At 38.0% G+C, this 71,839-nt stretch overlaps 3 protein-coding genes across 7 annotated transcripts; all 3 read right to left on the minus strand.

The window, feature by feature from the left end:
• Positions 1-618: 618 nt before the first annotated feature.
• Positions 619-15,400, minus strand: pla2r1 (phospholipase A2 receptor 1). 3 transcript variants are annotated; one of them, XM_038283272.1, is made up of 16 exons: positions 15,006-15,400; positions 11,407-11,803; positions 11,165-11,338; positions 10,051-10,215; positions 9,769-9,882; positions 9,532-9,681; positions 9,066-9,260; positions 6,707-6,870; positions 6,522-6,632; positions 2,885-2,997; positions 2,621-2,790; positions 2,328-2,533; positions 1,626-1,771; positions 1,107-1,191; positions 858-993; positions 619-769 (listed from the first exon to the last, which is right to left on the minus strand). In XM_038283272.1, exons 1-16 carry the CDS (start codon positions 15,042-15,044, stop codon positions 726-728), a joined length of 2,409 nt encoding a protein of 802 aa, XP_038139200.1. In that variant the 5' UTR covers positions 15,045-15,400; the 3' UTR covers positions 619-725. The 3 variants fall into 3 exon arrangements, with proteins under 3 accessions (XP_038139200.1, XP_038139199.1, XP_038139201.1); XM_038283271.1 differs by having other exon boundaries at positions 11,407-11,787; positions 15,006-15,399; XM_038283273.1 differs by lacking the exon at positions 619-769 and having other exon boundaries at positions 1,107-1,186; positions 11,407-11,787.
• A 1,854-nt stretch (positions 15,401-17,254) lies between these two features.
• Positions 17,255-35,787, minus strand: itgb6 (integrin, beta 6). The gene is made up of 15 exons (XM_038283243.1): positions 35,552-35,787; positions 35,169-35,248; positions 34,836-35,034; positions 34,504-34,750; positions 34,232-34,397; positions 33,992-34,153; positions 32,473-32,568; positions 32,133-32,222; positions 30,955-31,089; positions 28,039-28,456; positions 27,739-27,961; positions 27,148-27,242; positions 25,053-25,169; positions 23,085-23,251; positions 17,255-18,463 (listed from the first exon to the last, which is right to left on the minus strand). Exons 1-15 carry the CDS (start codon positions 35,604-35,606, stop codon positions 18,368-18,370), a joined length of 2,346 nt encoding a protein of 781 aa, XP_038139171.1. The 5' UTR covers positions 35,607-35,787; the 3' UTR covers positions 17,255-18,367.
• A 10,795-nt stretch (positions 35,788-46,582) lies between these two features.
• rbms1a (RNA binding motif, single stranded interacting protein 1a) lies at positions 46,583-68,994 on the minus strand. Of its 3 annotated transcripts, none has more exons than XM_038283241.1 (15): positions 68,937-68,994; positions 68,650-68,736; positions 66,958-67,100; positions 62,471-62,529; positions 60,710-60,801; positions 59,785-59,942; positions 59,368-59,447; positions 59,166-59,266; positions 56,858-56,907; positions 56,078-56,168; positions 51,892-51,942; positions 50,312-50,413; positions 48,872-48,940; positions 48,547-48,622; positions 46,583-48,412 (listed from the first exon to the last, which is right to left on the minus strand). In XM_038283241.1, the coding sequence occupies exons 2-14, from the start codon at positions 68,698-68,700 to the stop codon at positions 48,554-48,556; spliced, it is 1,116 nt and encodes a 371-aa protein (XP_038139169.1). In that variant the 5' UTR covers positions 68,701-68,736; positions 68,937-68,994; the 3' UTR covers positions 46,583-48,412; positions 48,547-48,553. The 3 variants fall into 3 exon arrangements, with proteins under 3 accessions (XP_038139169.1, XP_038139168.1, XP_038139167.1); XM_038283240.1 differs by having other exon boundaries at positions 66,958-67,115; positions 68,937-68,992; XM_038283239.1 differs by having other exon boundaries at positions 66,958-67,118; positions 68,937-68,992.
• Between the last annotated feature and the right edge of the window lie 2,845 nt (positions 68,995-71,839).

Consider the following 71,839-nt stretch of genomic DNA (forward strand, 5'->3'; position numbering starts at 1 on the left):
AATTCTCCTGAATAAGCTGAACGTTTTGATACCAAAATTGTTGAAATCAGTTGAAAACTGCGGGACTAGTTAGAGTCAGAAAAATTAAAAGTGAAAAACAATAAGTGGGAATGCATAAGCATTCCCACTTGATTATTGGTCACTGGATGAGCAGATATATGCCAGAATGCTTTGCACAGAGAGCTCTCCTTCCAAAGCATGACAGGATTTGTTGTCACAGTGGCCCGATGTCGCCTACGGCTGTCGCTGCCCGACAGCAGTGGAAAATGACAAAGATGGCGCAAGCGAGAAGGGAAAGTCACATGACCAACGGGGAGTGAAAAGTAGGGATCATCTGTCCGAACGGTCAGTTAACTGAGTTCGCTATAAAGTCCACTATAAAGTCCTCGCTCTATATAGTGATTGAGGGATTTAGGGGTTAGAGCAGACGTTCAAACACAGCCTGAGTTCTTTTTCACAAAGCTATTTAGAGTTTGAAGAAATATAAAGAAAGAAATCAAATTTTCAGATCCTATCTGTTACACTGAAAAAAATCCAATTAAAAAAGCTTTAGAAGATTGTTATGAATTTATATAATGCCTCTTCACAGTAATGGCATCCTGGCAGTGTTCTTTCTGCTACTGCTACCTTTTAGTCAAGCACTAAGGAAACAGAAACATACTGAAGCTGCTTTAATGGCTCAGAGGTAGTTGTGAAATTCATGTAGAGTTCCAAATGAAAATGTTTCACTTACGCTCAGTGTACCAGTAAGGTTTCTTCAGTTCTTCACCTGCGGTCCAAAACACACTTCACTTAATCAAGCTGTATTCTATTATATATGATGCAACTGTAGTGGGAAAAGGTGCAAGACGTGCAACCTCTGGGCAGCTTGCAGATCCACTCGTGTTTGGTGTCACAAGGGCGTGGCATCAGAGTGTTGGTCAGGTCACTGTATACAGCGCAGTCCCTCCTGTCATCCTCCTCGTTCTTGTCTCCAATGAAAGACGCCACTACCTGCAACAGTTGGCATGGTTGGAAAAAAAAATAGGCTAAAAACTGCATGTTTCCTTCATGCTACAGCACTGGTGGGCTTTCTACAAGCTACAGAAACATATCTGCATGCTTACCGGAGAGTCATCGGACCACTCCCAGACTCCAGGTTGCTCGGGATCTCTTTTATTCAAACCAACCCAGAACCAGCGGCCTTCTGTTCTAAAGAAATTAACATAAAAAAGGAGAAATAGAAAAAAAGAAAACCAAGAAATTTAACCCCACATGCTATGCATTTCACTTCTGAAAAAAATGCTCAGAAAATACAACACTGGCCACTGTTAGAGCCAACTACACAGCCCTGAAATGTTTCTATAGAGGCTTGAAAGCAACACACAGCATGATTGGGAATCTATCCCCCTCTCTGTTTGCTACAGAAATCTAATAGGAAGTACATGTTGAGCTAATTAGATTACTTCAATTTGCTTTAAACAATTTTCAGACTATTTTCTGTTCTCTTTGAATCCATTAAAAATGAATTTGTGGATGTAATGGTGTAACACCCTTCATATTGAGCTCTAAGGAAGTGAAAGAATGCATTCATTACTTCTCAAACCAATACTGCAGCACTCTAATGCTCTAAGAGCTATACCAACCCTTCAAACATGGTGCTGAGCAGGTGCTTTACAAACAACTGCTCCTCATAGTGCTGGAAACTGGCCAGCTGAGCACCGAGGGCCTGGCAGAAGAAGTCTGCTTCCACCCAGGAGCGCTTCATCAAGACTTTCTCATCATGGAACACCTAGAGGGGCAGCACATCAGGTCAGCAGAGTTTAAACCGGAGCAATGCCTAGCATTAGGTTGCAGGAGATTTGATGTTTTTAGATATGAAAAATTAAACATCCAAATAAAACCCATTATTCAAGAGCATATTTACTATAAAATCAAATTTTTTTGACACCAAAGCAAAAGAGTAAAATCAAATTTCTCTTTTTTTCGTATAAGGCAATGCTATTTTTATAATATCCTCTAGTAAACAGTCCAGTTAATCACTTTTTTCACAGCAGTCATTTTTTAAAACAAAAATGAACAAAAGCGTCAAAAACTTCTTGTCTAGAAAATTAAATGCTTAAAAGAGAAAATCCTATCAGGCTCTTTGTGTCGCAATGTCTCTAAGACTAATTTCAGAAATTTATTTTAATGAATAAATAAGTAACAGTTCAGTAATAGTAAGGAATTATAGTAACTTAACTGTAAATTATGATAAAATTATGATAAAATAGTAAAAAACAAACAGCCTGGGCGTGTGATATTAATCTGCCATTCAAAGTGAGAGGTAAGAAAGTAGACTATCAGACCTTAAAGCAGTGAAGAACTCCAGACTGTGATTCCCAGCCTGGAGGACAGGGGGCATAAGCATCAATGTGACGCCCTGTCAGAACAGCATCATTGTGGCTGCTGCTCATTTTACACACTGACAAAGCCTTGTGGGATTTGCAGTCTTTCACCTCCCAGTGGCCCAAAGCAGGACCACCAGACATGGCAACGCAGCCACCGGAACTGACTGGTTAAACGGGGAAAAGGAAGCAAGATTCACTTCAAAACCTTTTCTAAACTAGTCAGTTCTGTTAGCCAGAAAACAAGTGGTCACCTGGCTGATGTTTGTTCCAGTTTGAGAAGGTGAGAGGCAGAGAGGAGCCATTCTGAGAAAGCCATCTGTACTCCCCCTTCCCCTCCTCGTCCTTGAGGCCGATCCAGTACGACATGCTGCTGTTGGTTCCGTTTGCATTTAGCAAACTGTTAATAAAAGCCTGCTCAAACCTTCCAGAGTGAAGATGAAGGAAGAGAAGCAATGACATAAAAATCTTTTTTGTTTTGTTTTCTTTTCAAATAGACAACCCGCTAAAGGATTTACCTGTTTTCCAGAGTGAGGAGAGGAGCCTTGCAGTAGTATCCTAACGTTGCCTCTTCAAATGTCTGTTCATGACTAGTTACTGTGTAACAGGAGTGACCATATCTCTTCCAACCCTAAAAGGAAGGAGAAAAAAATAATGCAGTAAGTAATAAAAGTTCAGATTTTGCAAACAAATTTCATAGAAGACATCATTGCCTCTCCTAGAGGACTTCTTAACAAATAACAATTTCAGTATTGCAAAAAAAAAGCAACATAACAGAAATAACACTTATTGTTCCACGGTGGGAAAATAAACCGTTAGAGCCCAAGATAACAGAGATCCTTAGTCACAAGAGTTAAAATCTTATTTTATACATTTGTTAAAGTCTTTATTGATAAATCAGTGTAGTAATAACTAATCTAATCACCTTGACCTGGCACCACCCACATTTCTTTTAAAAAATGTGCTTGAGGATTTTACATTAGGTTTAGTGACACTCAGAATATTAAGTGCTACTTTTAATTCTGCTTCGTTGTAAGGTGATCCCTGTTCCGTCAAATTACATGACGTTGTCTCTACACATCAATGTTTGTAGCTACAAACCCTTAGTTCATCTCCAACGATAAATTCAGCCAACATACTGACAGGAGCTAAGATCAGTCCTAATTATCTTGATTATCTCTTTAAAGAGGGTTTTAATAAATTGTCAATTGAAAAGAACAAAAGAAATAGGACTTATTACAAAAGGATAATTTATCGAATAAGAGCCTTCTAATAAAAATCCTAACATTTAAGCATTTTCTGTTTGTTTTTTTACTTGACATGATTTGAAAGAAATGGGCTAACTCACTGAGTTGGTACCTCAAAGTAGCACTAATTGCAAACTGATGTTGTGATCAACTAATAGAGGTTAGACCTGCTTAAAGTACTAGACACTGCAGAAATGAAAACAGTTAGATGAGATAGCTCCAGCTATGATTAAGTTTTAGACTAAAATACTTGAAAAGTCATCTTCTGACTTTATATTTGAAAGTTTCAGCTTATTTGAATTTTTGTGATACCACTATGTTTGTATCTCCTGCTAAACAAACAAAAGAATTAGCACTTAACACTGAATGCCATAAAGTAACATCACAACAATGACTTATGCAGCCTCTGTTTGAAAGCATAAATGTTTATCCGGGTCCTGACAAACCAGCTCAGAGGCCTGTTTCTCAAAGCAGGTTTACTGAAAACACTTCATTTTTCTATACCTATAGTCTGAGTTTTCAACATAACAAAGAGAGTTCACTCAGCCTCTGTTTCTGTTACCATAGTAACATTCTCCCTAAACTAACCCGGTCAGGAGCAGGTTTTCCTCAATAAACTCAGTGTCTTCTGTCTCCTCTCTCCTTAGAGCCAATCATGATGTTTTTGTTCCGCATACATCCAGACCTTATCCGCCTTCACATTTGCAGCATAACATACTTCTTTAAAATCATTTAACAGAACTTTATATCGGTTATATAACATAGATGGGTGACAATAGCATCATAGAAAACAACTGCACAGTCAAACAGTCACTTAGTGTTTACTGTGTAATGGAAGACAGACATACAATGAGGTGGAGCTCCATGAGATGATGAACAAGTCCTACCTGTCAGAACAACGTTTTTAGACTTAATCCTCCCCTGCTGCCAGGTGATTTCACCTAAATAGATACATTGATCCACTACCATTCAAGCAAAAAACTAATTTTCCCATCTATGGAAGGCAGTATTGATATTTGTTAGTTTGTCTGAATGGTATTACTGATATCTGGAATACAGTTTTTTCTTATTATAATGAACATTTTATACAGGACATTCTTCACATCTAGAATAAACCTTCTGGACGTCTAGAAATTAATTTTACATCTCCATATTCCTATTGTTACTGGGCATCATTTGCATTATTTTGACTATTAAGAAATTTATTTCAGATATCATAAATACATTTTCTGTCAAGCTTATAAACATCCAAATGGCCACCTAAAATGTGTAAACATTTATAGGTATATCAAATATAAGTCTTACTAGTACAATTTTGTTTTTCTTTACTTTCTAAAATTCAGTTTCTCCTGCAAAGTTGCAATTTATAAAATCTGTTATTAAAGTTCCATCTAGGAGTTTTATTTTGACCGGGAAGAATCCTATTTTAGTGTTCTTCAAATTGACCAACAGACAGGAGAATGCTTTAAATAAATGTACAATACAGCCTGCCATAGTGGTAGTTCAAATAAGAATGCATTATGTCTAGCAGCAATCTTCTTCTTCGCCATCTTCCTTTCCTTTGCAGCTGTAATGCTGTTTTTCATTTATGCATTAAAATCTCTAGTTCGAGTGGTGTGAAATAGGCACTTCCTGTTGCCTGTCGTCATGGTGACCCGTTGAATTGAAGCTCCACTGATAATGACTTTTCATACTTGTTACACATGTGTTCAACTCTGAGTGGACCTACTTAGAGCGATTAAACTAACCTACAGCAGACTTTGTGAACCCCAAAACTTTCCAACCTCAGGCTAAATCAATTAAGAGTTCAGGATTTCAGTCTTTTGTTAAACCTGCTTTGTGAAACGAGCCCCAGATCTGATTTAGGAAGAATGTCCTCTGTGTTTCTTCTTTCAGCAATATCTGTACTCATTTTAAAAGGGAACATAAGAGGCTGTTTGGACAGGTGGTATAAATTTTGCCCCCTCACCCCTATAAAGCCTGAAACTCTCAGCTGCCTTACGAGATCCAGACCCTCACCCTCACGTTTGCATCAGGAAACTTTTCTGAGACGGCTTTTTTTTTTTAATCAGGAACTAAATTTTTTATTTTTTTTAAAAAGAACTTAATGCAACACAAGAGACAGAGAAAGCATTTTTTTTTTTGCAGTACATCAGGCAAGAATAAACAGACTGCTCAAGCATGACAGTTGATAGCATGCCCTTGGGGTAAATTTTTTGGTCTCCTTTTCCTGAGTACCAAGTAGCTTGATGACTCAGGAGGCTGATATTTTAGTAAACAGAGTCAGGGAGAACCATGGATGCCAGACAATACGTCAGCGGGCGGGTGAATCACCTCTTTGTGCTTCTGAAGGGGCAAGTTGTTTGACTAAGAGTTGAGCTACAGTGGGTGTGTGGCTCTTTTGTATTGTGCGTCCCCGCTCAACCAGCTCTACATCATCAATCAGCTCTACATTTTTTAATATAGATGGTCTTCAAAAGCTTAGAATATTCTTCTAAAATGTTTTTTTTCTGTTATTACAGTAAACATATAATTTGGAGGGTTTTTTTTTTCTTTCCTTGAAAACTCAAGACATTAACAGTTGTCACAAAGAATAATCTCAACTTCCTTTTGATAATAAAAGACAACCAAGAAGAAAGAAAGAAAGAAAGAAAGAAAGAAAGAAAGAAAGAAAGAAAGAAAGAGAAAAAACACTGAAAGTATATATTTGCTTGTCCTGCTGTGACTTTCTGCAGGCATTCATCAGTTTAAGTGGGAATGTTGTGAAACCATGTAATGTGTCATGTAACCTCCTTCTAATCTAAGCCAAGCTTATAGCGTGCCATCTATGACTCGACTTGTTTTTCTCCCAAACACACAGCAGGTAGCTACAGGCTGAACAGTTAGCACTTTCCACTCAGTCTCCTACCGCAGGACACCCTTGATCCCAGGTTCCTTCACGCTGAACTGGACTCTGGCTTTCCCTTCTGCACACAGCAGGGTGTCGCTCGTCACATGTGGCTAAAAGCCAGTTACCTTTCTGTGACAAAGAGAAGTTTTTTCAGGATAGCAACAAAGGGCACTCTTTCTCTCTCTCAACACACAGCATCCTACCTCTTTCTCCACTTTGCCACAAAGAGTTGAATCTGACATGTTGGTAGGAGGGTGATACTGGTCCCAGAGAGTCAGAGTTACTGGTGTACCATCTGACCACTCTATGCCTGGTGATGACCCCTGCTTCACTAGGCCGATCCAGACCTCTGTAATTTCCCTGGAATCTACAGATGAGGAAACAACAAAATCTGAATGCAAATACGATTAAACTGCAACTATACTGAATAAGATAAAGGCATAATTCGCATAAAAGCTCCCTTTTAGAAAAGTTTAACCAGAATATTACATACTCTGCTTAAAAAGGACACATAACTTAGTTTATGTATTTTATTTTTTTTTTTTTTACATTAAATCAGGCCAAATGTCTCCTTTTTTGCCCAGTTAGGAATATCAAATTCAGATGATTAACACATAAATTAGCATAAGTTTAAACAATTTGAGAAACCCTTTATCATGATAACATGGCTGTGAAAGCCTCTAACTGGATGCATCCCTGTGGAGGTGTATGCTATCAACATACAGCTCCGTGCGTGCCATCATGGAGGAATCAGTGGAAATCAGCCAGGATAACAGGAGGGGAAGTGTGGACCTCCACAAGTGTAGTTTATCATTGGCTACAACTGCATGACACATCTGTTCAGACAGTTATAGGCAAACAAAATAAAGCTATATAAATATTTGGCCATCATGCCATTTCAGTGGTTGGATTTTTGGACTAAAATGTGTCTAAAACCCAGAATCAAAGTCAAAGGAACGTGAAGATCCTGCCTGAAGTAGGAAAGAAAGCTTCTACCAACATGGCCTTAGGAGCCATTCAGAGAGGAAGAACCACTAAAACATCTTCTTTAGGGACAATGAGCCTAAAAATAAGGAAGCGAGTTTTTTTTTTGGAGAGGACATCACAAATCCCTGTCTTAGTCCAGACGGAACATTTAAAAATGTGAGGAAGGTGGTCTGCAAACTGCGAACACAAATTCTGTTACAAGGAATGGGCCAAAACTTCAAAAACCTGTGAGAAGTTTGCTGAAAGATGACTAAAATGCACAATATAAAATTAATTTCAGAGAGCAATTGCAGCAAATAAAAATGAGCATTTAGCAGTGGGTAGCACTGCTGCCTTGCAGCAATAAGGTTCCGGGTTCGATTCTCGATCTGTGATCTTTCTGCATCGAGCTTGCATGTTCTCCCTGAATATGTGTGGGTTCTCTCCGGGTACTCTGGCTTCTTCCCACGGTCCAAAAACATGACTGTTAGGTTAATTGACTTCTCTAAATTCTCCTTAGGCGTGAGTGTGTGTGAATGGTCGTTTGTCTCTGTGTTGCTCTGCGATGGACTAGTGACCTGCCCAGGGTGTACCCCGCCTCTCGCCCATAGACAGTTGGAGATATGCACCAGCACCCCTTGCAACCCCGCTTAGAATAAGCGTGACGGAAAAATTGTTTTAAAACAAATGTAAATACTGACTGTTCTAGAACAAAGTATATACAGTGTACATAAATGCAAGATTAAAGAAAAAGCTAATGTCTTTGTATTCAGTGCAACTGAATACATGGCAATTTTAAAAACCAGCCTATTTCTTCATGATTGGCTAAATGAAATTAGATGCTTTCTTGTGATCTCATGTCAACCAATTTTCTGTCAACAGGTTTTGTGATCAATAAAATTAATTATACAGAATGTTCTCAAAAATGCTCAGAGTGGAGAAAAATACAAGACCTAAAAATATAACTACCTACAGCAAAGAACATCATCTAAGAAACATGTCTTAATATTAAATATAATAATTGAACTTTATTAATCTGACATTGGAGATTTTTACCTTTGTATTTAACCCTTGGTGAGCAGTGCACTGCAATCATGGGGCGCCAGGGGAGCAGGGAGGAGTTAAGGATCCTTGCTCAGAAACCCAGAGTGGCAGTCTGTGGGAGTGGGTTTCGAACTAACAAACACAGGATTCCAAGCTCTATTCCCTAACCACTAGGCCCCCACTCCTCCCTTGTGTTGTGTTGAAGATATTCAACTATAGGAGTTGGATCTGGTTGACTCTATGCAAATAATTCATTTGTTTTTTTTTTGTTTTTTTTACAAATCGGACTGTTTCCCATGAGTTTATGAACAATTGTGCTTGAATGATTTTCAACTAAAAGTACATCTCATAAAAAACCCCAGAAGAAAAAAAAAAAATAAAGATTCAAAAATGAATTAAAAGCAGCAATGTTTTCTAATAAGGTCCTGCAGGATGCCAGAAAGGAGTGTCTCACTTTAATAAAAATCCTAACTTTTGCCTGTTGGGAAAACTTCTATCTAAAACCAATATGTTAACTGTCATGTTTGTTAACATATAGTCGATTTCTCTTACAGTTAGCCAGCAGATTAAGCAGCATCTCCACCTCTGACAAGGAATGTACACTGGTGAGGTTTGCACCCAGAGAGCAACAGGCTCGGGACGACTCCTCCCAGCTTCCGGTCTCTTTTTCCGCCAGGGTGCGGTAGCAAAAGCCATTATGAGGCCACCAGCCATCGGCGCACTCGGTATGGACGTACTGCCAGTTCTCTGAGAGGAGAAGAAGCAAAATTTGCAATAAGTGAAGCAAAAACAAGCACAACAAGAAAGGCAACAGGAACAGAGACGAAATTTTAAAGTTTCCTCTCCAGCTGTCTAGCACCTGGAGAAGTATCTTAGCTCCAAGAGCAACAATAGGTATAAAAAACACCAAATGGGTAATATCTGCTCTTCAGGCTCATACCTGCCACCAGAAGAAGCAGGAAAGCATTCAGACATTTGAGTGAGCAGTGTCTGTCCTTAGGGTTTAAAGGGTTCTTACCAAGTGGCTCCACTGTGCTGGTATTATTTGGTGTCTTCTTGCAGATGTAAGGCAGTGCAGACTCACAGGAAAGACTCTGCCACTGACCTCCGTAGGCAGGATTATATATCCCACATTGCATGTCAGTCTCTAGCGGACCAGCTGCTAGAGCTGAACGACAGTTAAGGTTGAGCCTTTTTTATTTCGACATGAAGTTGGTAAGAAACTTGAGAAGCAGATTTAATAAGTAAGCAGTACCTGTAGTGAAATTCACTAGTGAAACAGGAGCTCCGTCTGACCACTTCCATCCGTACCCGTCCTTAAGATGGTTCAGCCCAAACCACACCATCACACCAAAATTTGCCAGTCGATCTAACCCAACATATAAAAAGTAGAAGTAAAAAAACAACTTCAAGTGGTTTCATAAATTACAATTAAAGCACTAGACCTGTGAAAACCCAAAAGCTTTTCAGTACAAGTCAGCACGTTGTTGACCGCATAAATAAAGGTAATATGGTTCAATTTCTATGGGATGCCCACCTCGGATGTACCTGTGCTCTGCCAGGCTGGTGATGCTCAACAGATTCCCCCCTTGAGCCAGACAAGTGGACAGCGCCTGACTCCAGGTGAGGACGGTGTACAGGTTGAATTGGTAACATGCCTGGAGCTCTTGGTTTGAATCCCAGAAGTGCTCACAACTGGAAACTAAAAGTTGAAACTTCAGTCAAAAAGGTAGTAGCTAAGCCATTTATGAGGCATTCAAAGAGACTTTTAAGGAAATCTAACAAGTAAAGAAAGTAGGGGTGTCCCAATTCAACTTTTTCATTTCCTATACGATACAGATTTTGCAGTTTTGAGTATTTTCCTGATACCGACATTGACCCGAGAAGATATTAGCATTAATCACATATACTTTTATTACTTATTTTGTAGGGTAGAATGATAGAAGAGGCTTGATCAAGTAATATTTTTCAAGCAGAAGACACTACTTAATGTCATCCAGAAGAAAAAATTTCTCCCCTAAATTATTAACCAAACAAATTGAAGGGTTTCTAAAAGACCAACTTCTGATAAAAATCATACCATAACAGCCCTAGAAGAAAGCTATTTGATTCTCAGTTTACTGTATTTCTTTAAAATATAATGAGGCACATTCTGATATCAAAAAGATTTTACCAATATCTTCCCAATATTTATCTTGCCCTTAGTTTTTAATCTTTGTTTTAAACTCAACGCTGTTTGCGGCACTATGATTAACTTGTTACACTGCAAAAAAAGGTTGACTAATAAACAAGATGAAATACAAAATCTGATAGAAAAGGTATTCAAAACAAGTGGAATAATAATTCTACGCAGCACGATAATTTCATTTGATGGGATTTCTTGAATTAACATTGCATTTTAAAGCTGAATTAAGAATAAAAAAAGTCTTGAATGAGATTAATTATCCAGCACTTCAAATAGAAGTTAAAGTTTTGGGGCAAAGCTTCCTAAATTCTTTTATCTTTCATTTATTCTAATTTCTCATGCAGGCAAACACCCTGCTTTTCTCCCCTTCAACCAACCCTTGCCTAGATGTTTCAATGTTAACCCCCACTTATGGTGCTGCCTACATCAACAGATGCAAATATGACAGTTTGCGCAGTTATGTTACCTTCAACAGGGCAAAAGCCCCATTTTTCAGACAGATCATAGCGATCGGTGGTAGAACACCAGTGAAGATCATCCTCTCGGCCCTCGGTTGTACACTCCACGTACCATTTGTTGTTGTAATTAAAAGGAAAAACACAAGGATATCCATGTGCGTTTCCCAACAGAGTGTGGGTTTCTGTAAACCAAACATTTCATCAGCAGTGAGAAATATAGTACTTTCTATACAATCAGTGCTTCATCTACCTTCATATGGATGCGAGCAGGGGCCTTCTCTGGGCGTGTTGTGTCTCTTCCATTCATAGTACACATTCTTTTTTACCACCACCACACCTCCAGATGCCGTCAGCTTCCACTCTGATGCGCCATAAAGCATGTTTCCAATGCAGCGCCACCACAGCACTGGATATTTCATGTCGCACTCAAACATGCCCAATGGCTCTTTTATTTCTGAAATGTTAAGGCCTAGGCACATACTGGAGCCCAAGTTGAAGAGCCTATGTCTGGAGACCCACTTCCACAGCATACGGCGCGTGGGTTGCTCGCAGTCCACCAGCAACACGTATGAGCTGATCACTGTCACGCAGCGCTTCAGCTGAACACTCTCCAGGATGAAGAAGCCCTTTTCTGTAGGGAGAGGGAGCTGAGATAGTCAAGTGGGTTGTTGCTATATAGTACAGTTAAACATAGTAAATTAATCTAAATGAGTGTGACGTACAATAGCATTATTTTCCATTTAGAATAATTTATCTCAGTGTTCCCCCTAATTCTTTGTTACACCTACAGTATATTAATCTCGGGGTTTCCCACCACTAGTTAGAACTGAAAAAGCCTCTTAGATGAGAGGGGAAACGTCTTCTAGAAAATGTCCAGTTGCATAAACTTCATTTTTTCAGCATTGACCATGACTTGGATGACTGAGAATCTTCCCAGATGTCCAAAATAATATGTTTCTAAGCATTATGCATTTAACGTAAAGCGATGAGCAAACCGTTTCTTCCCAAAGCAGTTTGATGTTTTTGTATATATTTTTTCTTTTGTATATTTCTTTATGCTAAATCCAGAAAAAAAGAACGCATGGTTCATTATTTAAGGAAACATTTTAACTTGAGCTCACATTGGCCTGCTGGAGACTGCTACATTCTAGATGTTTTAAACTTGTTTGTGTTATAGCTCAAGCTGCTAGAGAAAATTGTTTTTGAATGGGGTGTTTTTCAAGTATAAGGTATCAAATGTCTGTGAGACCAAATGTATTTTCAGCTTTCAGACGTCCTTGCTCTGTTTTCACTGGCAAGAGCAACAGTGCAGCAAAATCCTGAATTACTTGTGTTTGGAGAGAGATTTTTATTTAATGACTCAAAGGGAAAATTGATATCAGAAATCTGCTTTTACTGCCAAATTGGAGTTAAAACTAAATGTTTCAAAATAGCACAAATTAGTGCCAAAGCGTAAATCTAATTGACATAAAATATGACATAAAAAAGTTTCACATTTTGCAAATTGTCAGAGAAATTGTGTCTCACTCAGCTGTCTGGATCTCCACTGAATATTTCATTTTTTAACAACTTTGGCAGCTTTCAACCTCAGGAAGCAGTTTGCACTTCACCCAATTTTATTTCAAAATAAGTGCAACATTTTCTCACACAGTAATTTATAGTAGGATGTGCAGGGGGTGAGGGGTGGTGGAGAACTTCACAAAAGTGTGCAGGAAAGTAAATCAAGCTTGTTCTGCTAAGGGGTTTGAAGAATAGACATTTTGGTGATGCTTTATGACCTTTCTTTAAATAAAGCAATTAAACACATTTTTCTCAGCAGCTGTCCCCAATGGTCTTCTGAGACCGCTGCCCTTTAAGTGTCACAGGCCAGCGGGTGGTACGTACTTTATCCCTGCTACAACATCTTTAAATCAGTCGTTGTAACTGAAGACTCCTGTAAATTGGATGTGTTATCAAAGTAAACATTTGACAACAACAACAAAAAAAAACAGTTAAAGAAGATTATCTAAGGAAATCTGAAGTAAAAGTGGTTCCCACTTCTGATCAAAGTGAAAATGTTTGCAACTAATCTAACTCAATCTGTGCTCTGGGCAGAAATAAGAAAAACAAAAAAATATTTAATTTGCTATTTATATTGTACTTACTACACACAAAGACATAAAAAAAATTATAAACTAATATTTATAGTGTATAAGACATGGTTTATATAGCGTGTTTTTACTATATGACCTCTGTCCCTTGGCCAGATTTTGGACTCAGTCCCTCCTAAGACTGAAATTAAAAGTTATTTAACACTAACATTATCGACAAATAGCAGAGAAATTCCTTACTTCAATGACAAGCATGGGCTTGAGTGATCTATTAGTATTTAATTTTTTTTTTCTCACTGTCATTTCCATTTGTTAAACTTTGTCTACTTGCAACCACATCAGTTGTTATGTGACAGGAGAGTTAATGGCAGGATGGCAGTGGTAGCTCCGTGAAAGGAAGAGAAACAAGAGAAAAAATCAAGGTAAAGTTTTCAAAAAAAAAGAGTGGGTTCATTGCTCCTCATTTCCAAACACATATTTTCTATGAATGTACAAATTTTATATTGTGCATTTTAAGTATATTTCATACTTACTCTAATCAGAGATAAGCAAGCTGATATGTCATGAGATTTTAAAAGAGATGCAATATTTATTTTTAATGTATATATTAATGTAATTTCATTATAATTACTATCTGGTGATGTATATAAACACTGATGAAGTAGAACAAATAAAAATATTTGTAAACATGAGTTGGATTTTCTGAAAAATATCATGACCAATTTGAGAAACTACCTTATTGAGAAAGTAGCATGAAACAAACAAACAAAAAATATATGTTTCTCTTTATTTGAGGTTTTACCAGCCCATCATTTTCCCCCCTTTGGACTATAACTCATTAAAGAGGAGAAAAAACGCATCAGGCACGTTGATAAGAGGTCATTTGAAAATAATTAGTTCATACACTGCAAAAAATTAAAATCTACATTTTTTTCTTAAAATAGGTGCACTTTTTCTTGAATTGAGGAGGAAAGTGAGACATTTTGTCAATGGAAAAAGACAATTTACATATAAAATGTCAATTTTATACTGTCTTATTTCAAGTGCATTTTATCTGATTATCTTATTCTAAGATGGAAAACACTCATTCCATTGGCAAACTATCTCATTTACCTACTCAAATTAAGGGCAAATACACTTCATTTAAGAATGTTTTTCTTGTTTATAGATGTTTTTCAAGCGTATCCTTTGCATATGCTTTTAGCCTATTTTAGATGTTTATTTTCTAGTGTTTTTTCTTCTTCTTTTATCAGAGCCAATCAAAGAACAACTGTCCAACTCTGACCTCTGGCTGCTCAATCCTTTTATCTCTATTTGCTCTAGGCCTATAGCCAATAAGTCCCTTTGAAGCAGCTTGAGTAAAGAACTGAATAAACTCTTTATTCACGGGTCTTTCCTTTCAGCTCAGTTTGAGCTAAATATCATAAATATATGTAACTTGATAACCTCATATTAATTTACCAAGACGAAATATACCAGTTAGATATGCTATATTAGTTTTGTTAGGGAGCGTTTTATTTTGAAAAATAGGAAATGCTTGTTTTTAAGCCTTGTGCTGCTTTTGTGAGTCTATAATATACCTCTTAAAAACTAAATCTATATCATAGTCACATGCATGACTCCAGAGAGAACATGATATTCTACATTAACACAAAGCAGCGCAGTTACGCAATACTGCAGCCAATCTGTGCGTAGTGGATCTATGCGGCTATAAAAGAAAAGAAGCGCTCTGCGGCTGGATGATGGAGAATAAACTTACTGTAAAGCTCAGCGAGCTGGTTTTTCCCCAGGACCTCATCGTCCTCCTCAGGGTTACACAGACAGACTTTAGAAAACAACACAGTTATAAAAGCGAGCGCCACGAAAGCAGAGAGCGAGTCCACGCAGCGCCAGAAGCGCAGAAACATTTCGACAGATGGTTGAAATGTGGCAGAGCACAGAGTGAGCGCTCATTCTCCAGTTGTTTTCGGGATCTGTTGCCTTTTTTTTCCTCCCTCCTCTCTTCCAGAAAACTTTCTCCGGAGTTTTGTCCTCCAGCAGCGACGTCACGTCTGACGGAGGTGTTGCAGCAGCAGCTGTCCGGCTCCAAGCTGCATCCCTGCCGCCCTGCTGTCCTTCCACTGGGACAGGAAACTTTTTCACCAAAGGTTTCCCAACAATCCCCCTCCCAAAAAAAAAAAAAGAAAAAAAAAAAGAAAGAAGTTAAATATAGAGGAAAGCAGCATCCACAAATTTCCCAAACACTTCTCTGATGGTTTGGGGCGGAGCTAGATGGGGGGCCAGGGGTGGCCATGGCCACCCTGAAAGCTGATTAAAACTATGTTCACACCAAACACAGCAGCAGCAGCAGCAAAAACGTGTCTGCTGCTTCCTTTTTGCTGCTTGCACCAGTTTAGTTCTGACTCCCGGCTGAAGCAGCTTTGGTGCCTTCGCTTCGCAGTCAAAAAGTAGGACTAAGTTGAGCGGAGCTACCCTATCCTTTATTTTCCCTGCAGCTATATTTGCTGTGATCAGTGGGAATAAAGTAGTTTTAATATGTTTTTAAGTGGGAAAATCCAGCTGAAAACTTAATCAGTGCAGTCAGTTCATCCAGATTACAGTACCATCCTGCCTTCAAATATTATTTCTGTCGGAGCCGCTCAGAAATCCCATTCAGCAACAGCCTCTGGCCCGGTCGCCTCCTTGCGGTTTTCCGCGGCAGCTGGTAGGTGGTTTTATCTACATAATCCAAACTGCAGGCACCAGGATAATAAAAGTGAACATGTTTTGCTGGCAGGTTTCAGCATTTTAACCTGATTTGATGTGTGCAAAATAAAATGGGGATATGCCATTTCTGTCAAATAACAATGATTTAAACTCCAACCAAAAAGGGTATACTATCTTTTCTGTATAAAAAGTTTAACTCCTTATTTATTCTTGGGACTCTATGAAACAAATATTTTTTCCAAAGGGTTTTCTACAGATAGTTTATCAAAGTTTTTAAATATATGTAAATGTACATCAGCTAGGCTGTATGATTAATTACTATATGAAAAAATAGTACTCCTTTGCAGGTGTAAAGGGATATTTCAGATTCTTTGAAGTGGCTTTGCTTATCAAATGTCATCATGTTTTGCAGACACTTTTTCCCTCAGTTGTAAAAAACATTAGTTTTTATCAAAGATATAACCTATCGGCTAATTAAAGTTTCATCAATTCTAAAAAGTAAATGCCTGGTTAATAAAAGAAAGTTGCAAAAAAATAAAATAAACGCTATTAACACAAATACTGTTATACAGTTCCTTACTCTTTTGTTGCCTTTAATCCATCCTCTCTCCATCAGTCTATGGGTGAAAGGCGGGGCACACACTGGGTGGGTCGACAGTCCATCACAAGTTGCATTTCATAAGATCTTATTTTCATAATTGTAATATACACTAAATATATTTTTGGCCCATGGTCTGCTGCAACAATTATCACATATAAATAGATTATTTGGTTCCTTCCACATTTGAAAGTGTTGAGTTTGTGCGCAGCTTTTTAAAACCATTCATGTACAGGTATACATTAAAACTAAGGGGTCTGTGAAGCACAGTCACTAACCACCGGAGTTGCCATTTCATTCAGTTTATTTAAATAGCACCAATTCACAAAAAAAAAAAAAAATGTCAAGGCACAAAAGAGCAAAGGACAAGGTAACACACCTCCATGTTGATCCCTCAGTTGGAAGACAAAGAAAGGTTGGATGCCTTTTTGCTGTGTTGAGATGCAATCAGTTAACAGATTTTGTTACTTGCAAGGTGGCATAACCCTTTTTTGTGTTGTGCAACGCAAGCATAATATACATTGTATTGGAAAATTTAAGATCCAAAGACCTTTATTTGCCAAGCTGACAAAAGAACCAGAGCAACATCTGGAGTTTGTCCCGAGGCAGCAGAGCCCTGTGTAACAAAAAACTGGCAAGTCTAATCAGATAGACTTTTACAAAAAAAAGGTTTTAAATGTATTTGTTTATTAAATTTTTTTTAAATTAGCTTGTGCTGTAATAATTGTGAGGGAATCACACCAAAGTCCTTCTATAAATGGTTTTCAGGTTGAGACACCTCAGCTTTTGTTTTAAATATGCATAGAATTATGTTCAAAAACCAAAAATAGTTTCTAATTTCTATTAAAATATTTGGTTAAAAAAAAAGAATAGGAGTCTGATATTTTAGATATATCAAAACGGAACCTTCAAATATTCTATTCCATGTATGTGCTATATTGCCAACCAAATTTCTTAAAAAAAAAACTGTTATTTGATGACAATTTATGGGATGTTATGGATTGATGGCTAAAGTTAGCTCTATAACTAACGCAGTGTGGTAGGATAGTGGTCATATTTTGCACTTTAAATGACCGACATGTCATGAGTTCATGAGATTTGCTGTATGCAATAACAGGAAGAGACAACTTAATTTAGAGAAAAACAATCCTAAAAAAATATTAACATATTAAAGTCCCTTGAAAACAAATCTATTCCAAGATCAGTGAAAAAAAATCAGTGGACAATGAAATGCTAAAAGAAACTCAAAACGTTAAATATATAAACTTTTTAACAGCAGTATGACCAGACAATAGGACAACATTGCTGGTTTGACAAGATCAAACTTTACCTTTTGTCGCTGTCAAGTACTAACAAGCATATACATTCAGTCAAAACTGCATATCAAGTAATTCACAGTAAGAAGTAGTCTTGATTAGTTTTCCTTTAAAAGAACAAAAAAAAAACAACGCAAAAGTTTGCATTATTAAAGGCTCAGCCTTGCTTTATAATAAAGCAACAAACATAATAAAACATAAAAACACAATATTTACAAACATTTCAATGAATCCGTTTTTCAGTAGTTATCCACTTATGTGTGTCCCTCTTTACCAAGCTAACATAGCAGAAACATTGACTTTTAGTGTCTTTCAGTATGTTACCAGCAGTGCACTTTAACAGAAATTCATTTGTCATGATTTTCTACCATCTTGCATCATCTATGATGTAAAACAGAATAAAAAGTTATTCATTTTAATCTCAGACCAACGTATCTAAAAAGCGCTGCATATGCACTGAGGTACAGTCAGATGATGGCTTTCAATGCCTCCAGTTTATCATCAGTAGTGATTTATCGTACATTCCTTTCTCTGTGTGTTTTTATAAGTCACATTTTTAAATGTAGATGTGGAGCTTTTGAACAGAGGGTTGGTCCCCTGGAAAAAAAGACAGAAAAGACAAATCTGTTTTGACATGATTAAAAACAATTTTAAGGTCCACATATTATATGAGCAGAAACCAACAGAGCGATTACTTTAACATGGGCTACGAGAGACAGTCAAGAAGAAACCATCTTTTCCAAACAGAAATCCCTCATGATTAGGCTGAAGTTTTTAGCATTCTACATTGGAAGTTTTCAAACTTAAAAAATACTCTATTAATTGCTAGCATCACGACATGGGGCTATTTTGTGGGACTAATGAAGATGATCTCAGTTCAGTAAATCTCAGTATATCTATAGATTAGTGGCTTTCAAAAAAATTCCCCCTCAAAAAAAAAAAAAAAAAAAAAACTATAGGGTGCTGGTGGTTTAAGTGATGGAAGCTATAGATTTTCTTTAAAATAATTTTTTTAGTTTGGATTCCATGAAAGTTTAAAATGTAAAATTGAAATTTACTTTGTACAAGCCAAATGATGGCAACACCATACCACCCCGCACCGACCCCCCAACCCCCCAGGGGGCAGTACCACTCCCGTTGAGAAAGATAGAAAAGTATATAGACAGTGGAACCTTGGACTTGATGGGTTCTATGCACAACTCCACTGCTTCCTGAAGCTCCTTTGTTTCCTGTCTGTCATTAGTGGATAAATTGATTACATCAGTAACCATGACGACAATGGCTAGACATACCTAGACCCTTTCCCAAACTGGTCCCAAAGCACTAACCCTCCGTTTGGGCATTCCCGCGGAGGGTCCGCCACATTAAGTGCAATCCCAAACCACGTAGTGGGTAGGGCGAATGGTAGCCTGACGTAGTCCTACTCAATTCTAGTCAGAATATGAGTCTGATACTGCTCCATAGAGCTGTGATTATGGGGCGTGTATCGAACGAACCAGGAAAAAAAATGCCTCTGCACTCAATTGGATAGACCTACAACCAATAAGAGCAACGGAGTGCGTGACATATGTTAAGCGACGCATAGTTGTTGTCAACAAAAATCAAAGCGTGCAGTTGCACGCCTAGAATAAGAAGATGAGCCGTGATCGCGTTTCTCTGTTCCTCTTTTAAAATTAATTTGCTGTCAATATCTTCTAGAACAGACCTAATAGCAGAATCTGCACACCTCAACTCTCCAGCGGCAGCCATTGTTGTTGTCACCCAAGCGCGCTTTGGTGACTTGGTTGATTATGTTACTGTTGATCATCTGTTCATCATCGTATAAAGGCCGCCCTGACAATTTTGATTGGCCCGCCAGATATTGTGCGAGCATACTCGCGCTACTATGGAGCAATGCCAGACCGAACTTCCCAACCTCAAACGTTGTGGGCGGGACTAAGTTCGGAATGGCACCCAGGCTAGGCGAATGGACCGTTCAGCCTTTAAGCAATGAGTCTGCCTTAAGTGCAGGCTCGCTGGAATTTGGCAGCAGGTATACCAGCACTTAAATTTGCATTTAAATGCAAGTTCCACTGGTTTGCTGTATCTTCATCATTGACGAAAAATCACAAGTTAGATATATGAAAAAACTGTAATTAATTCCATAAAGGAAGGTCATCTTTGAAATAGTTATATTTGACTGTATACATTTGTTTTAGTAGGGGGCAAATATGATGTTTTATGTCACCCTGTGCCACAGAGCTACAGCCATGAACATGGTGCGTCACTATGGTGCCATAGCAATGACTGCTTTCCTTTTCCGTTGGAGGGAAGGCCAACCCCTTCTCGTTTATATCCACACCTTTAATCAAGGAGCCTTCCACAGCTGCGATAGTTAAGTATTAGTGGTTAGGGAGCGGCTTGGGATTCAGCCCTAGTTTAATCAATTCATCCAGTGATGACAGGAAACAAAGGAGCTGCCTTGACTTCAGGAAAGTAGTGGAGTATTGCATAGAGCCCATTGGGAGTCCAAACATCATGAGGATCCTGTGCGTTAGGTAATGTTGGAATGCAAAATGCAAAAAAGCAGGCTAGCTTCCTGTTTGTAGAGTGAGAGAGAAGTTAATCATTTTGAAAATGTACAGAGTAGAGTCATGGCACAAAACAAACCCATTTTAAAAAGTTTTCTATCAAATGTCTGGGGCTCGTTTCACAAAGGAGGTTTACTGAAAATTCTTAAGTTTTCTAAATCTGAAATCAGGGAAACTCTGACTTTTCCGTTTCACAAAGAGAGTTTACTCAATGTCTGTTACCGTAGTAACATCCTCCTAGATCTAACCTGGTTGGGAGCAGGTTCTCTTTTCTCAGAGTGCACTCTGTCTCCATCCTCCTTAAAGCCAATCCCATTGTTTTATTTCCTGATTTAGTCAGGAGAGTTTTGTGCATATAATACAAAAAGAAAATTAGTCATTAGGCCCATTCGGTGATAAAAACACAAACATAGCATGTCCTGTTGACGAGAATCCAGTTAAAGAATGATCGGCAATAATTTAAATGGAATTACATATTTACAAGGAGAGGGTTCTCACACCGCATAAAGAAGTTTATATTCAGAATGTTATCTTTATGAATGCTACCATTTCACCTCACAATCCATCACATACATCCACGACTTTATACCGCTCTCATGTTTGCAGCATTACACTTTTTTAACAGGTATTTAACAGAGCTTGATATCAGTGAGAGAACGTTGATGCGTGATAACAGCATTATAGAAAACAACTACACAGTCAAACAGCACCAGTCACATAGAATGGCTTATAACTGGATCTCTTTCACTGTCTATATTTTTTCGATTGATATGCAGTTTACCATTGATAACAGCTGCTTCTGCCTTATCTAAAACCACCATTTGCCTATTTTACAATGCATCTTTTTTATTTACTGCATTTTAAAGCTTTACTTTGACTAAATTCCTCGTGTTTCAGTCAAATAGATTTATTGTGGTGATTAAAACCACACAGTTGACAGGATATGGGATTTTTTGTTTTTGCTTTGTTTCATATGAGCGATGTTCAAACCATTATTTTATTACAATACATGAAGAACTACTGAAATTATTTTCAGATTACTCATAAATAGATAAATTTATTTAACTGGAAAAGGAATAACTTCAGGGTTAGGATTAGGATTAATTCAGTAATAACAACCTACTGCACCCACAGGTAGGTAGGAAGCACAATCTGAAGATATTCTATGGGACTGATAACTGCTAATAATGACCATTGATTGCGATGATAACATTCGAAGAGGCTGCAAAAAGCCACTTAATATTTACTCTGTAATGGAAGACAAACTGAGGAGGAACACATGAGATGATGCACAGCTCCTATCTGTTTTAAACAACTTTTCTATACTTCATCTTAACCTGCTGCCAGTTGATTTCACCTAAACAGAATACATTGATCCACTAACATTCTAGCAATTAACTAGTTTTCTCCGTAATGTTATGATTGTCACAACAGGCTATGGCAGGCCATTTTGATATGTATTCGTTTGACTGAAAAGGTGTTTCTGATATCTGAAATACATTTTTTCTTTGTCAAAAGAACATTTCCAACAAAACTACATTCTTCACACCTATTCTGGATAATATTCTAGATATTTAGAAATTAATTTCAGATCGCCATATTCCTGTTGTTATAGCTAATAACTTGGAATTTTTTTGATTAGGAAAAAAATATATTTTAGATTTCATATATACATATTCAGTCCAGCTGATAATTTTCATTTAAAATGTGTAAAAATTTCTAGGTATAAAAACAATCATTCTTAGGGGTACAATTTTGTTTGTTTTTTTACTTTCTGAAATTGAGTTTCTGCTGCAAAAATGGAATTTAGAAAATCTGTTGTTACAGTTCCAATTAGGCATATGATTTTGACAAGGAAGAATCTTATTTCAGTTTTCTACAAATGGAACATTAGAGAGGAGAGAGCTTTTAATAAATGTTAAAATGGCCTGCTAATGTGGACTTTATATAAATGTATGCTTTAATTCAATTTAATCCTATTCCATCTCCCTCTTGTTTGCAGCTGTAGCGCTTCTGCTCTGACTTTTAAATACATTCTCCAATATTTTTTCTAATTCATCAAATCTCTAATTTCAGTCAATTGAAATAGACATTTCCTGTTACCTGTTGTCATGGTGACTCGTCAAATCGGGGCTCCACTGATAATGGCTTTAAATGCTTATACATGTGCTAAACTCTAAGTGGACCTACTCAAGAGTTTATAAAAATAACAGCAGCCATTGTGAAACTGAAAAATCAGAGTTTCTAACCTTAGGCTAGCTAGAGCAATAAGAGATGAGGGTTTAAATCCATCTATTTTCTATCACGCTTACCCCAAGTGGGGTCACATGGGGTGCTGGTGCCTATCTCCAGCTGTCTACGGGCGAGAGGCGGGGCAGGGTTTAAATCTGAGTTTGTTAAACCTGCTTTGTGAAATGGGCCTCTGAAATTCCACATAAACCTTTTACTCTAACATTATTGCCCATGATGTGGGAATGTAAACTTGGCAGAGGTACTCGAATAAAGTGGTACTTTACATGACATTGAATAATAGTGAAATTCTGGATCAATTTGAATAAAATTGAAACTTATACTTTAGTGATATTATAATAGAATTCAAGAAAAATATAAAATATCAGCATCTACATCATTTAATCAACAGGTCTTACCGTCTGCCATTTTGCATTTGCCCGCTCAGCCTCAAACCTCGCCACCTCTTTACGGTCGTGGACCGACACCAGTGCTTTCCACACAGCCAACAGAATCAAACCAATACACACAACAGAGAGGGAGACTCCCAGAACAATCATAGGGATGTTGGGTGGCTCTGGACATCCTGAGACAAGATGAGGAGGAGATGATTTAAGGGAATTTTATTTTCAAAACAAACATATTACAGGAAAATGTGACCACTGCTAATCAGACAGCCTTCTAAAACCACTTTTTTTTTATTCAGAAAAAAAAAATTGTGCCTTTGAATCTTTTATTAGGATGATCGATCCAAAATCGATACAGGAGTGGTTAACATGCACAAAAACAATGTGCATCAAGCTTCAAAGATCATAATCCCCATAGAAAATCTATGGTGTGAGCCAAGTGCAGGATGCATAATCAAAGGGTGGACATACACTGTACGATTTTCTTTACCCTTTTTGGGCCTTTTTAGGCAGTGATGGGACTAACGGCGTTGAAAGTAACGGCGTTACTAACGCCGTTACCTTGTTTTAGTAACGAGTAATCTAACTAATTACTTTGACTGTAACTATAACGCAGTTACCATTGCAGACACCCCGTTACTGCGCGTTACTCAGGTCGCACAATTAACCTTTTTTCATGATAGGACTCGTGCGCAGCTGCGTGAAGCTGACACCCCACCCACGTCAAAAAACTCTGCAAATAGACTGAATGGTTAGTGCAACGTTAGTGCAGATTTGTGCAGAAAAAAAATATTGTTTGTGCTACTTTTGTTTAAGAGATATTAAAGATTATTTTTTAGGTCATCCAGAGGTGCGCGCCTTGTCATGAGAGAGGGGAGGATGAGAATGGCTGATGTAGAGTGAGATTCCATCTGTCAGTTGGGTAGGTGGGTGTTTCTGCTGGCGGGTGTTAACGTTCAGCACACACAGAGAGATGGAGAGTGAGGAGGATCCAGCAGCAAAACAGCGTTTTCCACATGGAAATACCGGTGTTACGTCGAGCTGCGTTTCCCCGCCACATAACGCTTTCCTCTGCATCTCCGCACAGCGCAGGTGGCACGAGTCACCGCGCAAGCGACAGGAAACGCGCATGCTCGCTAAAGGCGCGCAACAGTCGCCCTATGCTCGCGCCACAGGAGAACTATGGAGAGCGTGAACGATCAAATGATAGCCTATATGAAGAAAGGGAGAAATATGGATGGATGGATGGATGGATGGATGGATGGATGGATGGATGGATGGATGGATGGATGGATGGATGGATGGATGGATGGATGGATGGATGGATGGATGGATGGATGCTCTGACTTTTCAACCTACTGTATTTTTTATTTTAAACATTATTTGATGGCCTTTGTGGCAGGGATGGAGATCCATATTTTATGTCACACACAGAGTATACATCTAGATAGATAGATGGATAGATAGATGTTGCAGTATCTATAACAACCCAAACATCCTCATCCTCATCATGCATCCTATGTGGTATAGTATCGAGGGAGAAACAAGAGGGGATCAGCTTATCACGACCCCCCCCAATCGGTAATCCTTTGCAGAGTTTTGAAATTTAGTTGGCTCTTGTGAGGTGATCCTGACCATATCCTGCTGTTGAAGGAGAGTTACAAGCCAATCTACAGTACCTCAACGCTCTGTTTAAAAGTTGCTGTTTGCATCGCTCATACAAGCTTACTTTCCAAAAGATTTGTCTTATGTAAACATATATAACCAGAATGATTGACAATTAGGAGGACCACTTATTTTAATGATCCATCCAGAAAAACAACATCCTCCACTATACCTCAAAGTACATCGATTGAAAATATCGTACAGTGTACGCCTGCCCAAAGACCCTGGAGTCCGGATGACATAAAGTTTTTATCAAAGGTGTCCGTCAGTTTCAGAAGGTCACGAATCTGTTGTAATTTATCAGAAAAAACTTACCATACTTGTGTGGATTGTAGGCAATGGTTCCAGTCTCACCCTCTATTACAAAAAACGCCATCCTGCACCCATTCTCCATCATGAGTGTACATTCCATGGAAGCCTTCTTGTCATAATCTAAAAAGCAATACAAAGATTTATGAAGTGAATCTAGTAGAAGCATCAACTACATACATTTCTGCAGCCTTTTGTGCTTTACTGGAGAATGTAAAAGGATAGTTCTTTCCTCTTTTGACTTTCAGTGGGATTTCCATATCAAACATTATAATCTAGTCACACAAAGGCTGGAGAAACCTTTAGTGATAGTCAGATACACCTCTCAGCTTGCATAGGGACAACGGTTTTAAAAATCAGCTCTTCCATGATGGATGACTGGCTCCTTTGGCTATTCACTGTCACTATAATAGCACTGCCTGTACAACAACGTAAATAATATGTTCCCCATTGTCCTGTGGTATCTAAAAGGATGCGGTTGCAGACTTCAGAGGGACACATGAGTCGACTGAGGTCGGCATTCCTCCAAATCACTGACCCAAGGTGAAACTTAGCATGTTGACCCTGATATATAACAAAACCTGAGTTGAAATATTGGTATAAATCCTTTCTTTAACCACTGATTTAATTCAAGCAAATATCTTTCACCGTCTTGGCCTTTTACTCTTGAGCTTTTTTTATGTCTTTAATTGAACAAATAGTGAAAGTCAAAGTGTCTGAGCTGGAAACTTGTATACGTTCCCGTTTTGTTGTTGCCTGGAGGAAAATTGTTAACCGTTAACTGTTGCATATTTGAGTGAGTGAAAACTGTTTGAGAACTGTTTCCTTGTCAGTGATCATTCAAGAAATATCTGAAATTCCAGTTTGGATGCCAAATCATCTTCCACACTGCAGCACAGCAGACAGGGAAAATGGCACCTCAACTTTTTTTCACACTAACTTTGACCTGATTACAAGGCAGGTTTCAAGTACAAGGTCATGGGTAAATTGAGGTGGATCTTGACTCATTTAAGCTTCTAAAATTAAATTTCTCGAACCAACAGATCACTTTTTGTAAACCAAAATGTTGAAACAATGGTCTGGACTTCAACAAATCCCATAAATAAGATAAGAATAATAAATAAAAAGTTCATAATAACAAGTCAAACATCATGCTCTCTTTTCGCTTAGTAATCAAGTCAATTTTGTTTATGTATTTTAAAATATAAATTTATTCAAATGTACAAATAAAAGGAATACCCCTAAAGGCCAGAGAGAGGATATATATATATATATATATATATATATATATATATATATATATATATATATATATATATATATATACACACACACACCGTTAATGTTTTTTTATAGCATCAGAACAGCATCATCCCATAGTAAAGTCAGTTCTGGTAAAAATGTACAAATACCCTGAATAAATTAATGTAAATGCTAATTATATCTGCATATATCTATAAATGCATATCTACATAAAAAAAAATCTACATATTGATGTTACAAGTAAAATACAATCAATTTGATGGTAAGCCATAAAAATAAAATTGAAGCAATGTTGTAATTTATTCTTTACTTTTCTGTGTCAGCCGAAGTGGGTAATTTTAGTAAACCCAGAGTCCCGGATCCTTGGTGATCAATATGATAAGGCTTAACTCTTAGCAAGTTTTCACAGCTGGCAAGATAAGACAATATGCCATTGTACAAATGAGTCAGGTGTGTCGATAAAACAAATTCAAACAATGGACAACCAAAAAAAGAAAGTATATGCTCAACCAGAGAAATCTTTGACAGATGGAGCAAAAGTAAACATTTAAAAAATAAAAAAACACTTTTTTTGCCGTTTCTACTCCATTACAACCATTTGTTTCAAGCACTTCAGATCTATAAAATATTTGATGGTCCAATTAGTGTTGTGTGTCAAACTACAAAACACCGAGTTGGGCATCAAATGTCTACAACAGTTGCCCAATGTTTTTAATAATGCCTTTATTTAACAGTCTATGTATATCTTAACAAGCAATAATAGAGGTCACAAAATGCGGGCAATGTAAGTGTTAACTCTGGAACCAGTGGTACAGGTAAAACAGGTGGAATCCATTACCTGCCGTTGTGTTTATGGAAATTTTAGCAGCGTTGCAGTTTTGCTCACACAACCCAAAGTCATCCTTCTCAAGCAGATGGCACTCCACGCAGCTCCTGATGATAAAGACACACAGAAAAAGAAACGGTTAGTTTAGTGTAAAATCTTAAAAAACCTACATTTGATGAAGCTCCGTTACTGATAGAGAATATACAAAGAAATCACAGTGTTAGTCACTTATCAACATTTTCCCAAGGTTGCACCCCTCTCTATCATCAGCATCCCCTGTATTGCTGGTATCAAATGGCACCAGCCCTGACAGCTGCTTTACAGCAGAGAAACGAAATCTTTTAGAGCTGTGTTGGGGACATAAGTGTCTTTTGATGTTACAGGGAAGGTGTAGACATATGTGAACAAGAAGAACAAAACGTGATATCCCTGAACTTAAAAGAACAGTCAGATCATGTAGCACAAAGGAAAAGTAACACAAACAGACATAAAATTGGTGTATCTTCATGTAAGGAAATATCAATCCCAGAGATTAAGCAGTTCTAATTTTCCCAGGTTAAATCTTTATTCAGCTAAAAGATGAGGACATCGGTTTTTACCCACATTGCAGAGCTACAGGAGTCGCCGCATGTCAGACACCTTTCACATTTAACACCAGACGCCCCAGGAACAGAGCAGATGCACTGGCCACACTTGCATTGCCCCCTGCCACTGCAGAGGCTGCCGTCCTCTGACATACATGCCTCGGTGCTGCTGCTGCAGTTGCAGTATTCTCCCGTCCAGCCGCTTTCACAGCGACACTCCCCGCAGTCACACACCCCATGACCTAAAAAGTGTTAGATCCTTCAGAAAAACAACACCACTAAGAGACAAAAGTACCAGCATTCACATGTGAGACCTCACCTCCGCAGAGTTCTCCTCGGAAGCGAACACAGGAGTAATTATCACACTCACAGTATGGTCCGTAGATCCGGCCGAAGCTGGATGCATTACACAAACACTGCCCGCAGTGACAGTCCCCTTGACCACTGCATATCTCAGAGTCATTAGAGATGAGGCAGTTACTCAACAAAGCGGTCTCCTCATTGCATTCACACTGGGCTCCCAGAAACCCTGGCTGACACACGCACACGCCACAGTGGTAAACCCCTTGGCCTTCTCTGCACTGGCTGCTGTTTGCCATAGGAGGCTGCTGGCAGTCACAAGAGCAAAGGGACTCGAGTTCCACTTCCAGACTGTCCTGCAAGCCCACTGGTTTGAGGGAGAAGTGCCGCACTCCTGGCACACATCCTGAGGTTCCCACAGACACGTTAAATACAACCTGCAGCACAAAGACACAAATTCAATTCAAAAGAAACATTGATAAAATTAAAATCAAAAATAAAATCTGTCTAAAGTCTAAAGTGTAAGTCTAAAGATTCCTAGAAGTGTTACTGTTCTGGTATTCATAATGTCCATAGTAGGAGGAAATATATCTGGACTTGTCAGGACTTTGCCAAAGTTTTCTTTTGGAGGGATCTTTGAGTTTAGTACTTACTTTTGGAAACCCAATGTGAGGCAGCACTAGGTGCTTTAATAACTGATCTATTCAGTCTTTATAAGCCTATGAAAAAACAAAAACAACAACAACAAAAAAATTCTATTTCAATTCCCAAACTAGGGCTTGATCATCCTCATTTTACCAGCTGTTTTTAGGTGTTAAGTGAATATTAACAAAAAAAATCAAGAATATTAACAAATCTGTTAAAGGAGTGTCATCTAGGAAAATGAAGCAGACCATTCTAAAAATAATAGATGGGGTCTATAAAGGAGACTTACAGCTTTTTAAAGGGGGATACTTAAAGATATTCATTTTAAAGTCTAGCTGCTTTCCCGATGTCTTTCGAAGTTTCAAATTAGCTCTCTAAATGATTTTAATATTTGATTCAGGATTTCTGAGCTCAACATTTTTTCAGGTTTCTATTTTGCCCATATAGCTTGAACTTTTTTATTACAACTTTTTCTAACAGCTTGTCTATTCAGACAATTGCTACTTTAACAACTTTTCTTTAGTTCACTTTGGGGTCACCAATCTTAACGCCTACAGCTGGTAGAATCCGTATCAAACATATTAACCCTTAGTGTAGATGTCTCTGTAGGAGCCATTAACAACAGAATTCAGTATGAAATTAAATGCTTTGTGCAAATCATAGCATAATTAGTGAATATTAGCTGATGTTTTTTTTCAAAAGGTTTTTGCAACAGAAGTAAAGCAAAGAGTTTTATGACTGGTAAAAGTAAGAAGAATCCTCACTCTTTCTGTAAAAAATAAAAACAAGCTACAGTAAGGACAATTGTTACAAGTGATTTTCTACACACATGAATGGTCCAGTGAGCACTACTGGAGCATTCATCAGAAACCAGTCACGGCCAGATGTCCAGATTTCTGGCAGAGGAGGCAAAAGAGATGTTCAAGAACCAAAGTACATTCACCGTGCTTCAAAACAATCTAGGAATGGCAGGGAAAGCAATAAGTAATGCAGTTAACCACGCTGTTTAGCATGCACACTCACTGTACGAGACTTCAGTAAAATCTCATGCAAAAAAAGGCATGTTTAAGGTTTACAGCAGGGGATTTGAACAAGCCAGTGTCTAAGCAGGTGGAGTCGAAGCTGAACTTTGAATATCCTTGCAAAGATTACGTTTGGATGAACATTGGTTCTTTAAATCCCTGTGGAAAACCACCACCAAAAGAAAGTTTGGGGACATCATGGTGTGGGCTTTCTAACAGAATATGGTCCAGGTATATTAATGAATGAGGAAATGGACCAAGACTATCTTAATAATAATCTTTTTTTTTTTTATTGGACGATGAGACGAATGTGCATTTGCCTGAGAGAAAATGGTCCCAAACATATAGATGAGGGTATTCTAAATAACATTTAGAGAAAAAGAGTTAAACTGCAAAAAATGGCTTAACAAAGCACCATGATAGTAATAAATCTTCAGGATTTAAAAGACAAAAGATTATGAGAAAGACGGGTTATAAATCGCAACCAAACAATGCATACATACATTCAATAGGTAATATGGACCAAAAATAATATCTGGATATTTTTAATCTGCATGGCAATATAAGATATAAAGCTCAATATTCTTTTCTTTCCCCAAATTGGTCTACAAAGGCACCTCTGAATTAAAGCTTTGTCCTAAATGACGCACACAGATATTAATAATAAACAGCTGTCTGCTGTACGTATACAAGTGATGAACATTAGTATATAATAATCCACCTAAATGAGTGAAGCTTTTGAAGGGCAGGGTGGTTTGTGTTCAGAGAGGGCGATTGGTGGGGTTATGGGAAGTTCAGTGCAGACAAACAGGGAAGAACAGAAAGAGGAACTGGGGGGTCAACATAAAGCCTCTTACTATATATAATATAGTCTGATCTTATATCTCTGAGAAAATCTGGATATATTGATCAGCCCTAGAAGATATCTTGAAGTTGCTTTTAGCAAATAATTTTTCATTACAGTTCTTCAAGTGTTTAAATACTAATTTTCAATTATTTTATCCATGACATTTTTCATGTAATAAGGGGCAACAGATATGAATTTGACGTCATTGCAAATAATACAAATATATTTACTGAAAAAGCATCTGAGCTCTTCAATACTTCTATTGACCAGCAGTATAGTTTATTGTCTGCATCTGTTGCAAATGTATCTTATCTTTCTCATTAAATTATACATGGTGCAGCACTTTGAACTGCACTAAACTGCCCTGCATGAGCGGCACACTAGCACAATTAGCAGTTGTTTCAAAGCAGAAGTAACTGACCGTCTCGCCTGGTTTGATGTTAGAGCACTGTTTTAGATCAGGAAAGACGGTGCCATTTGGACAGATGGTTGTAAAGGACATTTGAAGATCCTGTGTGTCTCCAAGGACCTCAAGTTCAATTTCTGAGCGCAGCTCCTGGAAAACAGTTCACAAACTTTACACTTCATCAGCCCGTATGAAAAGGAAATAGATACTGAGGAAGGTGTCCCTTGTGTATCTTGAAAAGGGATCTCAAGGAGGTTGAAAGCAGTCAATTTTTTCACCCTGCCTTGACCTGTGATGTGCTAGCCATTTGAGCCTTCACTTACGTCTTTCATGTGAGTCATTGTGCCAGGTGTGTTTAAGCAAACAAGACGGCTGAGAGAAGAATGACAACCGACCTCAGGTGGAGAGTAAATTGCATGATGAATGGACTCTGACAAACTGTCTAGATGCGAACAGAGGGTTAACTGTAACTGCATCATGAAATGGAGGTGAAAACTAGGCCATGTGTGGGATACACCCAACCTCACACAGATTTAGTCCATAAATCAAATCCAGAAGTCTGCAGTGTTGTTCTGTAAATAACTTTCAAGGTATTTAAAGTGATTTGGCTCAAATATCTCTTGGAAAAGCTAAACCATAATCCAAAATTGCAAGTAACTATAAATACACATTACCTGCCAACTATTATAGCATATTCCTGTGTTTGTATTTCATTCCCTCAAGGCAGTGCAGCTACAATCAGAGTGATAACATAGACCTATTTCCTCAGTGTGGTTAAACAAAAAGCATAACTGGGCACAATAATTAGAGGACTGGGCTTCACTCGACCGCGGGTCAACGCCGCCGGGGGGGGTTTACTAAACGACCCAGCCAAGAGTGGTGAAGGGAAGGAGCGGGGAAGAAAGAGCAAGTAAGAATCAGAGGAGATCAAACTGGTGGGACAAGCAGAAACTTGCTGCGAGACATGTTGATGCAAGGCACATTATGGGAAAGGTAAAGAACTTCAGCAGAAGAAAGAAGAATAAAGGGGAAACGGAGGACAGGATTTCTGGAAAAGGCCAGCTCATGGCTGTCAGAGGATCGGCTCAAAGGGAATTTCAAAATTGGATAACTAGTTCATCAAAATACAATAGCAACAAATTTGAAAGTTTTTCTTTAGGGCACATCCTCAGTGACTAAGACTGTTTATTTACCTTGTAAGCTGTTACAATCAGTTCCAGGATGTTTCTCGAATCTGATGCCAATTCTCCAACTGTGGCACCAGGTATGAGATTTGCATAGTTCTGAAAGCAAAACAGCGCAGATAAACAACAGTGTTGTGGTTACAACGTGGACAGCTCAAATTTCCATAATTTAAAGTATGGAAAGGCTAAAGGAAAAAAAAACACTGAGCCAGTTCTAACAAGCTGAATACAGCTCAATAGATAACTATGTTAACCTCAGTAAGCATTACACTCCCTGGAGACAAGTATCTTTCTGGAATGGGTTTACTCCATCTGGATACATAAGAATAATTACGAAGGGAGGAGATACCTTGTAATTATTTATCTGATTTTTTGTAACAGCAAATATCAGGAGGATGTTGTTCTCCACCAATTTATCAATCAGCTGCCCGAGGGATGGATATTCCTAAAAAAAAAAAAAAAAAGGACCACAAAGTTAATAATGAAAGTTGTCTGAAACAATGACTCATGGAAGCTGTTCTAATAATGGCCCTGACTGTAGAGACTAGTGAAAAACATCATCCACATAGTCTAGAAATACTGAAAGTGGATTCAGTACTGTCACTACAGAATATTCAACTGCGTCCTGAGATGTAGTCAGATATAAGAAAGCTAATAGTACCCAGGTATAAAAAGAAGAAAAGGGCAGGGTGTGTGGGTCGGCTCCGCAGGTTTCGGCAAGAATAGAGAAAAGTATCTGAGTTTGTTTCATTTAATAAAGATGTGTAGAAGACGAAAGCTTGGATCTAAAAAAAGCTCCCCTACAGCACAAAGTTTCTTGTTTTATTGCATTATAATAAAAAACAACAATGTACTGACAAAATTTAAAACAAAATAGTGTATAAGATTATTCCTTGCTTTTCTGAAATAATAAAATCTACAGACTGCAGAAAAAAGCCTAATTGGTAAACGCAGCCAGACTGCACGTAACTTCAGTTTAAAAAAGATAAATAACAAAATGAAGCTTTTCTTTGAAGGCAGCAGTTATAAAATTAAAAGTTAAAACTGAGGTCTGGTTATGGAGAATATACCACAGCAGTAATCAGCCAAGAGGCCCATGGTAACTGTGGAGGATCTACAGCAATCCACAGCTCAGGTAGAAGAATTTGCGGACTTGATAGCTATTAGTTGTGCACTTTACCAATGTGACCTTTACAGAACTGGGGCAAAAGGTTAATGCGTCATTGAAAGAAAGCCTTAGTAAGGCCTTTTTAAAGTTAGCAACAACCCATGTAAAGGACATAGCAGACACATGGAGGAATGTGCATTTCTTAGATGACACTTCAACCTTCCGTACAGGCAAAACCGTTTACCAGGTTTCATCTCAACACTGAAACATGGTGGTGGCAGCATTTTTAGCAGCAACACATACAGGAGGAAAAACAGCAAAAGACTTGAGACCAAGTGGTTTACCTTCCAGAACAAAAGCCCTTAACTTTGTAGCTAAAGCAACACCTTAAAATTTGGGAGTGCTAGAATTGAAAAACGGGTGTTTCGATCTAGACCTAACTCTGAAGCAAGACCAATAATTTCACTCCTGAATATCATCGGCTATAACTGCAGCACAAGGTGGTTATCTTGACTCAGTGGGACTGATATAAAAACAAACAGACCTTTCAGATACGATCCTTATGAAAAAACAAAAAAATAACACAATATACTACTTATTACTATTACAAAAAGAACATGTGGACTTCTTCAATGACTACTTTTAAAAGACTCAGATTCAATTTAGGATCACTGGTATTATAACTTCATTATTTAAATTAAGTCCCTGACCTAGCCTGCCTTTTCTAAGCTACCCTTTGACTGCTTAGGTGAATATTTACCTGCTTTTTGGACATAGAATATTCATTGTTTTCATCCAAATGACACTGCCCATCATTAGGAATCACAATCCCGGCCAATTTACTGTCCATCCCAAAGTGTGAGTCCCCATCACTGACAAACACCAACAGACGCATGGAATCATTTCTCCATCCGATCTTGTCCTACAAGTACAGAAAAACTTTCAAAACATATTCAGAAACCGGAAATTGGAGAAAGAATTGATTTATTTCCAATCCTACCCCACAAACGGCTGCCTGCATTATAGCATCAAAACCACATTCCACGTTGTCTATATTAGCAGACACGCTCTGCTTTGCGACGATGTCATTAAAGCTGCTGGTTTGGCTTGTCAAAGACAAGACGTGCTTATAGCCAAATGTTGGAAGGCAGTATGAGTAGACGTCACTGTAAGGAATGAGGAGTAAAGGAAAACAGAAACAAACATTACAATAAAAACTATGCTGAAGATGTATCATTAGCATCTTTTCTTGCTTTGTTATTAATTAAACACCTGCAGGGATTGGCCAGACTTTTCTCAGTGATCTTGATGAAGGGAAGAACAGGTTTTTCCACAAAAGAGCCAAAGCCTATTCGAAATTTACTGGTGAGTTTGGACATCTCTCTGGACAGAGAGGAGCCCAACTCTCTGATCATTTTAAGATCATCATGCATGGAGGCCGATAGGTCCATCAGGTAGTACATATCCACAGGATAATCATCTGTATGTTGAACCTTAACCTGAAAAGTCTCCTCACTGCCTGTGGATACAGAAAAAAATATTTATAGTCTGAGATTGAGAACCCGACTCCAGATTCTCCACTTTGGATACTCGGATTGAAATACCTGGTCGTAGCTTGAGGGAAATTTTTTGTGGAGAAATCTGAGTGCTATTTGCATATTCTATCTTTTTTCCGAGGGGTCGTTCTAGGAGAATTTGGCTTTCAGAAACAGGGAACAGGAGATGGTCCCTTGAGCATCCTTTTTCTAGCAAATTATCCAGTGTGTCACATCTCTCTGAGACTGAAACCCAGTCTGTGAAATTCTGAAAGATGAAGGAAGTAATGCAAAAAAAAAAGAGATTGTGCTTTCTAAATATCTAGCAATATAGCAAGTTTCTTTTTGAGTAACACATTTGCTATTGCATTTTTTAAAATCTCAGTATGAAGTCTTGTTTACCTCCTGTGTGCACCAGGCACAGTGAGGACTGCGCTGCAGACACTCATCACAAGTCCCAGCCTTTACAGTTGAACATGATCCTGCAACACACATGAACTTGTTACCAGTATTTTTTTTTCTTTTAATGACTGAATTGCAGTATGTGCATTATATCTGGATCCTAGTTTAAACAGACAACCACAACTAGGAGCTTTGGGGAAAATTCTTGCATTTTTGCATTAATTATACTCCAAATGGCTTAATATTGCTCCTTTTTTTTTTTTTTTTTTTTTTTCTTTTTTAATAATGATGTCAAAAGTCACCAACATTTATGGCCTCGTTTTGTGCACATGACAACTGAGCTGCCCTTTAATCTTTAGACATGGAGCAAGGCGCCAGCTTACCCTCCACGGTGTAGATCCAGTGCCGCAGAACCAGGCTCAGCAGTAGAAGCCACATTAGTCCGTGAGATTACTGGGTGAGGAGAAACAGAAGAAGAATGTCTCAGGTTGTCTCATGGATTATTTCCAAGCGTGAAGCACATCTAGCCGCATGTCTCCCTCAAATGAAAGTGTATCAGCTACAGACAAGGAGCGCGCTGCCGCACCGCAGCACCTGGAGAGGAGGAGGCTGCGCGCAACACCTTTACCTGCGCTCCACTTCCGTCCAGGTGAGAGGAGGCGGGGGCGAAAGCAGATTACACACTTCTCTTCTCATCCATCGCATTGCTGTTGTTCCTTTTTAACATTTCTGTTCCGACTTTATAAAGAGGCCAAGATTCAGAAAATTTAAACAATTATTATTGCCTATATCTCAGTTGAAAATGGGCCTAAATAAATGAAACAGAACGCAAAAAAAAAAAAAAAACTAAATGCATCGCACATTATTCTAAACCACATCGTATGGTACTTAGTAGGATATGTTTTTGCAGATTAAAAGGCCATATGAAATGGTCTATTGTGTAGTTTCATCTAACGTGCAAATGAAATTAATAATACTAAAGTGCAATGTGTCAGCCGAAGCTCTACCTTGAACAGATGCATTTAAATAAGAATAAGCACTGCATAATTTTTTTTTTTAAACCTGGGTGCTGATAAGGCTGTGGTAAATCATTTCAGATATTTTATTTCATTTAAATGCACCCATCATCAGTAAAATGTATAAAAGGCTGAAATATTTTATACAAAAATAAAGAATGTTAATAACATAAAATGAATAAATAAAGTGGATGAACAACAGTGCATATCCCTATCTTTTGCATTATTACAAGATTCAGTATTTTCTCACTTAGCATGGCAATAGGTTTAATATCTTTGCAAACCCTCCCTCCAGTGAACAGCTGTCTTTTGAATTCAGGTCTCTGGTCTGTCTGGGCAATTCTAAAATTTCTCACTAAACCATTATGTTGTTATTTGGGATGTTTTCTTTGGGTCATTTTTCATTCTGTCTGATATTATGTTCCAGGGATGACTGATATTTAGAGTTCCTCCTACCTTGATTAAGGCCCTTGTTTTAGCTAAAGGACACACTCAGAATGATGCTGCCACCACCGTGTTTCTCTGTGAGTAAGTGGAACCAGATGCAGAAGGCTTAACAGGTTTTAAACCATGCATGGAGACAGAAGGCAACACACAGAAGACTGTAGAATAGATTCATGAAAACCACCTGCTCTTTACTATGAGGGTGAGAAAAGAGCAAGGCAGGCAGGTGAGGAAATCAGAAAATAAGGGGACACAGCTGTGGTGGCTGGCTATAAGGAACTAAGGGGATGGAAGAATACTGAGGATAGAAATGACGATATATCCTCTTAACTATAGTTACTTTAATCTTTAGGGTGTTTCTAATGTGCTGCTCGTGTGTGACTGATCCCTGATTGGGTTTTCAGGGTAATTGTTAACATTTGAGGCCCCATCCACATAGATAGGAGATTAGTTGAAACCACAAATATATTTTTTTATATATATTTATATAAGGGTATGCTTACATAGCATATCTCCTGTGACCTTTACACTCAGCAGGCTGCTGTTCCTTTTTCTTATAATTTATACTCTTTCTCAAGAGACTGTAGATCCATAGTTTTTACTTGTAGCCTCTTTTTAAAGTCTTGCTATCCTGATTCCTGCATCTTAATTGTGTTTATTTATTCTTACCCTTTTTAAAAGTATACTCTCTTGTTTTGTTTTTATTTTTCCTTTTTTTTATACTACTCTTCTTTTATAGCTTCCATTCTATCATAATTTTCTCCTACTGCATTTTCCTTTCCTTTCATTTTATTTCTCTTCTCCTCTTGTTTCCCTCTCCTCTAACTTTACACTGACCTAAACTGGAAGTTTGTAAGTATCTCATGTTTCCCAGAATGCATTGTAAATTAGGGTGCTTATGTAATAGCCCTAATATTAAGCCTGTTTTGGGTTTTTTGGTAATAAGATTAGATGTTGACATATGAAATGGCTATGATTGGTTCCTTAAAGGCTATGGTGTCCAACTGTGCGTGCATACCAGCACTCTCTCATATATACTTCAGTGTTGCAGGGTCTCAGCAGGAACATGACCTTGAAGCTATCCTCTCTTAGAAACCAGGGCACATGCAGTCGGCTCCATTTGTTTATTTATTTTTTGCTAATTACTACATATATAACTTTTATACCAGGTTAGATGTAAAAAAACAGAGGTGCAGAAGAGAGGATGAACTCTGGGCTCTCCCTATTGTCAAAAAAGGCTATTTGAGGTTACACATAACCCAGTTATGGGGAAATCACTGTGTGCACGCATGAGAGAGCAGAGCATGCATGTGGTGTGCTTTTGCAAACTGGAAGGAATGAGACAAAGATGAATGGAGGACAAGGTGGAAATAGTGAATGAGAAAAGAAAAATGATAAATTGAATAAAATGGACAGAAGAAAGAATGACTAAAATAAAGTTGTTGTTTTTTTTTACAGGTATTATAAATGTAGCCCTTGTATGGCTACATGAGTGGGATGGAGACACAGGCAATTGTCCTTGGGGACAGTATCAGCTCTTTGTACAGCTTGCTTTACACTGATGTCACAAGTCACACTGACACACAGCAGGAACAGTGAAAGGCAGTGACAGTATCATCTAAAATGGTGTCAGATTATTTTCAGCTAACTCTGAGGTCAGTTGTTCAGTCGGTGAATAAGGTCTTCTTTGTTAAGCATTGTGATGCAGTAGAAAGCAAAGAGACAAATTACTGCAGTCTGATGTGAACCTTTAGGGTGTTATGATTAAAATATATTCTGGTGCAACCCAGTAAATTAGAAAAAAAGTACAATTTTCCATTGATTAAATTGAAAAAGGTTTAATTACATAACTGTTTATCTCTGTTAATTTGGAAAATTACCCTTGAAGCTAATAAAGAACTTCTAAAATGAGTTTTCTCATGAAATATCAATCTTGTATCAGATCAATAAAAACATGATTTCTAATACAGAAATGTCATCTTATGGCCTACAAGGTTATGAGGAAGAATACCTGCTTGACAGCTTTACTGCTGACACATCGCACATGGAAATTAAACCATGAAGGTTCAGTGCCAAAGAAACAGGCATAGTGTGCTATCCAAATTATTAAAGAAATGTTGCGTAGAAGGAAAAACTTTGATTGAAGAAAAAGGGAACCAAAGTTTTGGAGAGATTTAAATGCTGTGGACTGCAGCTGAAATCAGAGCTTAAAGAGATGGACTACTTGTGGAGTCCATCTAAGGAGCATCTTATCTGCATTTTGGTCAGTGATATAAAGTTCTGTGTTTAGGTAAACTTTGCATTTAAGACCTGAGGAAGAGCTAAGAGCCCTGAACTGCTTCAATTGCAGACTTTTTTTTTAGAGAAGTTCTTATTTTCCCTTACAACTGTCCCCCACCTCTCCTGGGATGTGTTCGAAGTTCTGCCGGAGATAGGAGTTAAAGCCCCGCCTAACAGGGGACTCCGCTAGACGTTCTCAGCAGACCCTCACAACACATTTGGGCCTGCCAGGTCTGATCGGCATGCTCCACCACCACCGGAGCCAACTCACCACCAGGTAGTGGTCAGTGGAAAGCTCCGCACCTCTCTTCACCCGAGTGTCCAAAACATACGGCCGCAAGTCAGATGAAATGATGACAAAGTCGATCATCGAACTGCGGCCTAGGGTGTCCTGCCAAGTGCACATATGGACACCCTTATGCTTGAACATGGTGTTTGTTATGGACAATCCATGACGAGCACAGAAGTCCAACAACAGAACTCCACTCGAGTTCAGATCGGGGCAGCCATTCCTCCCAACCGCGCCCCTCCAGGTCTCACTGTCATTGCCCACGTGAGCGTTGAAGTCTCCCAGCAGAACAAGGGAGTCCCCAGGAGGGGCACCCTCCAGTACCCCCTCTAAGGACTCTAAGAAGGGTGGGTAATTTGAACTGTTGTTCGGCCCGTAAGCACAGACAACAGTCAGAACCTGTCCCCCCACCCGTAGGCGGAGGGAGGCTACCCTCTTCACCGGGGTGAACCCCAATGTACAAGCACCGAGATGGGGGGCAACAAGTATGCCCACTCCTGCCCGGCGCTTCTCACCGTGGGCAACTCCAGAGTGGAAGTATGTCCAGCCCCTCTCAAGGAGACTGGTTCCAGAACCAGAACCATGCGACGAAGTGAGACCAACTATTTCTAGCCGGAACCTCTCAGCCTTACACACTAGCTCCGGTTCCTTCCCCACCAGCGAGGTGACATTCCACGTCCCAAGAACCAGCTTCTGCAGCCGAGGATCGGACCGCCAGGGTCCCCTCCCCCGGCCGCCACCCAACACACCCAACCTTATCGTCTGCTAAAAGTTAATATGATGGAGTCAGATCAAAATATTAACTTGAAGCCCTTTAGTGGGTAACATTGAAAGGGAAAAACAAAGTTTGTTGGATCATATAGACAAGTGCTGGATTCTGTCTCTTATGAATTTCTCCACATCAGCTCAGTAGAGATCGGGAAGATGTGTTGATAACAAAAAGATGACAGATAAAGATATTGAGATGATAAAAGTTGCTGACTTCTATTTATCCACATTAAATCTTCTGGTAGGAATGTGTTGTCTTGCATCTAACATCTAAAAAAAAACATGCATAAAGGCAGTTTGGAAAAGGACTTCCTTTCTCTATAAGGTGGGGTAAAGCAGCTTTTTTACTGTTTCTTAATCTATGAGGTGTTTTCTGTGTTTTCAAGTTGTTAGGGTACAATAACATCTCACCCACTGGTATGGCCACCGGTGTGTCAGGGGTTGCAACCCACAGATGCAGCTGACAAACCTGGCAACCTGCTGGATTGACCGTATTTAAAAAAGAAGCAGCTGAGAAACTGGACTTTGATGAAATAATCAATGTCTTCAAGGCAAAGCCATGTCGTCATGCGCAAACTCATTGGACTCTGCTTCCAATAGTTGTGTTCAAATGGTTGCTAGCTTTGTTGATCATGCATACTTTGTTTACGCTATGGCTCTTTGACCATAGATGTGTACGAGCATGATTGTGATATATTTCACTGTGTTATTTCAATGAGAAGCACTGTCTGTGTGCGTTATGTTTTTCTATTACTTAGTCATCTGTTTGAGAGCATTCCACTTGTAAGTGTTTAGAATTGCTGTAAATCCATGCTGAGAGACTCTCAGTTGGCATCTTTAGTGACGTTTCAACAGGTGTTTTCATCGGCCAGAGAAGTTGAGTAAAAAAAACATACCAAAAGCTGTTGAGAAATGCTTATTTCTAAATGAAAATTAATGTTTCCAAGTTCCCAAAGCGCTTTTGTTGTCCATCTCCTTGAGCTAATACAAAAGTGACATACACAGCCTGTGTTATAAAACTGTACTTTTCACAGCCATACGAGAATTTTAATAAATATATGTAATCATCGCAGATTACACTGTAGACTGTGATTATGCAATCTGCTAATAGGTGGTTTTGTGCACAAATTAAGCTCTGAGAAGTGAATGGGTTTCTTTAATTAAAACTTAAAAATAAATTGTAAGAAGGAAACACAAAATCTGGAATGAGATAGCAAGCAACAAACAGGAGATTCCAGTACAAATGCACAGCATAAACACTACGAGGGAGCGAGGAGGGCAAAGCAGGCAAGTGAGGCAATCAAAAGAGAATTAGACACAGCTGAGATAACGAGCAGAAGAAAAGCGATAAAACTGAGCTGAAAAAGATGTTTAGGAAACAGTGAATAGGCCTAAAGAGTAAGATAAACATTTAGCTACATCCCAAACTAATCACCAAAGATCAAAACAGGAGAGAAAAAAGAATGACAAATATTCAAACTATAAAATAACAAACAATAACAAATGATTAAATGAACTGGTATAGCATACAAAGACAAAGGGAAGGGAAAAAGACAAAAGGAAAATAGAACCAGAGTCCAAAAGAGCATATAATTGTACCACTTAAGTTCTGCCCAACATTTCCAGTCATGTATTTTATTGGACCATAATATATTTCATCACCTATTTTCATGTGAGTTGTTTTTGCAGTCAATCATTGTTTTTCTATATAAGAAACATAAAGCAACTTGAAACTTTGAGACTAAATGCTTCGATGCCCATTGAGAGTGCGACCTTAACTACTACAAATCTTCTGATCTTCCTTTTTCAATTAAGTACATTAGTTTGGTGCATAGAGTAAGGATTGAATTACACTGAGTGTTTAGTGCCTTCATTACCTAAATACTCCTTCTGCCTTTATTGCATGACTACATGGCTGTATGTGTCACCAAGACCAGACTATGATTTTAGATGTTCATTCATTGTATTTGGGCCGAATAACAGTCATAAAATACAGCTAAGCTTGGCGTTAAGCAAACACAGACAGGACTCAGAATAACCTGGAAATGGTAACAGGTAGTTTAATGTTTAACCCAGGAATCATTGTTGTTACTTCTGATTTTTTCACCTTGATAGCTGACTGAAACAACCCCGGAGACCTGTGGTAGAATATGAAATATGCCTGAGTGTGTGTATGTGCCATGCCTGTAGTTCAGAGGGTCGGAGGGTGTGACGTTGGGTAGGTGTTGAATCATTGACAGCTGAGAAAGAAATATCACTGCTAGTGCATACTCAGGAATCTCACAATTTGACGCCACACCCATGTGAGGCTAAGTCCCATCTGTCACCTTAGACTTAAATCTCACCACTACCCCTGTTATACCAATCCCCTTTTTTTTTTTGCTCCTAGCCCATTCAGCTCAGCTCCAGATTTTGATCTATCTCACCCTCTTGAAGAGTGCAACTGTGAGGTTATTTCATTTGGTCTACTACCCTCATATCCTGCCTCTCAGCCTACCTGGGATTTCCCGTTCTCTCCCTTAGACACCTTGCCTCAGCATGATGCAATTAAACCACATTTTGCAACTTCCTTCACTAAATATAATAAATGACTTAGACATAACAAGGTGTCACACTTTTCTAAAGTAAAAGGTTTGTTGATTTAAATCTGATTTCTGTGGGTCCATCAGTGTTCTGTCAATATCATGACATGACCTTTAAAAGAATTTCCCTCTAATGCATCTATAAAATAAAAATCCTTGATTTTTTTGGGCAGGCTTCTCTTAGCTCTACATACATCTAAAACTCACAAAAATGAAGGTGTGCATAAAGCCTTCAATGAGCAGACTCACCTCCAGGGCCGTTCTCTGATAACATGCTGTCCGCTCTCAGTCTTTCTTCCTCCCAATCAAGTGAAAAATGGAAAGAAATCTGACCAACACCATTAGTCTGTTTATGTCCCAGCTCCCGTCAGGGAAACAGTAAACCTATTGTAAAAGCGCCCTTTAAGAAGCATGGCGCTGGGGTGACCCTGCTGCCCATGCTCCTTGGCTCATGTGTTTTTGTGTGTTAGGTTGTGTGTGTGTGTGTACGTTTGGGGGGGACGGGACGACATATGTGTGCATGAGAAAGTGGGTGAGTGGGTGTGTAAACATGCATGTGGGGGTCGTGTGTGGGTGTTTGCACAAGCTCCAGCTTGCCCATATGTGTGTAGAGGGAGGTTGCAGTGATAATGACTGACATTAACAACTGCAGGCAGTGAGATATCCACAGGAGCTGGCTTCTTTATTAAGAGCCAACTTGCCTGATGTGCTTGTGTTGCAACCCAGAGGCTGCACCACAACACTCCTGAGCCAAAAGTATGGACTCTCTGATAAATCTGCACCCAGCTTCAGTGTATTTGCTTAAGTTCAATTATTTCCTGCAGTTGAATTGAGGAGAAGCTGAGAGAAGGAGTGCCAGCTCTTTGGCACAGCCTCCCTCATGCACTGGTATGGCAAAAATGCAGGTACTCACATATTATATGCTCACACAAATGGAACAAATTAGGAAAGGACAAACGCACACTTTAAAAGAATAGATACAATAAAAATAGGATGCTATTAAAAGTTCCAACACATCTTTTTTTTGTTATAGCCTTAGCTGAAATGTGGACGAGGTTACAGCAATGTGGCGAGGTTTGTTAACTGACTTTCATGAACACATATGGGAAATTTAACAGCAAGTCATAAAATACTTGGGGAGGAATTTGTGTAAAGGCCCCACAAAATCAGGATCAGCCTGACTGCATAAAAAGCTAAAAATGCATCCAGAATAGCTCAACTCTGTCCTCAGGCTTTAATGCCATGGAGAGAAAACCAAGGAGAAATCCTACAACAGAACAAAAAAACAAAAATAATGGTATCTGCAAGAATAACAAAAAGTTTTACTTGCATAAATACATCAATAAATATTCTCTATTGTTTTCACATTGTAAACAACTTTTGTAAGTAATCATTGTAATTACACAGTTACAACTACACTAAATTTGGTCTCAACATAAAGATTTATTACTTTGTTATAAAATGTCTTTTCTTTGAAGACATCAGAGCAGAAAAAATTGGATGCACATAAAAAATAAATGTATCTGAGAATTATCAAGCGTGTTTAAAAAAAATCCCCCAACTAATTAGTCTATTTCTTCTGTATACATGGCTTATAAAAGCCATGTATACAGAAAAAAAAACCTCAACAGGATATGTAAAACATGTATTTCATATCAGAAATAAACATTGTAACAAGGGTTGTGTATAACAAGGTTTAGTTGTCTTTATAAAAGCAAAATTGCATTTGTATTCTAATTGTGTAGTATAGAAGTTTTGCCGGTTGCATGATCGAAATTTAACGAACGTGAATAAAAGCTTACCAGATTCCCTTAAGGGTGTAAAACATTCATTTTTATAGAAAGAGTTATTTGTTAGTTTCTTTCTCTTATTCCTAACATTTCAATTTCTATTTTTCTTATTTGAAATTAGGTTTTGGCTTGTTAGTATTTGCAAAATAAACATTAAATAAAAATGTTTATTTTGCCTTCCTTTGGCTGTATTTTGTTGCACACTATCAAACAGGAACTTATATCCCTGGATTCGCTTAAGCCTGCTGATCTTACATCCATCCCATTTGTTGAATTGCTGAAGTGCATCACACAAAATGAAGGAGATCATGTCCCGCTGTCTGCCTCTCCTAAAGCCAGCCTCTGACCTTGGTTTTTCTCTGGGGATCTGTGCCATGTGTTCCCTCAGCTGTGGTGAATTAAGCAGGTCCTCTTGGTTTGTTTGTCTCTGATGTTTAAAGGTTTGATCCCTTCACAATTGACATTTGATTGACAAAAGTGAGTGCATGTAGTGCTGGGGAGTTGCTGTAGTTGGATTGGGGGGGCTGTTGTGTTTTGGAGAATGTAATTGCTAATCTTGCACCCCGGCGGTTCTGATCCCTCTGAGTGGTCTTGGATGGAGGCATGGTGCCTTCATGTCTCTGGGATCAGCTGTGCTAAGTCTGAGCTTAAGAAGGAGATCCGGTGTAATAGTGAAACTACAAAGGCTGTGGGCCTGAAATAGTGCAGGAAATGGGGAGAAATAGAGCACACATGCTGCACATGTTGCTCATCTGATCCCCCATAAGCTGCATACATAACATCAGTCAGTCATGCCAAGATGTCAGTTCTGATGGCTACATATTGGACTGCTTTGGCCCACAGTGCCACCTGCTGCCAGATCCCCCATACACAGCCTACTTAACATTGCTTATTGGTCACATTATTAAAAAATGTGAAACATTTAGGGAATGTATATATATGTGTATATATATACATATATATATATATATATATATATATATATATATATATATATATATATATATATATATATATATATATATATATATACATACATATATATATATATATATACACACTATAGAACCCATAAAGACATGGTACAGATCCATAGTTTGTGTGTTAAAGCAGAACAACCCCTCCAAAACTACTGTTACGTTGTACTGGACTACTAAAAACATCTATCTACATGTTTTTCATCCTGTCATCATTTTAAATTACACTCTTCCCTTTACATATTTAGATTTGTAATGAAAGAAATCCAACTTCTCGTAAAGTCTATTTTTATAAACAGCTGTGTCACTGACTAGTTTCCTGTCACCCAGCTCCAATTCCGTCTCATGCATCATACACTGAATCTAGTTTTGTCAGTCCAGAATAGTCTCCTTGTGTCAAACCTAATACCGTTTTGCAATTAATTTCATAATAGTTAGGTAAATTGATGCACAGTAAGCAAATTACTGCCTTCTGTTTTGCATTTGTAATTTGTATATCTCTGAGTGGTAATTAAAAAGGGATACTGTAGTATTTGTATTCTATTTTTTTATTTGCATGAATTACAAACTAAACAAAGGTCTTTTCCTTATACCAGGCATCCCCAAAGTCAGTCCTTAAAGACCACTGTCCTGCAGGTTTTAGAGGTTTCCCTGCTTTAGCACAGCTGATTATAATGATTGCAGTAGACCAAAAGCCTGTTAATCAGCTTTCAATTAAAATCAGCCTTATACATTTTAAATGACAGTGTCATTTTTTTTGTTTCTTCATGTCTGTACTTTCCTTTCTGATATTTTCTATTTTACTTTACTATTTATGGGTAAAATTCTTAATTCAGTTTTTCGTATTTCATATTAATACTCTGTTAGATTTCATCCTTGTGTTCCCTTTTTACCTTGTTAATTATTCGCCCTCCCTCAGCTCATCACCTTAATTCTCCTCAGCTGTTTCTCATTCTCACCTGATTGCTCTCACCTGCTCCCCATGCCCTTTCCTCTACATTCACCATGACTATAAGCTTTCTGGGTTTCATCAATCTTTGCTGGATTATTGTGTTACTGTTACCTCTTCTGTACTTTTTGGTTTCATTTCCATATCATATGTACGTTTTTCTGCTTTACCGTATTAAAACAACATCATGCTCAATTGCTCAATCAATTGCTCAATCAAGCGCCTGCCTGCAGTTAAGTCTAAACCTTGACAAGAAAAAAACCTGACTGACAGTAAAGTACAACTGTAGCAAAGAAGCTGGTCAAAAAAAGCCATGATATCTGAGAAAGAGAAGAATGTTTTATTGTTTTTAATTCAATGTTTCCAAAGGAGCAAGGAGAGGGTTGTTTGAGAATCGGTAGATGGTGACAGGAGGGAGGCAAGGAGAAAAACAAGTTGTTGTTTTTTTTGTTTCTTTTCTTTTTTTTACTTTTTTTTCCCAGCAACAAATCTTCAGAAAAGAAAAGTACGTTCAGTAAAATGTCCGGCTGTAATTTGTCTGTGTTCACCTCCCACTGTTTTAAGCAGAGCAGCTCAGGAGGAAGCACCACAATGGTACTTTGCTTTGACCTTTTTTCCTCTTTCCAGATGATTGTTCGTCAGAAATTCATCCAGAAGGAAAAAAGAGAACAACGAAGAAGTGAAACTACTCTGCTTTTTACTTTTGGCCCTCACAGTAAGGAAGTAGCTTGCAGATTTTAAGAAATATAGTTTTGCTATTCAATTTCAAAAACCATCAAACTACATAAAGATAACTTTTTTTTTCAGTACTTTATTCCTGATTGTTTTATTTTTGATGTTTTTTTTACGCTCATCTAAATGGTTTGGCATGTTTTATCTTTACAGTAAGCAGGTGAAATGTGAAATATCTAACAAAATAGTAACTGCTTTACAGAGAAACTATGAGTTTCTAAAATGGAGCATTGGTTGTCATGTTATGGGAAAAAAAAAACACAATAAAAGGAAAGACAAATTGGGATAAATTTTAAAAAGCATCTTTTTCCCCATATTGATGATTAAGAGGAGGAATGCTGCACATGGGAGACAAACGGCAGAAGTCCTATTTAGCCAGCTCCTGAGCGTGGCTTCTGGTTTGCAGCGATCAGTCTGGCGCGAAGGGGCTTTACCTGCAAACCCGACAGCACCAGCCGAGTCCAGCGAAACCGTGAGGTAGATAACTGGTCAAACCGACCACTAGAGAAAACAAAAAGCCTTTGAAAGAGATGCCCATTGGGATTCAAACTTGTAAAGTCATAAAAGTACGGCTCGTGTTTAATGTTTAGTTCATTCAAAAAAAAAGAAAAAAGGAAATGAAATTAAAAAAAGGTAAGGAAAAAGGAAAAATAAGAAATTACCATGCTCTGAGTTTGTCACCTTTGTTCTCAGTATTGCCGTGGAACTGTCATTGTCTATATTGCTACCAAACAACTAGATAGCGAAACACTTCATGGAGATTTCCATGATTTCACACACACTATTGATCAATTGGAATAGAAGAATGACACCTGATCAAGTTAGATGGACGATGTTCAATGTTATGTGAGGAAGGCACCGTTTCCAATAATAAATTCGATAATTTCCTAATGAAATGGTCATCTATGTTAGCTTTCAAGTGCAGTTCGGACCGACTTCCCGTCAGCGTTTCACTTTCCTGTAGCTCTGAAAACCAATAAGAAGTTATTCTAAAAGTTTCAGTGCAAACGAGGCCTGCTGACGTCTGTACACCAACAATGAAACAGGCTCTAAAATCATGGGGAACTCGAAAAGGAGGTGAAAATAATCCCAGTCACATGCAATGCAATGTCACATCATACTATGATTGGGGGTGGGGTGAAGGTGGGCGGGAAAGTGTTGTTGAAAAGGAGAGTAAGAGAGGGATGTTGGTTCTTATCAAAATAGATCTACTTTTTTTTTTTTTTTTCGTTGATTTTCCCCTTTGATTGGCCGACTGTTTAAGTCCACTTCTGTTCAATTCCCACTAAAAATGTCGGGGCTGTGCAAAAGAAATGTTTGTGTATCTGGTCCAATCAGGGCAGGCGGTTGCTTTCATCCCTGCAATATCCTCAGCAGCTTTCCAACTGCCCTCGGGCTCTCTGAGCTGCAAGGTGGCCTAAAAATCATAGTCAGAAAAACAAAACACTTTGTTAGATTCTATTAGATCTTTGATTTTTATTTCTTTTCTGTGCACAATATTTTCTTTTACGTAACTGATTATAAATAAAATTTTTCCTAGCTGTCCTGTACCTGTGTATTACTTGCTGAGTTGACTGTAAGGAGACGAGTTATTGGATGAATCCACTTGCTGCAGCGTGCCGTTTTCCTGCAAAGCAAGAACAGCATCTCTACTTTAGAGACTGATAATAACCGCCCTCTGGGTGAGAAAATTGATGGTTTGGGGGGACGAACGCTTCAAAAACAACCCAAGGCTTTTATGAATGGAGGACTTCTGGACAAGGCATAGGCTGCTGTCATTTTCTGAAGTAATTACTGTTTTTAGATGCAATGGATTTAAACGGATGCTGGGTGGAGGGGGACTGCATGATAAAGAATGATTTCACAGAGAACTTACAGCTGCTGGCGGCAGTGGGGGGTATTGAGGCATATAGGCTCCCTGGACCCCTGGGTTGGCAGCAATGTACTGTAAAATACAGAAGAACAAATACAAAAATAAAATACTTTATGACTTACTGTGTAAGCTATAGTGCCCGTAGAAGGGTGATGTATGAATCTTAAACTCTTTTACACTGTTTTCCAACTTTATCAACACTAAAGGCAGTGTGAAGGGGCTGTTATATAACAACGGCCTCAATACTTTCATGACAGAGCCAAACTTGCCTTTACTGAGATAAAACCTACAAAATGGCAAAAAAGGAGTATATGTTTAACATGGGGCTGCTCAGTGGTGCAATGGTGCCTTGCAGCAAGAAGGTTCTGGGTTTGATTCCCGGCCCAGGTTCTTTCTTCATGGAAAACCAAGTCCAGAGGATATTTTTTGAATTTTTACGGAATTTCTTCATGGAGTTTGCATGTTCTGCCTTAGGAAGCATGGGTTCTCTCTGGGTACTCCGGCTTCCTCCCACAGTCCAAAAACAACCTGCCATGGACTGGCGACCTGTCCAGGGTGTACCCTGCCTCTCGCCCGTGGGCACCAGCACCCCTCGCGACCCCACTTGGGACTAAGCGAGTTAGAAAATGGATGGATGTTTAACATGTGTGGCAGCCACTTAGCATTTTGGGGATTTTGAACCGACTCAATCGTATAAACGAATTCAAGGCCATTTTATTTTATGAAAAAGTTTTAATTTTAGAGTAGAAATAAAACTCAGCACTGCCATTTATGGCCTCTTCACACAAACCCACTATTTCAGTTAAAAGGAAAAAGCAAAAAGCAGGAAACCTCAGACGTGGGTAGTTGCTAGTAACCTTTACTCAGTGACATTTACTTCATTAACTTTTCGATTAAAATGTATTTAGGAGTAGTTTCGCTGCACTGTTCTTTTTACTTTTACTTTAGGAAAATTAAAATAACGGATCACTAGTAGTCTTACTTGAGAAAGACCTATAAGTACATATCCACTGTGCTCTAATAAGACCTAATATGCACAAACCTGAGGTACAGTTTAAGTTTTATTAAAAAGAGTATTCTCTTTGGTGCACAATCGCCTTTTTTAAATGTTACTTTTATCTGCTAAGATGGGACGGTTAAGGTAATAACCAGTAAAAAGTACATATTGTCACTGGAGGTAGTGCTCTCTGTTCCATCATGCATACTTTAAGAAATTGTTTCTTATGTTATATGTCAAAAAAAAAAGAATTTGTGTGTTGTTTTTTTTTTGCATGAACTCCTGTTTTGGTTTGAATGTCAGAGAAACAATTTCCTCTATGCTCAAAATTCCCAAATTAAAATTCCTCAAGGTAACAGTAATTAAATATGTTTTTTGTTAGATCTTTAAATAATGAAATGGCTAAATCTGAAAATCTTTTAAGTGATGAAGTTGGTCCTACGTACCGTTCCTGTGTTTCCCAACGACAGCTGGCCCATCTGCTGAGTAATCATAGCTGTGGGATGCATTGACATGGAGGGATCCACAGAGGGAGACATCACAGCAGCCTGAGATACAGAGCAGTTCAGCTTTAACAACCATGTCACATGATACAGAGCGTACCACACAGCCAGGCAACTCTCTCTACCAGCAGCTCTCTAATAACAGAAATAAACACCTAGCAACAAACACAACAGAAAGAGGCAGAAATATACCAATGACCTAAAATCTACAAGTGTGGTCCAAAAACCACCAAAACTAACAGCTTTCTCTCAACACCTCTGAGCATATACTCATTAACCAAGTCAAATTTAATACTCAGAATCTACTGAAAGGATTCATTTGGCAGCTTGTCAACTTTCAAATGGAGTGTGCCTCTTTAAACATTAATGCCTTTCGGGAACAGTTCATTCCCAACAGAAACTCTATGTGTGTGTGTGGTGGGGGGGCAGGGGGCAGAGCAGCACAGACACTTGTTCCAGTGGAAACCATCTGTTGGAAAAGTCAAAGAGTCACAAGACTGTCTCTGCTTCAGGCATTTCCTGCTGGATCCACAATGACGGAGCAGAGGAAGGGAGGGCTGGCTGTCGGCTTAGTTCTTTCCTTTCTCTTTCTTTGCTCTCTCCATCACACACTCGCCTGTATCCCACAGCCTGTCAGCTTGGTCTTTCCACACATTATGTTTAGGGAACTTTGAATGTTGGGTTGAAATTAGAGGTGGGCGGATCGATCCCAGGATCGATACTATCGATACCAACGCTGGTATTTATATTGAACAATATTCGTTTAACAAGATCGATACTTTTTATCCTCTCTCGCGCGCGCTGACTGCTGCGGAGTCACCAGTTTCCCCATATGTGTAACAGCACTTTGCTCCCCCTCCCCTCTCCTACAGTCACATGGCTCAGCGGCGCCATCCAATCAGCGCGCAGGCTTAGCTTGGCCTGCCCACTCAGCACTACGTCACACAGACAACCGCGCTGCCGGTTGCTGGGTGAGTGCTCACTCAGACTTGGATGGAGAGAGAGACCAAAGACCCGCCTCCAGCCTCAGACAGACATCTTTGACCCAAGCGTTTCAGTCCTCCAGAGAATATCCAGGTAGATAACAGTGGTCATCGTCTGCAGCACTTCATTATACATCATATATTACTCAGAAAGTGTAGTTAAGACCTTGAAAAAACCCAGTACATTTATCCCATTAAAAATTGTTAGCTAAAATAAGCTAACATTAGATAATCTCTTATTTATTCCACGATTGAGAACTTTATAGAAAAAAAGCAACAGGCAAGTGCAGCTTAAATGTAAAAAGTATCGGTATCGATATCGGCGATACTGACCCAGTATTTACTTGGTATCGGATCGATTAAAAAATCCCGGTATCGCCCACCTCTAGTTGACTGTGTCAGCAGAAAGGGCTGAATAAGAGCAAACAGCAATGGGCTTAAACCTTTAGCTTCAGCTGCACTACACACACACAAACACACCCATTTCCTGTACGCAGAAATAGTGTTGGGCCACAGTTTTTATATGTTTTGTTCACTTACTGGGTGTTGCATGATGTATGGTTGATGTGCCACCCAAGAATGACTCTGAACCTAAAGTAGGGTAGATCATGAGACACAGAAAAGATAAAACATATTCATGTTACAGACAGTCAGATGTAATAACTTGTATGCATGGACGCAAATAAAAAAAATAGACATAAGAAAAATACTTCTATCTAGGTATGACTTTTAAAGTAACCAATGCTGCCTTAAACAGCCCAAACCCTTCAGCCTTAATGTGTAAGCCTGTTTCCCAGAAGGAGCTTCTGTGGAGCTGTTTTAGTATGATTAGTCATTCATGTTCATTTTAATCATCTGCTGCCGCTGCATTACTGACAACCTGAATAAAATGCTGTTTTTTTATATTTCCAGAGCCGCTAACTGCTTCATCTTGGGCTTTATGGAATCAGTCCTCTGTTAGCAAACCTGGTAAAATATAAGAAGATACAGGAAATCCCCCTTTCTTCACTTACAGCTTGTAAAAAATGCAGTCTTCTGATCTTCAAAACTATAAGCATTTAACAGCAATACAGATATTCCTCCCCTAAGCTTTTAGATTATTTGATGTTACTTTGAAGATTTTATTGGTTTTTGAAGTTCTCCACTTTAGGATGTTTTACATCTTCACAGTAGACATGTTTTATTGTGTAGTTTAAACATCCAGATGCTCTCAGACGTCACATGGATCCAGCTTAATGTAGTATTATCCCAGTAAACGCCCCCTTGAGGTTGCCATTTCGAGTTGGAGGAAAATGTATCTATGTATGCTAAAAAAGCAGACATCTCTCTAGTAGATTTTAATTTTCTGTTTGTTGAGTTTATGTCGGCTTCTTTTATCCTGTTGTTTTTCTTGACAGTTTTGTTTTTGCTTCTGTTCTTTTGTAGTTTTACAACCTTGTTTTTTACTCAATGAAGAAAATAGGATTTTGACTGTCAGAACCGAGAGAAAATGTGAATTCCTGATTCTTTTGTATGACTTATTTAAAGCTTTTATTTGCACATATTGCTGTTTCACAGCAGAAGATGGATGGAGATGGAGTTTTAGACTGATTGAATCAACCAGAGGGCTCTTGGCTTTCTGGTCTTGGTGTAACAGTAAAGTGTTTATTGAAAATTGACTTATTTTGAAATGCCACTAATGTGGAATTAATCTGAGACTAAGTTAAATTGTGCCTTTATAATACTCACTTTCACAACATGAAGGCTGTGATCCTGGTGGTGTTTCAAGATTTAATTTTATGCACAAAATAATCAAAGAGAATAGATCCGGTTATTAACAACCGAAGATACATAGCACATGTACAGAGTTACAAAAGCGTTTATGTACCAGTTCCCCACATTTTATCATGTTATAGTTTATTCAGATTTTATGTGAGAGACCAAAGCAAAGAAGGGTGCAATTAAGAAGTACATAGAATGGGCAATATCATTTGATTTTTTTTATTATTTGTACAATTAAAAATAAACATGTGTAGGGAGCATTGCTTTTCCACACTATATTCACTTACTTTTTAAGTCTAGCCACATATTTACATTTTAGTTTAGGTCTGGACTTTGCCTCAGCATGAATATATTTGCATGTTTAGGCTTGTGCTTCTGCTGGAAGGTGAACGTCCTCTCTAGTAGCATGTAGGGGTGGAACGATTCACAAAATCCACGGTTCGGTTCGATTCACGGTTTCTGGTCAAGGTTTTCGGTTCAGTTCGATACATGTTGATTGTTACACCGAAATCCCATAAAAATTTATGGAATTAATGAAAAAATCCCCCCAAAAATAATGGATTGTAATTATTTTAAATCATCCGCGGAAACCCTGGATCATCTCCGTATGTTTTGCTGCTTTGAATTTAATCATCTGGCGCATGCTCTCTACCATCTCCAAGGAACTCAGAGGGGAGCGGACGGGAGCCACAGTGGGGCTGTAGGCTTTGCTTTGAGCAGCCGGTCTGGAGCGCAGCGGGGCGGAGCGGGGGTTGCTGACGGAGTATGAGGGATTTCGGGGTTAGCATGACATGTTGGTCATGTTGCTGTTAGCATAAACAAAACGTGTTGCACAATGCTCGCACACTGTTGCACTTTTATCCACAACTTTCTTGCTGTCATCGTAGGTCACTCTAAATGCAAAGCGGTCCCATACAGCAGACCTATAAAGTGCTGCTGGCGCGTCTTCCAACTCCTGTTCTTTCCCACTCGCCATTCCGACACAATTCTCCACAAAAACTGATTTTTTTCCCTGCTACACCCGGCTAAGCTGCTTCGCTTCTTCTTCTTCTTGTTTACTACTGGTGGTTGGCTTTGGTCGCAGTACCGCCACCTTCTGCTCTGGAGTGTAAACGCTTCGGCTATGAGAAAAAGGAGCAGCGCATGAACCGAACGAAACACACGCGAACCGAGACAGTTGAACCGAACGGTTCGGGCGGTTTTCATAAATCGTCCCATCCCTAGTAGCATGGCATCATTTTCTCACATATCTGACCTACGTTTAGCTACAACTGTCTGACAATCAACTGTGACAAGCTTCAATGCACTGTTTCCTTTCAAACATAATCAACCGAAGGTTTGCATGTATAAAAAGCCAGCCGATCTACTAAACATAAGCAGCCAAAATTTACCACATTTAGCTCCATAAATATGGAGAATATAAGCTAATTGTCAGAACCTGCAAAATACTGGGAGGAGGATTTGCAAATGGGGTTGCCTTCAACTAGTGATGCAGTTTAAACCCTGAAAATGTGCACTTTCTGTAATTTGGCCGCACAGACCTTGTGGACGGGTCAAGTATAAACCAAGCCTGGGATCTTAGATCCCAGATTGATCTGAATTATCCACAGCATAATTCCACATTTTGATGCTCCTTTTGTGTGGCTTGTAACAAACTTTAAACAGTGCGTCTTTTGCTCAAAATTGTCTATCTTCTTACACCATAAAAACCAGATTAATGGAGTGCACTATCAATAGATTATTTCACCTGGGCTGCTGCTCTCTGCTGATCCCTTAGAGTAACCCTTAGCCTCTATGACTGCTTCTCTGGTTAACGCTTCTCTTGTCAACCCGTCAGTTCCAGTAGATGGTCACGCAGTTTGTTCAGTGATGTTTTCTAACAACCTTCTGAGTCCAGAAATATAACAGTAGTATTTATAGTAAGTTTAAATAACACATGAGAGGAGTTTATAAACTAATTATGTGACTTCTTAGCACATTTAATGGTATCAAATCTGCAGCACCAGCATAAAGGAGGCAGATGTTTCACTTTGCTGATTTTTATTTGAAAAAAAAAAAATTGAACCGGTTTTCTATCCACTTCACAATTCAGCATTGCTTTATGTTTTGCTTTATGTTTTGTTACAGATGTGGAGAGTTTTAAGGAGAAGAAATTGTTTGTATGTAAAGATCCAACTGATTTAAACACTTTTGGGGATTAGGTAATTGCTTTTTTTCCATTTAAGGAGACTTTCCCTTCTTAACCAATGCCTTAAAAAATAGGAAATAGATTTTTTTTTGTTTGGTCAAATTGTTTGTCTTGATTTTATGTGTGCTTGTGTTATTTTATACAAAATGTAAATTAATGCTTACAATTAAATCGGGCATGCTGACATCACTATTATAGTACTGGTCAATACTAGTACTATAATGGACTACAAAGTCTTACTACGTTTAAAATCAAAATGAAAAATAGATAATAAACATCTAGCAAATAGATTTAACAAATAAAAAAATGTTTTTTAAACAAACAAAAACAATTTTATGTTGCAAACCTGAAAAACAGAATTATACAAAATCATCCTTCATCTTCAAGTTTGGAGCAGGAAATAGTTTTGGTAGAACTGAGATGTATTATTGTGTATTAATATTAAGTAGAGAATACTTCATTATTTCTTCCTGCAAACACAGAGATCACCGACAGATCCTGTATCTGTTCATGCTGCTTTGCACCGTTTGAAGTAACAATCTGTTGTGACAAAATACTGCTAAGTGTTTCAGCTATGGTTTAACACCTTTTCGATCACATCTAGCACCTGAGCATATGGGAAACAACTAAACCCTAACAAACTCATGAATTTTAAGCCGCACCCTGACGTGCACACCGACATCATCAGAATAAAAGGTGAGGCGAAAGGACACAGAATTTGCTTGTTTGTTATTTATGGTTTTGTATGGGAATAATTTAAGAAGACTCTTTGAGTACCTGGTAAGCAGAGACAGGAGACATGTACGGAGACATTGCAGGCTGCACAGTCATTATTCTATTGGTCACTGGATATGGGGAGGGATAGTACCTATAGAAAAAAACAAAAAATATATAATTAACAGCATTTCATCAGTAGAATTGTTGTAATTATGAAAAGGTGTCAGAAAAACTTAAATAAATTGATGTTTGGGAGTGCAAAATCTTATGGTATCTGTTATTATATATGCTGAAAAATGTAAAATAAGTATGTAAATCAATTGATAACAATAACTTTAAAGGTTCAGTTAGTGTTAGAAAGCGCACCTTCTCTAAGGTCTAAGGCGCGCTCGATTTGCTTACCCAGTTGTCCAGGAATGATATTAATATTATTAATAAGTATTTCATGCGCACGAAGTACTACTTCGTGGCCACAATAAAAAAATGTTTTTGACCATGTCATCAGAGGGGCTCCGTAGAAAAGAGATTGTAAAGATAAATGTGGGCATCAGCATCATGCATAAATTAATGCCTGCATAGCAATGTTTTTAAGGGGGAGATCAGACCATTAAGTTATCAAGTAATTCATTTGGATTAATATCTTTTAATATGAAGTGAGAGTGGTAATTGTATTTAAGAGAAACGAAGGACTAAATATTGTTCATAAAATCCCAAGAGCATTTCAAAGTAAAACTTGTTGCTTGAGCAAATTAAAATCCCCTTAACGCAAAGTTACTTTTGGCTATTTTCATAAAAAATGTGTTAAACTTGACAAACTTCTATCAAGAGGGGGTAACTTACCCGCTCTGTATGGCTGCTGTGGAGGGGTCATAAGTCAAAGTCATTGCACCCTATGGCAACCAAAAACAAACATTATTGTGGTTTGTATATGTTTCTTCAAACATCCCCCTTCCCTAATGACATGCATCACCTCCTCTCACAAAACTGTTTTAAAATGTTGACAGAAAATGGGTTTAGTAGTTTACTGCTGTGTAAATAAATTGCAAAGCACAGAAAGTAAATTTTATATTTATATAACAATTTAAGAAAAGCAAATTCTTATGATATCTGTAACCAGTGTAATGAAAGATACGTTTAATTTCTTCTGCAAAAATATAACGATGATTTGCAAGTGGGTTCGCCGCCACACAGTAGGGGAGAGAGAGTTGCAGCTAAAGATCAGATTTGTGAATGAGAGGAGTACGGACTTTCCCACGCAACACGGACAGTAAAGTCCAGTCAGTTAAGCCACAATGAAAGGAAAAGCAAGCTGCAAAGGTCATAAAACTACCAAACTCTGGAGTGAAACATCAACAAGCTTGTTAGCACAGAGGACAAATAAAAAAAAAAAAGACAACTTAAAATCCTTTAGCCTTTCTAAGATCCAACCTTGATCTCTAAGAATCTAAGAATCATGGAAATAACGGTAATCTCCTCAACTGATGCAGTTCATTATGCTGACTTTGGATTGTTTGATCTGCATGCATTTAAACCACTGGACAGCGGTCAGGAGTGTTTACAAAATATTGTCCTAATGGCGATTGAACAGATTCTCAAGGAAACAAATGTGTGAAATAAGAGACCCTGAATTTAATTATTTTCTGCACATACTTAAAAGATGTAACACACAGACATTCTGTGAGTACGCATGTCCAACCATGCGCACTCACACCCTGAAGGCAAACTTGAGCTGCCAGTTGACCTAATATGCTTTTGGACTGTAAGATGAAGTCAAGCACCTCAAAATGATCCACTGTGTTTATGTATGAATAACAAGAACTCGGTAAATTTATCCAGAGGGTCCCAGCTAGAATTCAGACCCAAGACCATCTTTCTATAAGCCTACAATATAGCACTCACATGTAGCACAATTTGAAAAAAAAAAAAAGGCTGTAATTTATTCCTTGGAAGTTTTATTCTGCTGTAAAACATTTTAAATTTATAACTTGATTTTAAGGTTTTTTTTCATTAGAAAGAATGCCAATAATATAGTTATGTAAAAATATCCAGCTAGTGCTTAATGATTAGACTTTCTTACAATATTACATTTTTCTTTTCTGCGCTCTCCTGTTGGGAACATTCAGTTAGGATTCATTTGTATAAAGTTTTCAGTCCCATTTTTGCATCACTTTCATTAAACATTTGGAATCACTCAATTATAACTTTTTTTTCAGAAAATTCTTTGCTCCTTTAAACTAGAGATGCACGATATAATCGGCCCCCTATCGGTATCGGCCTGTATCGGCCTTAAAACTGAATATCGGACACCGGCCACCCCACCGATATTTAACCCGATATTTGATCAGCTTCTGAGTTTCTAAACTCTAAAAAAAAAAAAAAAAAAAAAATACTACTTCTTCTTCTTCCTCAAAAACTTCTTTTTTCAGACTTAAAAACTTCTAAACGAGGGAAAAAATATTGATACATTAAAATATCACAATATCTTCATATGCTGATATATTGCCATTTAAAAACACCATATCAATCTCTTTTACTAATGAAATATTGCTATATGTCATCGTTATGCTACGAGTTCCCTCAAAAATTCACGAAATTTTGCCATATTTTTATATGTTAATATATTGACGCGGTATCGATCTATTTTACTAAAAAAATTCTCACAATAATTTGCAAAATATCACAAGAGTTTGTAACAGAACGATGAAATTTCACGAGATTTTGAAAGTAAAATAGATCGATACCGCGTTTTTAAAAAATCAATTTGATATCAGCATATGAAAATATATTTGAGTATATTATTTTTCAAAGTGTCAGAAATGGATAACAAAACTGCTATTTTCAATGACTACTTATTTTTGTCCAGCTTTAACATCTGTATCGGTTATCGGCTACATGAGTTTTAAAATATCGGCATATCGGATATCGGCCAAAATCCCAATATCGTGCATCCCTACTTTAAACAGGTGATGAACACACAGGTGATGTTTAAATACATACACTACAGACCCATTATTCGGTAGATGGAAGTCTAATTTTGAATAACAAAAAAATATTTCTAAATGTACAGTGTTTTTGAATAGGTTATAATCATATAGTAATAAAGCAATACTACAAAAGGTGTTGAGGTAAAAAAAAATGTTATACATACTAGTCTGAGATCGCTTGACTGTCCATTGGGCACATATCCACTGTGAGCGTGTTTCTTTCTTTGACTGTCCGCAAACTTACATAACAGAGGTTGAGATGGGCCTGGAAGAAAAACGCACAAAATGAAAACAGACACATAGCATGAACTAATTGTAATTATGCCTCTCGATACAAGATGGAGAGAAGAGTGATACTTTTATTACCCAGAGCTCCAGAAGCTAACTTGATGAATTTCCCGTTGAACTGGGAGATGACTGCGTTGCACTGCTCCGTCGTGTCCATCCTGAGGGGACAGCGTCTTTTAAAAAGGGTACATGTTTTGCAAAACTACTTGGTTTACACGCTAAATATTTTACTTTCACATTTGGCTTGCTTCTTTCAAAGAAATTTAACATTAAAAGTAGGCTTTTGATGTAGAGTGATCTTTTTGTTTTTCCCCCACAGATCGCTGTTTTTCCAGTCCTCTTTTTTTATGTAGGAACATCAGCTACAAATAGACAAAGCTTAATACCAGATCACATGGAGAACATTTTGCTGAAGGCTTATTCCACAGCTACTTCAAAGGTGATTCATCAGACAAGAAGCGGATGTGTTTCTTTTGAGTCTATCCTGTGACACACCTGGCAAAGCCCACGCCTCTGCTGTTACCGCTGTAGTCCCGTAGGATTCGAGTGGAGACGACCTGGCCGAAGGGCTGCAGCATCTTCTCCAGCTCCCTCTCATCCATCGAGAGAGGCAAGTTGGAAATGTAAAGGTTCGTGGGGTCCTGCTCCTGCTGCTGCTCAGAAACATTAGGATAGAGCGTTAGGATTTTACAAAAAAAATACAGACAATGCACATTATCTTGGCTGACATATGGTCGACTCAGAGCACTGACTCAAGTTTGGTCAAAGGAACGTTTTGGTTAAACAAACATTTTTTAAGCTCTTCTGCACACACACATCCACATAAAACCACACGCAGTGCATCCCTCTTCATCCGCTCTGAGCAGCAGCTCAGCGCCTCTACGGTCTCTCCTGGAAACAGCACGAGTGCGGCGTCGCCATAGCTACTGCAACACACAACCAGTGTTCTGCCATGTTTGATACAAGCGGAGCAGCCACATGCAGGTCTCCCGAGAGCAGCAATTCATCACTGAACTCTCACACTGCAATGCACGCATGCAGGAAAAAAAACCACAGGACTAAAAGAAATGTCATGCTCCGGGAAATTTGTGATAAATAATTTAACATAATACATTAATATCCTGTTTTTCCTTTCATCATTTATCTTTAAAGCTGCTTGCATATCTCACGGCCATTATCGTTAAAACTGTGAAATCAATGTTATTAGACCAAACACGATTGGTTACTGATCAATCCTTCCAATTGGATCACAGGAGGATGAGCAAGTCAGCTGAGAACAGGTGAATATTTTTATGTCATCAAACACAAAACAGAAGAATGCAAACAGTCAAATAAGCACAACTACTCCAAAGAAAGGTTCATAAGCATGAGAAGTTTGCACACAAAAACAGACATGTAGGCATGCCTCTATCAGACCTACCTTGGCCATCTGGGCCTGAATGCCGCTGGTTTTCAGAGCATGCACTGCCTTTAGAGCAGCAGCTGGGCTGTCGAAGTCCACAAAGCCGTAACCTGATGTTTGAGGAACAATATTTCTGACATCAGTCATTAAATCATTAGAAGAATCAATAGTTTAAACTGTTTTTAATGTCAATATAACAGAGAAATCAGTACTACGGAAATATTTGTATGGCTTTAAATGACCTTAAATAAAAACCAGCAGGTAGAATATCATGACTGTTTGCTTTGTATTGATTTTTGTGATGAAGGCAACATTTTCTGTCACCAGGTTTTTCCAAGTCCAAGAAACTGTGACTTAGACAGTCCAGCTAGAACCCTGAGCCTCAGGACTTCCTCTCCTTCAGCGTTCCATTAGATCAAAAGGCATTTTATTATTCTGCACCGTTTTCTCTGCTGAAAATATCCACGCCAATTCCTCTGGGACAATGTACATTTCCTTTTAGACAAAATCAAAAACGATCTAATGCACGCTTTACTTGTATTGTTACTATGTTTGTAAAATGATTTTTCATTGTTGTTGTGTTTCAGCAAAAAGATGTCTCTTAAAAAATTTGATCTTGGATCTAAATGAGATTACCTCTCTAAATAAAGGTGGAATGAATGAAAAAGTGGAGATTTTACTGATTTGGATGTCCCAAGGATGGTTCAGATTTGGAGAATAGCAATCATTGCCCTTCAAAATAAGAGCACTTGTCGCCACCTTTGTTGTACCCACCCTACACTACGTAGGATATCCATGAACATCCGCTAGAAGATAATTTAACTGTTGCTCTAAAATCTTACTTCAGTGGGAGGACATTAATGGCGCTCTTAGTACTAGCCTCATAGGGTTTGCTCTGGTACAACAATCACGTTTACGTGAGAAGACTTCCTGAAACTGCACCCCTTCACTGCAGTGTATATGCTTTATTGGTCACACATTGCAGCTATAATAACCTGAACTCCACTCGGAAGAGAATTTCAAATTGCAAATTTCAGCTGCATTAACAGCAGGAGACACAAAACAAATCTAATCCGATCTACCAAATTTTCCGTGGTAACACCAAGCAGCACATTAAATATCTGCATCTTAATAGGGTGGTCCATACAGATTTTGTACATGTTATTTGTTTTGCAACCAATCCTTGAAGATGTGCACTTTTTCACCACAGTATTTAAGACATTTCAATATATTTACTTTTGAAATGTATATAAGGGCTAATTACTTACTATAACTATACCTTTGCTTAAATATACCATTTTTTCTAACTATCAAGTATTGTCCTTATTGTTCTCCTTAATAAAGTCATTCTCTGTTTTCTGTTTGAATCCATGAGGAGATAAAATGTGTCTGTGGATCCTCTAAATCTGTCTGTCTGGGATAATCCATTTTAATCTGCTTTTATTTTTGTCAAACTTTTGTTACCATGGAAGTGGGGCTCAGCAAAGATTTTGTCTAAATCAGTCTACCGAGATGAGGAGCAGCTGAATTTTGACCAGAAAGGAAGCTGAAGCATTTGTCTTTAGAAGATGGATTATTGAGTTAAATAACTATAACCTGGAGAAAATTTATGCAAACCAGCTACTGTCTGAAATGTACTACAATTCAGTCAAATAAAAAAGGAAAAATGAACATTTCATCTTAAACTTCAAAGGTATAAACTACCTTAATGCGTAATGACAATTAATATGTGTCTAAATATATTAATTATGCATAACTGAAACAGATGAGCTCACTGACCTTTGCACTTGTTAGTCGTCTTGTCCAGAATCGCCTTTGCCGACTGAATCTTTCCATACCTGGAGATACAAAAAAATGCAGATTACTCTCAAAGAACACTATCTAACAAGGCTTGAATACAGACACCAGTGAGCGTCACTAATTGATGTTAACGACCCTAAAACCTTTATGCCAGTTTGCAAGGGAAGTAATCTGTTCTATGATGTGCAAAAAATAAGAGATTGACCAATACATTCTTTTTTTTTTTAAATGATGCTGATACAGATTATATTTACATCAGTCTAACGGTTCTTGATATGTGCTGTAGACTTTTTAGTTCAACCTTTAAAGCCACTTTTTTCATCCATTTACAATATAAGAAGAACACATTAATAATTGTAACACTAATCTCAATTTAAGCAACAAAAAATGTGTTAATAAATCAAACAAAACATTAATAATAGAAAAAAAATGGAGGGGTCAGAAATGCGTGAGCTTTAGCTTAAGACATAGCTGCCTGAAAGCACTAATGAATCGTCCAATACCTGCACAGATCGGCTGATGCTTATAAAAATAAAATAAAAAAAATGCTAATACTGGCCAAAATATCGATCAGCTGATGTATCGCTCTGTCTATATAGAAAACCAGTCACATTGCTTAACCCTCCACACTCCAGCTCTCATCTTTCTATCACATGCTGTTACCATGGTAACCGTGCTTTTGCAAAAGTAAAAACCACACAGTTAAAGCTTTTTGGAGGGAAAATGTCCTAACTTGTGACCTTTACAAAAAATACAGAGAACATTCCCATTCAAAAGCTGTACAAAAATTTGGGTTCTAATGAAGTTTTAATACTTGATAGCAACTCAATAAAAATATATGTATTAGTGTTTGGATTTATTTAAATTTTTAGTTTGCGTGAACCATATATTACGGAAGAGGATTAGGGCCACTGAAAAAAAAAAAAAGTTAACTGATTTTTTTTTTTTTAAATTCAGTTTAGTACGGAAAAAAGTCAGAATTCTGACTTTAATCTCAGAATTCTGACTTTTTTCTCAGAATTCTGACTTTAAACTCAGAATTCTGACTTTTTTCTCAGAATTCTGACTTTAATCTCAGAATTCTGACTTTTTTTTCTCAGAATTCTGACTTTTTTCTCAGAATTTTGACTTGAAACTCAGAATTCTGACTTTTTTCTCAGAATTCTGACTTTAATCTCAGAATTCTGACTTTTTTCTCGGAATTCTGACTTTTTTCTCAGAATTCTGACTTTAATCTCAGAATTCTGACTTTAATCTCAGAATTCTGACTTTTTTCTCAGAATTCTGACTTTTTTCTCAGAATTCTGACTTTAAACTCAGAATTCTGACTTTTTTCTCAGAATTCTGACTTTTTTTATTGTCAGAATTCTGAGATTAAAGTCAGAATTCTGAGATTAAAGTCAGAATTCTGTGATTAAAGTCAGAATTCTGAGATTAAAGTCAGAATTCTGTGATTAAAGTCAGAATTCTGTGATTAAAGTCAGAATTCTGAGAAAAAAGTCAGAATTCTGAGAAAAAAGTCAGAATTCTGAGATTAAAGTCAGAATTCTGAGAAAAAAGTCAGAATTCTGACATTAAAGTCAGAATTCTGACTTTTTTCCCATACTATACTGAAAAAAAAAAAAAATAAAAATCAGTTACTTTTTTTTTTTCAGTGGCCCTAATCCTCTTCCGTAATATATTGACATAATAAACGACTTCTTGAATTCAAAAAACCATTTTGCTCCTAAATTGTCAAATAAAAAGACATGAGCAAACATCAGATTGGTTGAAAGACATTATTTAGCTGATATTTTATGCAAGTTCTAGGAAAATCTACTTCTTTACAAGTGTGAACAGTCCATGAACATTAAGGAGTCTTCCATTAAAAATAAAAAAAATATAAAACATAGCAATAATATTGCCCTTAAGATTTTAACATTTACTATGAACAAAATTAAAGTTTAAATCTAATGCAGACAACAGAACTATGACAGCAGAGCGATGAATAAACCTTTGCTTTTAGAAGCTTAAATATGTGACATTCAACATTTAATGCAATTAAAACATATCTCCCACTGAGGCTACTTTATTTTTCCTTAAGCCATTTACTAAGGCAAACAAGTCATGTTGAAACCCACTTCATCGGGATGTTGTTTAGTTCTTCATACCTAGATTTACTTATGTTGCCATTAAAGCTAATCATGTAGTCTGATGTAACCTGGCGGGAGAATGTGTGCCCTAATTGGACAATGATATTAGTTTTGCAAACGTCTGAGCTTGTTGCAACATAAGTTGCAATGATAATACCTCCAGTGGACCACTTGTGATGTTGTTTGTGCGTCAGATTTAAGGGCATACAAAAACAGTGAATACAAAGGTTCCCAATTTGGCGCTTAGAAAAAAAGCGATTAATTGGGTTCATTTTTTTCACGCAAATATAATCTATATAATTAAATAAATGCCATAAGGGGCCAAGGACCCCTGTAGGTGTGGATCATAGAAGTGCTCCTGGTGTGTGTCCACAAAAAAGGAGAATCAAATCCCCTTTTCAAGCTGGAAAAAAAAGAAGCTGTAATGTTCATGAAGATGAGCTACCCGCCTAACATGTTTTCCTGAAACCTTAGTGAAATCTGATCACTTCAGGCTTTTATGTCTGAGTGGGATGTCTGACGAACTCTGACCTGCAACATGCATATGAAGGCCACGCTCACTAAATGTCTTGGTCATTTCAGCATGCAGGGCTTGTTGCTATGAAAAGCGCTTTCGTTTCTGCTTTTGTGCCGTCAAACACCATTGGGAACAAGAACAAAACACAGGCAAACAGGACACAAACAGCTGCTGCTGGTTATATGGCTGAGCGCCTCTACTTCCAATATGTGTTTGATTTAAAAGGAAAAGCCACGACAAAACTCCACTAATTATGACATCCACCACATTAAAACCGCTTGGACTCAAGCCGCTAGTATCAGGTTGTGTGTAATAGGTTCACTGGACTGCTATTTTTTCTCTAGAGAACAATTTGCTTTACAGCTCAGCACATACCAGTGCTGAGCTCATGCTTTACCTTATGTGCATTTATAGACCCATGGATGTTTGAGCCCTCTTCAATAAACAGGATAGTTTAAACAGATTATATAAAAAAAACATCTATTCTGGAAAGCCATTATATATATGGAATTATTGTATATCTAATTTTAATTTATATAAACCTCACCTGAATAAAAAACATTTTTTTTTCAGTAAATGTTCCATAAAAAATGTGAAAAATAAGCCAGAACCAGCTTGGTATAAACAAACATTTATGAGCAGCGAAATTCTGCAAATATTTTGCATAACAAATTTAACATTTCTCAAATTTGACCCTTTTTTTTTGCTTTAATGGAAACTACAACCAGCACCTTTTAGCTTAGCTTAGCACCAAGACCAGAAAAAGAGCTGAAAAAAGAGGAACATCAAACCTAATTCCATAGGATCGTTTATACCCTTCACTCCAAACCAGTCTATGATATTTAAAATGTGGCAACTTTGGCACCTTTTTGGCCACCATGGTTTTATCCGCTCTTATCAAGATCAAAAAACAAAGCTATATTTGGTTAACAGCAGGGATTATGAACATCTCACCTCTGAAATAACATGAATTTTTTTTTTTTACAAATTTAATTGAATCAAGAAGTCATATACTGCACTGCCTACAAAAATGACTATTCCACCTTTATATAACATTGGTTTGCCTGATGTGAAACTATTAAGAGTTTTTAGGTAACATCGCAGTTTTAGAGTAGATTCTAACTTGTCTTGATTCTTCGTCTTACACCCACTTTTAATGGTGTATCTTTTGAAGCGAACAGACCAAAAAAAAAAAAAGGGTTATTTTAATTTCACCGGGAAGTCATTATATCAGCTGTATTTCCTGCCGGAAAGGACATGCATTTATCATTCTGAAAGTAAAGCAAAACTAATTCAGAATTACTTAAGTTTAACATTTGCAACGGAGATAAAATGAAACTTACCAACTAACCAACAACCCCCCTACACACATGCACACACAAAGATTTATATCAAACACAAGCACATAAGCATTCTCTACCTTAGTCAGGTAAATAACATGCTGCTGTTATTTTCCACATCTCTGACGTTGCTATTTTCAAATATCCGTTACTGTAAAAATGTCCATAGCTGTATATTGTTTTTTTATTCTCCATGTGCACAGTTTTATATTGTTAAACACTTTACAGTGCAGTATGTTATCATTTATTTTTTAACTCTTCACTATTATGTTATTCTTGTACATTTTTCTAAGGTCCACATTTCTGTGACCATTTTTATCTATAATCTTTTTGCTGCTGTAAACACCAGAATTTCCCCATTGTGGGACATTAGAGGGATTTTCTATTCTATTCTATTCCGTTCTATTCTATTCTATTGTTCGTTTCGCACTGAGCTCACCTAATTTCAGCATGTATGTGTGTACAGTATGTACTTACTGGTGGCAGAGTTTGACCAGATCCAGGTCTGTGGTGGCAGGAGGCAGGCCGCGGATGTACAGGTTGGTTTTGCTGAGCTGCTCCAGGCCTGTGCTGCTGCTGTTGCTGCTGTTGCTGGGACTGGACGGAGTCATGGGGTAGGACTGCACACAGGAAACCTGCTATTAAGATGCGTATGGCCTTCAGATAATCTAATTTAAAACCCAGACCAACAGCAATTACAAGAACATCTTAGCCATGTAGGATGGAGGCACGGAAAACACAAATGTCATTTCCTACAGTGTTAAAAGCTGGAGTTGTTGGTAAAGCATTGCATAATAATGCCTAACATCCTGTTATACGTGTACAATGGAGGAGGAAGAGTGAGCCAAGTGCTAACTTTGAGGAATTTGGGGTCATTTATTTTCTTGCTTCACTATGTTTCCAAAAGTCTTACAGAAAGAACATTGTTACGTTTAAATATGATTCCTTTTTGTTTTACAACCTCAGATGTAAGTAATTGATTTAAGCTCCCAGCGGTTCCAAAAATATGATTCTGCCCAACAAAAACGCCACAGGGAAAGATTTCCTCTTATGCAAGAGGGAGTCTATGAATCACATTGTGATTAAATTGGCGTTTTTAACTATTACATCCTGCTGTGGCATTCCCCAGAAACATGCCGCTTTCTTCATGCTAGTAAGCCACTCTGCACACACACACACACACACACCACACTGCCCTGCAAAGCATTTCCTTCCCTTTACTCATTCATTAAAATCGCTCCCAGCCACCCCAATCAGATCAAAGGCAGAATCACACCATCTGTCTACAACCAGAGGACAATCTTCAAGAGCCGGTGATTATAAAACTACACAAGAATGTAAAATAAAAAAAGGAACAACAGAACTATTCTTTAGATGAGTTATTTTGAAAAAAAAGAAGAATTTGAGGGGCAGTGACATTTGTGAGGTTCTAATTTCTTGGCATGTGGTTCTGAACTTTTCTCTAAGGGTGGGCATCTCCTTCAAACATGCATCTAAAGGATGACATTCACAAGGGCATCTTAGAGATAATTAAGATTTAAAAAAAGACAAATTTCCTGCAGGAATTTATTCCTATGAGATAAACAGCAAACCAAAGCTTTAGTTTGCTTCTTTTTTCTTCTACTTCATTATCTCCATTTTTTTAAGCAGTCCTCACCTAATCTAAAAGGTGTAATGATCTCAGAGGTCAAAATGAAGAATGCAGGCGGGACAGTCCAGCCCATGGAGCAGCCTGACAAGCTGTACATCACATCAGGACAAAAAGTCCTCTCTGGATTCAGACATAATTCATTAACCTATTAAATGGAGTACAGTTGCTGCCATACATATTGACCAGAGAGAGGCTCCAAACAAGGTTAGTCGGACATAAAGTGTGTGTATGGGGGGGATGGGGGGTATAGATGTGGGCCAGCTGCTGTTTTATCTCCCCATGTATATCAGAGCATCTGCTTGGCAACTGTTGAGAGCGCTGGATCTGTTTACTAATGAATTTAATTAATCCGGCCATAGAAAGAATGAGGTGGGAATGCCATCCCAATGTCACGCGCGCCTGGAGGCATTTTCACTGTGTTTAAATATCCAATCAAATGGGAGCAGCATTTATATTAAATAAAAAGTGCGGTCAGGGAATAAAGATATGTGAGTTTAGAGCGTCATTTTCTGGCCTACCTGCTTTCGATTGGTCGTCTTCAGTGGGTTGCCTGTGTTTGCAAAAATCATCCCGGAGCTTACAGATGTGTTTCAGGTCCCCCTCCCCTTTAAAAAAAAAAAAAAAAGAATAAATAAAAAAAACTAAAAGCAAATAGAGCCGGGGAGAAAACCGAGAGACGATGGATGGGGGCTTATAAAAGAGCCTCTATAATATCCGCATAATGAACCGGCTGGTTTAGAGAGAATAAAGCCTCGGTTCTTATAGGTGCACTACTGACACATCTATAACACAATCAGATGCACACCAGGCGATGGACCAACCCTCCGGTCCGGTTCATTGATCTACGACGTCCTGCTGCAGACCGCTCGGCTGTCCCACCTACTACAGACCGAACCATCTCAGCCTCCGAGCAGGGGGGGATTCACAGCAGAATAACTGCGTGTTCCCCGACTCAAAACTCCCACTTCGACGTTGATATCTTTAAAATGTAGCAGTGAGAGGAATTTTATATTTTTACCTTATGTCTGTTTTTTGTAGTTTCTCCGGACAGTGTTTCAATCAGACGCGTTGCTCGCCTCTCGAGTTGGTTTCGTCCGTCCGCACATACCAAGCATTCCTCACCCCCCCTCTCCTCCAACCACAAATACACACAACGCACACACACACATATCCTCTTCCTCTTTATGCCCTTCCCCCACCATGCATGTCAGAGAATCAGGATGCAATGAAATATAAGCAGCGACTTGGCGGTCAGGAGGTCACAGTCTCCCTGTAAAACCCCAACTGAGGGGCGGAGGGGGACCAGGATTAATAAACTGAGCGGTCAGGAATTATTGGAAATTAAAGACGAAGCCATTCAGCCCTTTATGCACATATCCTAAAATGTAGCCAACATATATAGGCTCCGTCTATGCACACCATGTGTTATCAGTGTTTAATGGGAGGAATTTCTTGCAGATTTGCAGAAACATTCATGCACTTCACTTCAAATGCATTGCATTCACTTGCATTCATTTCCAATTTCATTGGCGAGATTAGCTTTCTGTAACACAAGAGGCAGGGGGAGCATTCTCTATTATGTTTTTTTTTTAAAGAAGCAGAACACCAACTTTACAGCTTTGGTTTTCACTTCTTTAATTCTTCTCTACCTCAATGGGTTGCTCTACATTCAGCTTTTTTGATGTGTATGCACAGGGCTGCTGTGAGCACAAACTGTAGGCACACATTCTTAAATGAAAATTGGAGAAAAAATAGCTTTTAATGCTAAACCTTTGTTTTCACCAAAGTTTGCATTTAGCTGAAGAGAATAGAAGACAAGACAAGTACTTTGCTAGCACAATGTGACTTCCCCTTTTGCTTTATGAACTGCAGTGTTTCTGTAAATGCAAACATGGGCAGAAACTTTTAACACAGATTTCGTTCCACTTTGTTGGGTTTTTTTTGGAGCTTCATATCCATGATTTTTATCACGGATGTGCCAGGACTCCCTTCATGATCACCAAATCCTAAACTCAGTGTAGAATATTGTTGTTTCCAAGAAACTAGTTTGAGATTATTTTTTAGCCATGGGCAGTTCTAGACAGGGGCCAACGGGGGACAGTGCCCCTGTAGATCATGTCCTGGCCCCTGTACTAAAGACATAATACTAAGAGAAATTCTAATGATGATATGTGCTGGAGCAAACATGGTTTCTGATTGGTCCTTTAGATCAATTTAATTTGTTTTCTTTAAAAAATTCTGTTTTCAAAAAAAAAAAAAAAAAGGTGATAGCTTCAGTGATATTGAGATAGGATCCCTGTTTTCATCTGTTGTTGTTTTTTTTTTCCAAAAACAAACAAAAAAAAACTCTAACTTTTACAGCTGAATTGATCAGTTCTTCTTGAGTTCTAATTCTGATTTTATAGAAAACTATAATTTAACTTAAATAAAGTAAAAAATATATAAAATTCCTAAATGATTAATGATGATGTATATTGATCTAATATTCCAAATAATAGCTTTATTAGATCTTTTTGTAAATATATATATATATATATATATATATATATATATATATATATATATATATATATATATATATATATATATATATATATTTGGATTTTCTTTTTGATTTTAACGATAATCCAAAGTAACAATTTTGAGCCAAAAATAAATATTTTCAGTCAGAAGACATATAATTTTAATTAAACCTAATTGAAGAAATTTCACTTCATGCAGCTCTTTTAATATATTTGAATACCGGCTAATAATTTTTTTTAGCTGATAATTGATAGTAGATGACCAGCTTTAGCTATACTTTAAATATTGACATGATAACATTTTTTATTTTAAAATCATAACGAAACTCCCTTCAGATATCTGCAGTGCAGACAAAAACATTTAAGTCAAAACTTTGTTAACCTAATTAACCCAAGTCCACAGGTACAGGGAATTAATAATATAAATAATTCATTATAACCAAATATTTATATTAGGTGACTGACAAGTAGGTGGCGGAATTGATTATGGAAGGAAACGAAGAGGATGAAAGGTCTTGTCCTAAAGAGCTGTCATCATAAATTAATAAAAAAAATGAAAAAAAAAAAAATGTAAAGAGCTCACACTCCACTAAAGCCCCGTCACACCTTGAAGATTTAGCCAGAGTGTGCCTGACGTTCCAAAATCTTGTAAAACGCTGGCATACGCTAAACTTTATATGTATTTCTTACATTTTCTGTGTATACATAGAGTATTCATAACGAGCGCAGAACTTATGTCCAACGACAGCCTAACTTATGCATGACGCACGGCAGCGTAATGCCCATGAAATTTTCCAGATATGATCGGGATGGAGTCTGGCGGAGAACTGACTGTTTCCTCCTATGAACCCTATTTTACACCAAAACAGTGCCAATACGCCATTATACGGTAGCTGTAAGTTAGAAACATGTTCAGTGGTCGCCTGGAACATGTCAAATACGTTGATATGTGTTGGAGATGAGTTCTTGATAAGTTACGATTAACCCTTTAAAGCCCGATCCAAGAATAAAACAAAACAGAAAATTACTTTTTTTTTGGTTTGAATTCCTTATTTGCCCTTTTAACAAAATATGTAAAAAGAAAAAACAGAAATACATTTTTGATATCAATAATTTATTACTATGCGATAAGTCAAGATTATGTTTTGTGTAGTCTTCTACTGGCTGTTATCAGGTATATTTGTTT

This window comes from Cyprinodon tularosa, unplaced genomic scaffold (assembly GCF_016077235.1).
Source record: "Cyprinodon tularosa strain WSP-4 unplaced genomic scaffold, ASM1607723v1 ctg191, whole genome shotgun sequence".
Taxonomy (NCBI): domain Eukaryota; kingdom Metazoa; phylum Chordata; class Actinopteri; order Cyprinodontiformes; family Cyprinodontidae; genus Cyprinodon; species Cyprinodon tularosa.

What these genes read in the sequence shown, in the direction of transcription:
- itgb6 (XM_038283243.1), bottom strand. Translation starts at nt 35,606, where the DNA reads ATGTGGCTTCTACTGCTGAGCCTGGTTCTGCGGCACTGGATCTACACC. An exon ending in ATCAGATAAATAATTACAAG is followed by an intron (nt 32,223 to 32,472) that starts GTATCTCCTCCC and finishes TTTTGCTTTCAG; the next exon opens with AACTATGCAAATCTCATACC. An exon ending in GACTCCTGTAGCTCTGCAAT is followed by an intron (nt 27,243 to 27,738) that starts GTGGGTAAAAAC and finishes CTTTATCATCAG; the next exon opens with GAGCTGCGTGGAGTGCCATC.
- rbms1a (XM_038283239.1), bottom strand. Translation starts at nt 68,700, where the DNA reads ATGATTTTTGCAAACACAGGCAACCCACTGAAGACGACCAATCGAAAG. An exon ending in TTCAGGCCCAGATGGCCAAG is followed by an intron (nt 59,943 to 60,709) that starts GTAGGTCTGATA and finishes GTTTCTGAGCAG; the next exon opens with CAGCAGGAGCAGGACCCCAC. An exon ending in GTTAGCTTCTGGAGCTCTGG is followed by an intron (nt 59,267 to 59,367) that starts GTAATAAAAGTA and finishes TTTTTCTTCCAG; the next exon opens with GCCCATCTCAACCTCTGTTA.
- pla2r1 (XM_038283271.1), bottom strand. Translation starts at nt 15,153, where the DNA reads ATGTTTCTGCGCTTCTGGCGCTGCGTGGACTCGCTCTCTGCTTTCGTG. An exon ending in ACTAGTGAATTTCACTACAG is followed by an intron (nt 9,682 to 9,768) that starts GTACTGCTTACT and finishes ACTGTCGTTCAG; the next exon opens with CTCTAGCAGCTGGTCCGCTA. An exon ending in GGGATCAAGGGTGTCCTGCG is followed by an intron (nt 2,998 to 6,521) that starts GTAGGAGACTGA and finishes CCTTCCTTTTAG; the next exon opens with GGTTGGAAGAGATATGGTCA.